This window comes from Zootoca vivipara, chromosome 10, assembly GCF_963506605.1.
Source record: "Zootoca vivipara chromosome 10, rZooViv1.1, whole genome shotgun sequence".
NCBI lineage: Eukaryota > Metazoa > Chordata > Lepidosauria > Squamata > Lacertidae > Zootoca > Zootoca vivipara.
Window position 1 is genome coordinate 38,218,337 of NC_083285.1, and position 60,948 is coordinate 38,279,284.

The following is a 60,948-nucleotide window of genomic DNA, read 5'->3' on the forward strand; positions in this document are numbered from 1 at the left end:
AGTCAACATCTGTGGGCTTCTGTGTACTTCGGGAAGGGCTTACATATGGCATTTATTTATACTTTGCCGTCAAGAGTCTGAAATGCTTCCCTTTAGTATTCTTTGCACATTTTGTATGGATTCCAGTAAATGATTTTTCTGTATCTATATATAGATAGAGCTGAAATTCTTCTAACCCACATAAGCTAGCAACTTACAGGGGCTCTTATCAATAGCCCTTTTACAAAGTCTGCAATTTCCTTGGTCAGCAATCCAGGGCTCATATATACAGCCTGAGATCAGGAAACCCAAATTCTGCAGCTTGCAGAAATGGTACCAACTGGGTCAGTTGATAATGTGTGCATTTGATTAATGCCTTCATTTATTCTGGTTGGAAAATTTGGAATATATGTATATTTGTCAAGTTTATATTCAGGAGTTGGGAACTGTAATTTGTTAATGTGTGTATTGTCAGAGAGAAAGAAACCCAACACTTAGCTTGAAAATGTCTTGGCCCTTTTGCTATTCGGCACAATTATAGAAACAAAGAACTTGAGGTATAATCCACTCTATCTCTCCTGTGCAGTTTCTTGTCATAGACTGACAGGTATGTGGTCTGTCCTCTTCCATCTCCTCTGCAGTCAGATAAATGGATACAGCGACCTGCTGCCGTCCAGCATTCCAGCACAGAGACTACTCTTACGAAGAGCGTAAGTTGCCTCAGATCCGGCCCTACCACTAGGCAGAGTGCAGCAGCCACCTCTGGCAGCAGATACTAGGGGATGCAAAGTGGGCAGAGCTGTGTGCATCACACAATCTGCTCTGCACTCTCTAAGCTAGCCTTAGAGAGGCTACGCCGTCCTGTTGCCAATGTAAATCTGGCAGTCTGGTTGAGTTTTGTACATAAGAGAGCTCCATTTGTCTTTTTGCCTCAGGCAGCAAAATACCTTTGGCCAGCCCTGAGGGCATCTAGAAAAGAATGTTCCACATGATGCACAGTAGTTCCTCCAGTTGGAGGTGATGGTCATTGTGAGCAGAGCAACATGTTGGGTGTAAGGCCAGGGTTGAGACAAACAGATAGCCAGAGGGAAATACACTTTGTGATTTCCCACAATGCTCCCTCACTGCCACCGCTGCCAAGCTCTGCCCCTTCTTTTAGCTCTTGCTCTCATCCCTCTCTCTTGCATGATGCAGCCATGAAACTAGCTGTACCCTGTAGGCTTAGAATTCAAAGCCGTCCTTGTAAATTTGAAGAAACAGTGAGTAAAGCAGTTTTCTTTTTTTTTCCCAGGGAACCTTGTTTACTCTTTATAAGCAATCCTAGTGATGGGAGAATGAGACAGAAAAGTGGGCTGGGTAGATCCAGCTTCCATGCTAATAACTCTGCTATCTATATTATAAGTTGTTTTATTTTTTAAAAAAACCAATACAACATTCCCCTAAGAGAGGAAAGAGGAGGTGGAGGAGAGGACAGACAACTTTATGGGGTTTCCTTTCCATTTGCACAACTGTGAATGTGGGAGAGGATGGATTGTGTCGCCACCTTCTTTCCTTAAAAAGAAATGAACAATGAAGTTCATATAATCTGAAAAGAGTCACTAGATTCCCCATTACAAACTCGTAGTTTTATTTCTTCTATGACTGCGGTTGTGCAGATTGTTAGCAAGCTATGAAAATTACACTAGGCTCTTTAGACTTTGGGCCATGCCTCCTCATCTGAATGGCAGGAGGACATGCCAAAATGGTGAATGTGTATCAGAATTTTAAACTGGTGAACGGTTATTAGAATTCAGTGTTTGTGTGACCTGTAGGGAATGCACATCCCTCATGTTAAGAACAGTTGAATTGCAACTTACATCCTATGAACCCAGGACTGATGTGGTCCAGACAAATGAGCTCTCTTCCATGATGCAGGAGAGTAACTTCACTACATATCTGCACATCGTCTGCCCATGTACAACCAACCTCCAGGTTTCTACCCACAGATATAACAAGTGCATGAAGTCTACGCCACCTTGATGCTAGACGCAGATATCCTGTTGGTTTTCATATTTCTAAATTGTGTTAAATAGTGTTTACATTAATACAACAGCCCAATGATACTGAAGTTAAACACATTCATCATCTCAGTTTCGCCTCCTTCATAATCAGGACTGTCATGGCACTAATCACTGCATGTGCCCACTTCACTGAAAATGAGGCTGCCTCTGCCTTTTCACTGTGAGCTCTAGAAAGAACACGATCTCACTTTTTAGCAGGGATTAAAGATCAGCATTACTGCCAGCCTTAACAAAACCTGCTCGATCAACTAGGCCAATTTGTGCCAGCAAGAGTGTCATCCTGTCCTCATTAGCAAAGTGGCACTTCCCTCTGCAGGACTCTTCATCTATTTCATCTGGTACCTTTGGTACCATATATATTTATCCCTTCGGTGCTTACAAGCACTTCATCAAAGCATGGAAGACATATTGTTCCTTTTTCACAAAGAGAACACTGGCAAGGCAGAAGAACCTATAAAGGAAGAAGATTTGGGTCAGCATAACTATTAGGTTCAGATTTTGAGGTGGCTGACCATAAGCCACTTGCCTGCTGGACATGCCACCACTGTTGTACCTTAGGGCCCCCCCAAGTTACCCATTTACAGCAAGGCAACCTCCACTAGAAAAAACCTTTCGTTAAGCGGAAATTTCATTAAGCAGGGCATTCGTTAAGCGAGGCACCACTGTATATAATAATGCATGAGCATGCCTCCTGATTTGCTTGCACCAAGCTTACATGGAGTCAGATTATATCCAGTCTTTATGGAGCATTCATTCTGATTTGCTTGCAGGACAGTTATACTACAAGGAGGATTTATTCTCTGGGCATCCCAATTTGCTTGCAGGGTGTTTTTATGTCCTCCCATTAGTCATCCATTCAACCCATGCTTTTCAATACATTTCCCCATTTCCAAGCTACAAAAAGTTCAATTCTTCTTTAAAGTGGATTCATTGAGCTCGGTCCACAGAGCCTTTTAATCCATGCTAACTACACAAGTTTCAGTGTGCGCATGAATCCCTCCCACAGAAAAACTGACAGCCTGGAGGCACTCTTATTGACCAGACTGAAGAAAAGGCATGAGCAAAAGAGCCAAGTCTGGGTTTTCCTAGTGCAGTGTTACTACTATAGCCATAAAATTCCCTTTAATCCAAATATAAATAGTGTGGCTAAATCCCCTATCCCAGGACTGAGCAACCTGTGACTGTATGCAGCTCATGGCTTAATTTCATTTGGCTTTCAGCCTACCTTCAAGCTGTCAGTAAAGATCAGCATCTTGGGGAAATGCAAAGTATGATGGCTTCAAATAGGAAACTACATATGAAGCTAGAATAAGTGGAGAATAATCGTTGTCACATGTCCATAAGGTTCTAAAATCATCAGATGGGAAGGACACTGTGGGCTTTCTCACTGAATGGTGGAAAGATCAATTCCCAAATTTAGAGCTTGAACACACTGATAAAGAGGGAGGACACTGACTATGGGCTCCTGATCATAGAATCATAGTTGGAAGAGACCATGAGGGTCATCTAGTTCAACACCCTGCAGCTCAGGAATCTTTGCCCAACTTGGGGCTTGAACCCATGACCCTGAAATTGAGAATCTCATGCTTTATTGACTGAGATAAAGAGCACCTAAGCCCCTTTCTAATGCAAAGCCTTGAGCAGGGATAGCTACAGCATGTCCTCCAGAAGTTGTCAGGCTTGCAACTCTCATCAGCTCCTGCCATTATGGCCAATAGTCAGGGATGATGAGAGCTGTAGTCCAGCAACATCTGGGCAGCCACAGGCTAGCTACCCCTGTTTTAGCAATCTGCTTTGAAAACTACAGTATTAAGGGAAGTCTGCTGAAAAGGAAAAAGGCAGAGACCACCAGAATCTTTCCTAGAGCAGGGTCCCCAATAGTGTTGTTGGAAAATTTTGTGTGCAGTGACTTTGCATGGAGAAAGATTACAGGACCCTGCTAAAATCCACTCCAAATGGGTGTTCTCATTTCATCTTAGTGTTTCAGCAGATGAGAGTCATGCAGATTGGAGCAAATCATAAAGAAGCTGCACCCATTCAGTCACATTTAGAACAGCCCTGCAAAGAAGTTGAGCTGGATGAAGATACAGGTGATTTGCCTTGGCGTTGCATAGAATGATGGAGACATCAAGATCAGGAGGTGTGTCCACAAAGAAAGGACTGTGTCTTGCTGGCTCAGCTCTGAGCTCTTCAAGGTGCCTTTGGTCTCCGTTGAAGCAAGGAGCATCAAAAGTTTAAATCTACAATTTGAGAGGACAATAGAGCTGTCAGATGTCAGACAATTAAATGTACTCATTCAATTGGATATTTTTGAAGAAAGAAGCAGGCATTTCAGAATATATTCCTAGAGGAGGAACTTCACTATCACTCCCCCACATATGAGCTGCCAAATGCCTGTAGGCGGATCACTAGATCCAAATGCAAATTCACATACTTCTCTGCTTCCTGACGTAATGAGACAGAATGGTCACCTTAGGGTCTTTCCACATTTACCATTTCTACTGGAATGGTTGCTGGGGGATTTCAGACTTTGGGGGAATGCTGCAACACAATGTCATCATTATTCAGCTAGTATTCCAAAATAATGTACCCATTAAATTGCTTTTTCTTTTACGGCAAAAAATAATAATCCAACTTCTGTGAAGGATCCAGAATGATTCCTCAGTATTTTCGTTTGTGTGGCATGTGTTCAAGCATAGTCCTGGTTTCTGAGTGGAGGGGTTGAAGGATGGCGGGCATGGTGTGAGCTGTATGTTTGCAAACTCAGTCAGGGGAGATATTGCAGGTAGAGACAATGGCACTGAGTCAAAGTTCAACAATCATTAGATGCAGACAAAATTACATCACAATAAGTAGGCTTTACCATAGCTCGGACAGACATGTAGTCCCTTCTAATCTCCTATATTTCCACAGGATTAGAATTCTGGATTATTGGGCATTAAATAAAAAAATTAAGCCACGAAAGGGTTTTCCCTCTGCACATGTTCATAATGCTGAAATTTACTGACTAGAGGAAGACAGTGGTACATAAGGGGTGTAGCTATAGCCACAGACCAGTTCTCAATTTCATCACAATCCACCATGTTGGGTTTACTCTCAAATAGCAGGAACATGCAACCAAAGGTCAAGACAATCAGCTATGAATTCACTCTTAAACAGTGGATCAAACAGCAACTATACCACTATAAATATTAAGTGCAGAAAGGCCATAGCTGCCAAGTTTTCCCTTTTCTCACGAGGAAGCCTATTCAGCATAAGGGAATTTCCCTTAAAAAAAGGGATAACTTGGCAGCTATGAGAAAGGCCCATAGCTGTATTAATGTTATAGTTGATGTTTACAAAGAGTGGTAGAACAATGTTGGTGTGCAATTGATGGCAGTGGAGACTACAGGATCGAATTGCTGCTTGTTCCGATTCAGCTTTAAAGAGTGGGTTTTTGTGGGGAAAATGCTAGGGCAGAAAAAGTGCTTGGACATGGCGAAAGGTAAGTGCAAATGAGCCCTACATAAAGTGCCAGACAAGGGTTACTTTACACAAAGGGACTCCAGCGAGATAAAGCAGGGGAACTGATCAGTAACATCCCAAGACTTGAAGGGCTTGTGTGACCACGTAAAATGTAGATAGATGGCAGGCAACATCCTAACATATGCTTGCAAGGAACACACTGCACGAAATGAGATAAAAGAAAAGGGCTTTGTTGGTCCCTGCTTGGCCCTGTTTTAAACTTTATGAGATGCAGTGTAAGCCAACCCCCAAAATAGGCTTTTCAGCAACTTTGCAAGGCTTCCTCAGAACTACTCCTCAAACAGCATGCCTTACCTACAGTATGAGTTAGCATTGGAAGGACAAAGGGAACTCTGGCAAGTTGCCATGAAAAGCAGAGAGGGTAGGGGGCGAGCAACTAGATCTACAGAAGAACAGCTGCTTTCCAGCTCGAGTGGCTTTTAGAGATCAAAGGGCTGTAGCAATGCTAAGGACCTTGGTCCTTTTGTTCATCTGGGCATCAGGGGAGGCTGGCTGGCTTTTGACAGCAGCGTTGCACTTTAAACCTCTGCTTCTGCACATAAGAGGTTTAGAAGAAGATATTACTGCCAATGATGATGGCATTCTGCTGCTAAGGAAACAGCTAATCTTTATTACACAGAAAGAAAGAGAGATTAAATAGCATTTTTTCAAAAGTTATAAATCTCTGCACTTTATTTGAAGCCGTGCTGATGGCCATAAAGGAGAAGTTTCTTCCTGCATAATTATATCCTGCCAAGATCATTGTCCAGTAATATCTCGTGAACTTTCCTTTGATGTATTGAGAAATGGGGATATTAAAAGCAGTTTGGCAGGTGTTCCTTTTACTGTAGCGCTCAGAGCAATGTTTAAGGTATTTGTGCACTATTGTGAACATTTATATTCCGCTTTTCCTCCCTAAGGAGATCAGAGCAGAGCATGCAAAAAGGAGTAAAACAGCAACAACAATAACAACAAGCAACAGAGACAATGGAGCTTATGGCAGTCCAAAAAACTAGGAAGGTTCAAAAGAAAAGCTTTAACTACCATCCTAAATGCAAGCAGGGGAGAAGCCACACAGACCCCCAGATGCTGGGAATCACAAGTGAGGAGAGTGCTAAGGCGCTTGTGTCCTGCTTGCAGGCTTCCCACGGGGATTTGTGGGACACTGTGAGAATAGGATGCTGGACAGGATAGGCTGATCTAGCAAGGATTTTTATTACATTCTTACGCTCTTTCATTCTGGGGGGGGGGGCCTTCAGAGGACCTCCTCTGCATTGTTGCCTAATGGGTACCTGATGGGACAGTTAGAAGCAGGGCTTTTTTCAGCTAGAACTCGCAGGAACTCAGGTCCAGTACCACTCAGTTTGGGCTCCATTGCCATTATTAGAGGAAAAATTGAGGCGTTCGTTGTGAGCTCAGGCACCTCTTTTTCTAGAAAAAATAGCACTGGTTAGAAGGACCTTTGTGGAAGATCTCAATTCTCAGGTAGGGCTATATGGAGGAAGGTAGGTCTTGTGGGTAACTTAGTCCTAAGCCATTTAGGGCTTTGTGGGGCAAGATCTGGTGGTAACCCATAAGAAGAGCCTGTAGAATCAGGCCAGCAATCCAACATACTGCTCATAGCATCATAGAATTGTAGAGTTGGAAGGTACCCTGAGGGTCACCTAGTCCAACCCCCTGCAATGCAGGAATCTCAACTAAATCATACGTGACCATTCACCCTCTCCTTAAAATCCTCTGAAGGAGAGTCCACCACCTTCAAAGGGAGTCCATTCCACCACCAAACAGCTCTTAGCATCAGAAAGTTCTTCCTGAAGTTTAGTCAGAATTTCTTTGCTTGTAACTTGAATTCATCGGCTCGGGTCTTAGCCTCTAGAGCAGGAAAAACCAAGCTTACTCCGTCCTCCATGTGACAGCCGTTTAGATATTTGAAGGTGGCTATCATATCTCCTCTCAATCTCCTCTTTTACAGGCTAAACATACCCATCTTCCTCAACTGTTTCTCATGGGGCTTGGTTTCCAGACCCTTGTTCATATGGGTCGCCCTCCTCTGCACATATTCCAGCTTATCAATATCCTTCTTAAACTCTCATGCCCAGAAGTGGACACAGTATTCCAGATGTGGTCGGACCAAGACAGAATATGACTTCCCTTGATTGGGACACTATAATTCTGTTGATGCAGCCTAAAGTAGCATTAGCTATTTTTGCTGCTGCATCACGTTATGGAAAAGGTACATTGAAAGCTGCATTTTTGAAGCATCCTTAACATAATATGTGACCTAGTGAGACATCATCTTCCAAGCACTTGCCATGTTTAATTTAATAAATAAGCCTTTTTCTTTTTAGACATGAGGTTATAATGGAATACAATCTGCAGTCTTAAATGTGCAGTGGCAATACCTTCTCCATATTATGACTGTCAATTCTACATCTGGGAGCAAAGTAACGCTGGGGTCCATAATGAAAAGAACAGCTTTAGTGAAGTGAGCCCACTTGCAGTCTTATGCTTACCAAATTACTGGAAATTCTGTGTGAAATTCTGCCACCTTGTGGAATCTCTTTTCACAGCAGTAAACACTGAAACAGGTCCTGGATCCTTTCCTAATCATTGTTTCAATGTTGATCAAATAGAAAGGTGTGGTTTTAAACACATGTGCATAACTCCAAGCATATATGAGGCTCACCTGTAGATTTTAGAAGAATTTTAAGCTGTGAAACCCATCTGTGAAACGATACAGCATGGATTTGTTACGGTCACTTCTGTTTCATTTTAAACTGCACAGGCCTATAGAGAGAGGATATAAAACATTCCCAGCTACCAGGTACCTAATATTCGCTCTGTTCATGTATTGGTACCGAAATAGAGAATGTCAACTGAGTAGCAGTTCTGAGACCAGTCCCTTCCTCCAGGGTTTCAGCACTATTACATGTCCATGAAATACAACAGGATTTGATCACCAAATACTCTCAAATCCCTAAAGCAAATTGAGAGGACTAATGGTAGTCCCAGGCCAAATCACAACTGAACATTTTATGCTTCTTGTAAAAGCATAGGTACTGAAGTCTACACATTTCTTTCCAATAAGATTTATGTTCCCGAAGTGCCTTAGAAAGCAGCTTTTCATATATCAAAAGTTTGCCAGTGTCTGAATACACCAGTTCAGAGAACCAATAACACTGGAGTTGCTTTAAAATAAAAAATAAAAAATTGGACAAGAGTTGAAAAATTTAAACTTCTGTGAAGTTCGAAGTCACTTCTGGGGAAAAACCAATTTCTGCATCGTTATCAAAGGCTACCTTAAAGCAGAGTTGGAGATTGGGAACTTGCTAAAATCCAAACTGTAGGACCTACTCTTGCGTGGAATGGTTTTAAGAACTGGAGGGGAGGGGAGTTGAGTTGAGAGAAAAACACTGGAGTGTGAATATAAAGCCCTTCCCAAGTGAAAGATGCCTAGTCACAAGAGGAAGCAAAATGATGTGGAATATGCCACAAACCATGGTATGTTTGATATTTCATATATATCTCTCCAGCAGGTCTCATGCATTGATTGGTGATAGATCACTGGGTGATTTGCAGTTGACGGGCAAGCAGTAGCAGCTAGAAGGGCAGGCCAGCCAGGCATTGCAGCATTGCTCACCTGGTTTCCCAACACTGCCAGTGATTGGGGGGGGGCAATGCATTGGGGAGCTCAGTGCAATGCAGGCAGCAGTGGAGCGTATGCCCGCGCTGCCTGGGGCGGGCACATGGGGCACACCCCCAAGAGGGGTGTGTGCATAGGGCACCCTCCGTAGGTCACAGTTCAGGGTTAGGAGAGGGGCGGGGAAGATGCTGCCCACTCTCCTCCTGCTGCAGCCAGGCAGGAGTGCCTCACAGCCAAGGAGGGTGGGCAGCAGCATTGCCGCCGACTCTCCTGCTCTCTGCCGCCAGATCAGAAGTGACTTGGTGGTAGAGCTCCTGCAGTGGCTCACCTGCTCTCCTTCCCTGGGCCAGGCCTGACCCAGGCCCCCGGAGCTGCGTCAGGCACAAGCGCCACATTTGAAGTGCAGCCCCTTCTGGCCCGGAGTCAGGCTCCAATCAAGGAGCCTGCTGTGGGGGAGCCTGTTTGCACCCCCTCTCAAAATTGGGCCTGGGACCACGGCACCCACAGCACTCCTCTGCTTGCTGCCCATTCCAAATTGCCCAGCTGAAGCCGCCTTAGAGGGGTAGCTGTTTGCAGACCTGTTTGCTATGCTTTGCTCCTGTCATTTGCAATCTGTAGCTGGTTTACACACACACACACAGAGCGGCGCAGCTCAGGCGCCCAGGGGCGGGGCAAACTGGGAAAGGGCGAGCTGCATCGAGCCTCGCCACTGCCCACCCCCAGCTGTAGGGTGGCTGAGGGAGAGGCGGTGGGCAGGTGCAAGCCCCATGCTGCTGTTTTGGGCAGCTTGCAGGTGCTCAAGCCACTGCGTCACAGAGCCCATAGCCGTTTTGTCACCCCCTTCAGGGATGACACACGGGCAGGCGGCACCCACCCACCGCGCCCCCTTCCTACGCCGCTGAATGCAGATGCAGCAGTGGGAGACCAGATTGCCTCCACCACTGTGCCTGCCCTGCACCAAGCCCTGCTGCCTTGCCCCTAGTCCCCTTCTGCAATCACAGCATTACGAAGCCAGAAGAGCAATGCCACACTGATTGTGCCACCCCACCAACCGCTCCTGCTGGCAAGGGTTTCTGCGTCCCAAATTGCTTAATAACAGAAAAAAGCAATAATGTCCACTGCCCCTCCCCCCCCCACACTTTGAAAAGATTATAATTCTAAATAACTGGTGTAAATTTTTGCTTGCATGTGTGGGTCATTGCAGTGTTATGGCTCATAGAGTAGAATAGATAACTAGGTCTTACCACCGTTTTTCCTGTAGCTTCGTCTTCCCTTTTGTTCTTGACTCTGGTTTGTGGACTTTGGAGTTCTAGTCCAGAAATTTTAAAAAGATAACTAAAAATAGATAACTAAGACTAGGGGCCAACTACAAGTTGCATTAAATGTGTGGTCACATTTTACATATCTGAGGGGGTTCTGAGACACAGCGGCACAAACAGTATTGAAGCCTTGGCACAGGAAAGAGGCGGGTAGCCCCTTTGCCCGATCCCCAAGAAAGCCCCTGCTCCATATTAGCCTGGGTTGCAAGCTGTTATTGACCCTGATCTTGAACCTATCTTTCATTTTAAGTTATTGTCTCTTTTGTCATTGATGTCCTTTGCAGGTGCAGAGGAAGACAAATGAAAGCAGAAGTTAGTGGTAATTGTACTGTATGCCTGAGAACGGTAAAGGAAAGCTGTAAGAAGATGGATTTTTAAAATGTGGCCACTAGAGATGGCAAGATGGTGGAGTGGAAGCATGAGTTATCAGACTAATTATCCTGTATTTTCTGTGAGGATTGGATCCAGTCACGGTGTTGAGTAAATTGTTAAAGTTAATAACTTTAAAATAGTGTTCAGATGGGAGCAATAAATAAGAGTTTTGCCTGTGGTAGGAATAGCTGAAGAAACTGGGCATATATTAAACTGCTTAAAGAAGACAAAGTCATGACACGATAGGAACATTCAGGTTCCTTGAAGACTGCCATGGGAAGTGCAAGAAACACCAGTTGTAGTTGCAAGCAGCAGGGAAACCCACCACCCACCCCCACCCACCCAGGGCTTGTGGAATGGCTTAGGGCAGGAGTGTTCTTGGACTCCAACTCCCATCATCCCTGACTATTAGCTAGCTGGGGCTGATGGGAGCTGGAGTCCAAGAACTTCAGGAACCCACTGATTCTCCATCTCTGGCATGTGGGAAGCAATATGGAGTGCACCTCTTGGCATCCTTCCTAGTAGACAACACAAGCCAAAAGACTATCATATGGAACTGTAATAATCACCCGCACAACTTCTCTAGAGCTGCATCCATGAACAGGTCCAGCAGGAATCTAGCAGGAAGTTCACACATATGTCCAGGTTTAAAACTGTTACAAGCAGCAGTTTGTGGTTTCATTCTCTGAATGGTGCACACTATAGTTTTAGTTTGCATATCAGGGGAAAGTAACACTGAGTAGAACATCTGGGCAATGGAAGAAGATGCCCAGGGGCACTGATTAGTTCCTTTCCTTGGTGGTTTCCAAAACTAAATAAGCATCCTTCTGCAAAGGTTTACATCTAGAAAATCCTGCAATTACATCCTCAGTTATTTTGCAAATTCCCGTGTGAGGGCTATGTAGCAAGTTTAGAATTCCCAGAACTACAAAGGTAGACAGAAGTTGGTAAGGCAAAAATTAGGCTCAAAAACGGGGTGAAGCAGAACATGATGGTGGAGCAGTGTGTAGGAAATCTTGACTCGGGGGAATGATGTTCCAAAGCAGGAATTCACTGAATTTAGAAATGAAAATGCGACTTGGTTGCTGAAAATAATGAATGTTGGTTTAAGTTTGAGGTTTGGAAAGGGGAGGGTTTATGCGCCCAGAAAGGCTGCTTAAATCAGCTTAATAGTCAGTGACTAAGTATGCCAGCCATATCTATTCTTAAGGAAATTACAGGTAAATGGCCCAGAAAGCTGCAGATTTTGAGTGTGATAGACAAAAGAAAGGAGAGCTAGCAATGAAACCTGGAAGGATTTGCAGGTGTGGGAACTGCTCTCTGGGAATCTGACCTACCGTGTTTCCCCCTTTTTAAGACGTAGTCATAATATAAGACGTAGCAGGATTTTCAAGCATTTGAGAAATATAAGCCACACCCCGAAAATAAGCCATACCTAAGACGGCCCTGGATAGCGCTCCTGAGGGTGGCCAGCCTCGCTATCGCCACTGCTGCCACCCCGCACGCTCTTCATCCCCCTGTTGTTGTTTTAGTTAGTTTAGTTTTTGCGCGCCTGCCGCATTCCCCTCCCCCGCTCCCTCTTCCGAAACCACCACCGAGGAAAGGAGGCGAAGCCGGAGCACCGAGCCCTCCACCGCCTCCTCCCCCTCCCCCTTTGCCACCGCTGCCTCTTCTCCCCGCTGCAGCGTCTCCCGGGTCCCGCATGCTGAAGCGCGGGCAGATGAAGGTTCGCTCTGCATAGGATCGACCTGCCGCGGCTGCAGAGCGGAGCACCGAGCCAGTGGCCTAGCCTCTTTCTCTTTTTTTGCCCAGCTGAGGAGGCCTGGGCCAAGGAGGCCGAGTGCTCGGAGCGCCCTGTAGCGGGCGGAGCGCCGAGCCAGCGGCCTGGCCTCTTCCTGGCCCGGCTGAGGAGACCTGCCGCCCCGCCGCTGGAATCGGCGGCTGCAGGGCGGAGCGCTCCGCAGCGCCGAGCGCTCGGAGCGCCCTGCAGCGGGCGGAGCATCAAGCCAACAGCCAGGCCTCTTCCTGCCCCAGCCGAGGAGGTCTGCCGCCCCGCCGCCGGAATCGGCGGCTGCAGAGCAGAGCGCTCCGCAGCGCCGAGCGCTCGGAGCGCCCTGCAGCGGGCGGAGCATCAAGCCAACAGCCAGGCCTCTTCCTGCCCCAGCTGAGGAGGTCTGCCGCCCCGCCGCCGGAATCGGCGGCGGCAGAGCAGAGCGCTCCGCAGCGCCGAGTGCTCGGAGCGCCCTGCAGCGGGCGGAGCCCCGAGCCAGCGGCCTGGCCTCTTCCTGGCCCGGCTGAGGAGACCTGCCGCCCCGCCGCTGGAATCGGCGGCTGCAGGGCAGAGCGCTCCGCAGCGCCGAGCGCTCGGAGCGCCCTGCAGCGGGCAGAGCGCCAAGCCAACAGCCTGGCCTCTTCCTGTCCCAGCCGAGGAGGTCTGCCGCCCCGCCGCCGGAATCGGCGGCTGCAAAGCGGAGCGCTCTGCAGCGGCGAGTGCTCGGAGCGCTCTGCAGCGCCGAGTGCTCGGAGCACCCTGCAGCGGGCGGAGCGCCGAGCCAGCGGCCTGGCCTCTTCCTGGCCCGGCCGAGGAGACCTGCCGCCCCGCCGCTGGAATCGGCGGCTGCAGGGCGGAGCGCTCCGCAGCGCCGAGCGCCCGGCAGCGCTGGGCAGAGCAAAGAGCCAGCGACCTGTCGCCTCGGTGCCTGGAACCTGCTGCTGCTGCAGCGCCGCGCAGAGCGCCCAGCAGCACCATGCAGAGCACCCAGCAGCACCCCGAGCCCTCGGCCCGGCCCGGCCAAGGAGGCCTTGAGGTACCATAAAAACATAATTAAAAAAATTAGACATCCCCTGAAAATAAGACACCGTGTGTTTTTTTGAGGAAAAAAAGTCATAAGACGGTGTCTTAAAAAGGGGGAAACACGGTAGGGAGGTAGATGTGGCTGATTCATTGAAGTGCTAAGCTGTGCCTCCAACCTATGCTCAACTTCTTTGTAAAGAAACTCAAATATTACAGATAACACCTTAAGACTCCAGTCATCTCTCTTTCCAGGCGGAACCAAACCCAGGTAAGCGCTGCACCTGGACTTCCACCTCATTCAGAAAATTGGGGCACACATCACAATGATGATGAGAACAGCACATTGTGGAAGGAGAGGTATTGCAGCAAGTGGGTCACTGTTCATCGAATGATTTTAAAGTTCTGCTAGACTTGACAAAAACGCCGCCTTACCTTTCTAATGTCCAGAATGTTCTTCATTTCAGTGGTCTGTTACGATCTCTGCAATAAAAAGAGTATACTTGGACAAAACCAGTTGCTGGTGTGGTTGAGCCTTTCAGCGGTGGGACCAGGTAATCTTAGAGCCTGGACTTAATGGCCTTTAGGGACTGCTCCTTTAGACAGATATGCCCATTGTTTGAGTTGTGAAGAACACAATTAACATGAATTTGCCCGCTTCCTTGTTTACAAATGCTTATAAATTCCTAATACGTTACAGCAGCAAATATCACATCCACACCATAAGCTTAAAGCACATTTATACCACTTTTAACAATGGCGGCTTCCCTCAAAGCATCCTGGGAACCAGCAGCAGCTTGGTGTGAGAGGCTTGGTGCAATGTGGCATGTGGAAGTGGAGCCAATCTGTCATTCCCACTGCCAAGCTCCCCACTTCGCACCCCTACCTGCTGCCTCTCAGTAAGAAACAGCAACTTGCTATGTTGGGAAGCCAGGAGAGCAATAGTTTACCAGCTGCACAGCCTGTAGATGCTACTGCTGAAAACTATAGCAAATACCCACAGAGCTACATTTCCCAGCACCCTTAACAAACTACAGTTCCCAGGATTTTTAGGGGAAGCCATGTGCTGTAAGTGCACGGTGTAGATGGGACCACACCTCATACAAGCACGGGGTGCATCATGGGTGTGGGGCAGGGGGGCAACTGCCCCCTAGATCAAGTTAAACAATAGAAATACTTAACTAACTGACAAATCACGTCAGTTCTGCCCCCCCAAAAGGCCTCCCCCCCAAAAAAAAATCCTGGCTATGCACATGTGGTGCTCGGAGTGGGGCTATATCTCTGGCCCCCCACCATGAACACTTAGAGCTCACAAGAAGGATCAGAACTCTGATGATGGGGAAGCATCAATCTGCTTGGAAATGCAGAATAACAATGGTATGAATTTTGCATTATGTGTCAGTCATTGTTAATAATAATAATAATAATTAGTTCTACATTAGCCCATGGCCACTTTCAAATATGTCATTAGCACAAATGAATTCATCGATGTAAATGTGCATATTCAAAGACCAGCCTGGAAGCTCAAGAATTAAAATTCTTACTTTTCGGATTTGAGAAAAGAGAAAAATATGAGAATTGCTCTGAGTTTTTAATGCAAAATAAAAGATAGCATACTTTTAAACACAGTAGGATTTTATGCCGAAGGGTGTTCGTAATAATTGTTTACTCTGAACTAATGCGGGATTAAAGAATCCAAATTGCATATCTAACTTTCTGAATTGTACCATGTCTCCAGCCTGCACTGTCAAACTGGATGGATTTCTCTCTTTCAAACAAAATAATGCATGGAGACAGAGATCCAACAAAATGGGTATTTCAACGACCACCTTTGTCCACATTTAAAATGGTAGGCTTATCTTTTCTTTCTTTCTTTCTTTCTTTCTTTCTTTCTTTCTTTCTTTCTTTCTTTCTTTCTTTCTTTCTTGATTACAGTACATTTGTACAGTTGTATAGCTTTAGCTCAAACATTAGGCATAGAGAAAAATAAAGTAGGCTGGGCAGAAAGTATTCATAATTCTCATTAGAAGTAAATGGATGCAGGCATTTATTTATTTATTTATTTACTCCCACATTTTATTTTTTTTGAAGATTTGTAAGTCACCTACCGAAAGGTGTTTAGTTACAATTGTAACTAAAACACAGCTGAAATACACAACACAATTTAAAAAGAAATTATACATAAAATCATCATTAAAACACAAAGCCAGTAAACGTTTAAGGCAAATATAGGTACGTAACTAAATTATAGGGACGCGGGTGGCACTGTGAGTTAAACCACAGAGCCTAGGGCTTGCTGATCAGAAGGTTGGCGGTTCGAATCCCCATGACGGGGTGAGCTCCCATTGCTTGGTCCCAGCTCCTGCCAACCTAGCAGTTCGAAATCTTATCAAAGTGCAAGTAGATAAATAGGAACCGCTCTGGCGGGAAGGTAAACGGCGTTTCCGTGCGCTGCTCTGGTTTGCCAGAAGCGGCTTAGTCATGCTGGCCACATGACCTGGAAGCTGTACGCCGGCTCCCTCAGCCAATAAACCAAGATGAGCGCTGCAACCCCAGAGTCTGTCATGACTGGACCTAATGGTCAGGGGTCCCTTTACCTTTTCCTTAATTATACGTCGGGGGTAGGGGGGCTTGCTAGCTCATAAGCAGACTTCTCTGGGCAACTTACAACAAAAATATCAAAATAACATTCATTTTCTTTCTAATGAGAAGATCCCGATGCCTTTCAGTCTAGAGCTCTTTGTGACAGCTGACATAAGGCCTATTTGGCAGTGTGTGCAAGCACTTTGTACATGTTCAGAGGCATTCAATTTGCTCATATTTCACAGATTCTCAGCATGGGCCCTAGTGATGAGGCAGATTTGGGGCCAAATCCCAGCGAGCAGTGGCTCAAATTAAACCCACCAGTTCTTCTGCAACAGCAAAATGGATGTGAATACCAGGGTGTGTGTGTGTGTGTGTGTGTCCATGATCCTTGGGCAGCTATGGGGCTCCAGCACGCAATGCAGCTCAGCACTAATGCCAGTCCTGGACTCCCATTTCTTGTTTTTTTAAATCTCACCCATCAGTTCAAGCAGCACCAGGTGACTGTATCCAACCACCATTTTAATTACCCATGATGCCCCATTGAAATGAAGCTAGACTCATCTGCCCAGTTCTGTCCTGAGGCCTGCCTCTACCACCACCAGGTACACCTGGCAGGCCTCTCCACAAAGGAAGTAGCATTCCAAGGGGCGCTTTCTGCAGGGCCCATTCAAACCTGGTGCTTGCCTGGGTGCCTGTAATACTGGAGCACTGAAAGGAGCAAAAAATGTATACAAATGCATTGTCAGCTGAACTGTGACAGTTCTGCTGTGCTTTGCCAATTTATCTTTGTAACAAGCTTTCTGAAAATTCTCACACAGTCATCTCCTCACTATGATATTCTTGCAGAGAAGCTGGTAAAATGTGGACTGGATAAGATAACTGTGGATTTGTAGCTGGTTGAGTGACCAAACAAACCCCCCAAAATGCTCACTAACAGTTCCTATTCATCCTGCAAAAAAGTGACAAGTGGGGTGCCATCTTTATTGAGGGGATGCTCATCCAATTTGCAGATGGCACCAAACTAGGAAGGGTAGCTGATGCCACAGAAGACAGAGGACCTTAACAGATTGGAGAACCGAGCCAAAACAAAATGAATTTCAATGGGGACAAATGTAAAGTTCTACACTTGTGCAGTGCATTTCGTTAGTCATGGCTTCCCCCAGAGAATCCTGGGAACTGTGGTTTGTGAAGGGTGCCGAGAGTTGTTAGGAGACCCCATATTTCCCTCACAGAGCTACAGTTTGCGGAGTGGTTTCCCTCTTCCCAGGGAACTCTGTGAATCATAACTCTGTGAAGAGAACAGGGGTCTCCCTACAACTGTATAGTGCAGATGGCTACCTTGAGGGAAGAACTGACTACATGGCAGCAAAATGGCTAATATAATGAGCAGAGAGAGAGAGGCTTTTTGGAATCTGGTTTCTCCAGACCACCGCAGTTGTGAGAATAGATTTTATGATCTGGCTGAGTTGATTATGTCCCTGCATTATGTCACTGCACCAGCTCCTCTGCCAAGAAAGCTCCTGCAGCTGGAGAGATAGGGGCAAGATTTGCCGTTGGCACATCCATTATTTATCTCGTTCCACAGGAGCTTTGTTCTCAAGTTCTCTGAAATGTCATTGGGACACTTTGTCATGGCTCTCTTCTCTGGCGTGTTTGCAAATCCCTCCTAGCTCGGTGCTGTCTGCAACTTCAAGTGATGTACAATTTAATTATTCCCTTGCAACATTTATGAAGCTATTAAAGCAGGCAGGAGCCAATTAAGGAAGGGAAATACGGTTTAGGAGAATATAGACTGATGCTGTTTCAATGTCATGCTTTGATATTCTCCCTTGGAGGACTGCTGGGAAAATGTGCTATTTGAAAATAACTACAAAAAGACTAGTCGTTTTCACTGCTTCCTGTGGTAATTCTCCAAGAAGGCCTGATTTATGCGGTCCCTGCCCCTAACAGTTAATGTATGTTTATGCTTAATTAGCCCCTGATCAAACTTTCCGACTTTCTTTTCCAAATCACATTAAAAGGTAATTGAAAATACTCCTCAGGTTTCACCTTCCTGCTGGTTCCCTCTCCATCTTCCAATATGGCTATTTGGTGGGGGGGGTTGTTGATGTTGTTTTAAACATCTCTTTCCTCCTCAAAACTTTTATTGCTGCTAATTAGGGCCACCTCCACATTGGGAGAAGGTTTTTCAGTTGCTTCAGGCACATGGCATTAGTATTGCCAACATGAGCTTTGCTCCTGTGCCTTTAACATTTCATTGCCATTTGGCTTTAATTCCCCCCCCCCCTTCTCTGTACCATTGCATTCATTCATATATATATAGGTAAAGGGACCCCTGTTAGGTCCAGTCGCGGACGACTCTGGGGTTGCGCCACTCATCTCACTTTATTGGCCAAGGAAGCTTACGGGTCATGTGGCCAAGCATGACTAAGCTGATTCTGGCGAACCAGAGCAGCGCACGGAAACGCCGTTTACCTTCCCGCTGGAGTGGTACCTATTTATCTACTTGCACTTTGACTTGCTTTCAAACTGCTAGCTTGGTAGGAGCAGGGACCAAGCAACGGGAGCTCACCCCGTCGCGGGGATTCGAACCACCAACCTTCTGATCGGCAAGCCCTAGGCTCTGTGGTTTAGACCACAGCACCACCCGTGTCCCTATCCACCCATGTCCAGGTATATATATATATACCTGCTGCCAACTGAGAATAACTTCATGTCCTCTGTCCTCTCCTAAATTTATGTCCTGTCATGGTGGCTGTTAAAGGCATAGAAGCAGGATAGTTTTAAAATATGTATATATTGAGTTAAGGGATATCACAAGTGAGAAGATCTGTTGAACTTAGGTCCTGCTTGTGGGCTCCCAGTAGGCATCTGGTTAGACACTGTGATGATATGATGAGCCTTTGACCTGACCCAAAAGGCTGCTTCTTATTTGGTTGGTTAAGCTGCTTTGGGTTGCCTTGGGCAACATAAAGCAACTACCCAATTTAATAAAAAATAAAAATAAAATACAGACCATTCCACACACAAACACCTATGTCCATGGCTTGTGCTGGGAATTGTAAGCAATGCATAACTAGCTAGCTACTCCATTGCTGGAATCTGGCCCTGGCTCATACAGAACATTCAGAGCACAGCTTTTTGTTAGGAACCCTCCTTAAAAACACAGGAAAACTCTACACCCAGATACAAACAGCAACAAATGAATCAACCCGACAACTAGCAGGAAAGCTGCGTACAGTATACTGTATTCTGTTTGTCAGGTGCAATTCCCCTTCTTGCTCTGTAGATGGAGCACCTCCGTCTTTAGCTGGTTGCTAGGCAGATTTCTGGGCAGAAGCATTGTGCTGGGTAGCTGTTGCCGGGGTACAATGCAAAGCTTAGCACCCTTTTTTGCTGTTGAAACTGGCATCAGTTCTTTCAAAAGCTTCAGGAAATATTGCAGCTTGGAGGGGATTCTGCTGGCTTCCTATAAAGCTCCTTGAAGCCTTCAGCGTAACGAAAGTGTACTAGCGCAAGTTGAGTGCACCAGAATGCAATAATCCTAAAACAGGAGAAAGACCTTTTGTGCAAGACTGCCAAATCAAGTCTAATTGTGCATCCTGAATTTGTCAGTTTGTGACTGAATCCCACTCGAAAATTGAGGGGGGGGGAGAAAACAAAGGAAATAGTGAACGTCTAGAAGCACTGTTTTTGCTTGAGTATTGGCTATACAAGCACTCTTTCTCAACAGACCAAATCAAAATCAGCATGAAAAGTTGAGTGTCAAAGGCCCCCTCCACTCTGCTGCTCTATGTCAGGTGCATTCTGCAACGTGCTCTTGACACAATCATAGTGAATTGAGGTTTTTTAAATTCTGCTTTAGTTTGTGTTTCAGTGCTTCCCCAATGTTACCACATCATTGCTATACTGTATTGAAGGGAGTGGTGATACAACGGAACATAGCTGTAAACCCTCCCTTTTTTTGCGGGAAACTCCCTTATTCCAGCGCCGTTTCCCGCTGCTATCCTGGATTGTTGTCCCCCGGGACAGGTGAGGCTGCTGCTGATCCCTTATTTTCAAATCCGAAAGTTGACAGCTATGCAACGGAAGCAAGAAAAAATAAACCAGAACATTTGTAGTATAAAAAGTTACGGGGTTTCAGCAGAAGTTGGAGAATATGCACTGAATGAAAAAGAAGCAGCGTGACCTCCTTAAAACTTTTGCAGGTAAAAGCAATATTGAAAGGGGGGGTGCCATATGACTGACCCAACAGCATCTTGTGCTCAAACCGTCATGAATCTGCCATAAAAAAGACACCAGAAAGTGCCCAAGATCTTTGGAACCTGACATATAATTCAGAAACACTTGCTATTGATAAAACCAGGCTATGTCATTTGATTATTACTTTTTTTTTCCCAGACATGTCCCAGACTTGATTTACTTCCAGTTATCCCTACTTTTCTTCCTGTTGACATCTTCGGTTGAATCATGTTGATTGATGGAGAATGACATATAGAAAGGCAAAGAGGACCAAAACATACCGGAACACAATATATTTCTTCTATTAAAAAGTGAAAGCAGCCAGAACAGCTTCCTGAGCTGCACTAAGTGTTTCTCTGAACAGGTGGACAGACTATAAAGCAAGCAATGCAGGTAATTAATTTGCATAGTTTTTTATTATTACAGTGCAGTATTATTATCAAAGAGTTAGAACTAATAATACAATTAAAACATCAAAAACTTCAGGGATTTGATTGCTTAACAGTACCTTTGCCATTCTTCCCTCAAAAGAGCTTTAGAGGTAAAGTGCATCTCCAGCCCAATCTTTTTGGCTTCTTCCTCATGCATTAATTCCCCAAATAATATTAGAAGCACAGCTGCTTCCTTTGCTCCCAAGAAAAGCTGCCAGGTGTTGAAAAGAGAGTTGGCAAGCAGGCAATGGTGTGACAATGCCAATTCCTAAAGAGGTTCCCTTATGGAAGGAAGAATGTGATGCTATTCACTTCATCTTGCTGAAAATACACTCTCCCTGGAAGAGAAAGAGAGATGCAGAACTGGGGGGGGGGGGGCTGGCCTTATAGCTTTGTTCTCACTTTGGATGTTGCACAAACCTGTTGCTCCCATTTAAAAACAGATCATCTGGACCATCAACCACAGTGTCTATTTCAAGAGATAATGACACAGCCAGCAAACAGCAATCCTAGATATAGCATGAGCCCAGCAATTGTGATGATGTTTACTTCACCTAACCTTTTTGAAGAACAGCAGGTAGACATTTTGTACGGAAGAGAATGCATAGCTGTGGTGCTGGCTCCCCCTTCTGGAGTTAAATATATTAGCACCTTTACTCCATCAGGTTGTTTAGTTTAGTTCAGCCATTTTCGAAGACTGAAGGAAGATTTGCCATTTTCAAAGTTGGCTAAGAAAGATTCATTAAAATGTTTTTCTATCTCAGAATCCCCCAGCAGTGTACTTGAGCATTTGGAACGTTTCCCTCCCCTATCACGTCTGTCAAAGAAACCTGCTGGAGGCAGAACAAAAACTTACCGGGCTGAGAGCCAAGTCCCTTCTCTGTGACTGACATGCTTAGGACGCCTTCAAGGTGCCGAGGGACAAGGCAATAGGAGTTTGATGAACCTGTAAAATTGCTATTGTGTGTGGTATTTCTTCTTTTCAAACACACACGTCTTAGATATTGTGAAAAGCACTTTAATTAATCCATACAGATACGAATTTAATAATAGCTAATTCTCAAATAATATTTATTTTCATGCTGAATTTAATCTTTAAACGTGCGTATGAAAGCATTTTCCGTTTCTGTTTGCATTTGCCAAGTAATGAAGAAAATCTTATTCTATCAGAGGCACCTAAGAGCTATTTTACACATTATGCAGAGGAACATTTGGGTTTCCTTTCAACTGTCTACTGAACAATACAGCTTATCAGTCATCCCTATTCATAGAATCATAGAACTGCAGAATTGGAAGGGCCCCCAAGGGCATAGCTGCCAAGTTATCCCTTTTTTACAGGGATTTTCCCTTATGCTGAATAGGCTTCCTCGCGAGAAAAGCGAAAACTTGGCAGCTATGCCCAAGGGTCACTGGTCCAACCCACAGCAATGCAGGAATATTAGCCATCCAACCTCTGCTTAAAGGCCTCCAATGAAGGAAAGTCCACCTTCAGTACTTCTCCATGAAATGTAAGCCTGATTTGGGTGTAAAACCTACATATGAACAGGGAGAGCAGGGATAAGCATGCTAAGCTCTTTCTCCCATCCTGCTCCAACTCATGGAAAGTGAAGGTCTGAAGTGGGGAGTCTCCTCTAACTGTGGAAGTTCCCATGAAATTTAGACTGCATAATCCTTGAGTAGTGGAGCCTCCCCAGCTCAGACCTTCACACTCCACAAGCAGGCGTGTTTGTGGAGTTTAACATGCTCATCTCCACTTTCCCTGCTCCCACATAGGTTTAACATGTTAGTGGAACACCCCAAACGGGCTTTATTCTACTACCAGAAGGGGTAGTCGTGCTGTTGCTGAAAAATTAAGAAAGGGTGTTGTGGCAGAACAAAATAAAGAATACATCCACACCATACATTTAAATAACATGACATCCCCCATAGAATCCTAGGAGCTGTAATTTACCCCTCACAGAGCTACAATTCCCAGCACCCTTAATGAGCCATGGTTCCCAGGCATAGCTGTCAACTTTTCCCTTTTCTCACGAGGAATCCTATTCAGAATAAGGGAATTTCCTTTTTTTTTAAAGGGGAAAGTTGACAGCTATGTTCCCATGATGCTTGGGAGGAAGCTAGGTGTGTTTTAAATGTGCTTTAAAAGCACAGTGTGGCTATGTTATGGCATAAGCTTTTGTGAATAGTCTTCTTTCCCTGATGAAAGAAGCTTGCATCTGATGAAATAGACTCTAGCCCACAAAAGCTTATACTGTACCGTTATAGTCTTTAACATGCCACAAGAATCTTCATGTTCTTGCTTATTTTACTAGCATAACTTTGAAGAATCTTGAGAGCTTTCCCCTGGGCTCACCACAAGCCATGAGATACCTCCTCCCCCCAAAATCCCCTCAGACGTCAGATGTTTTAAAACTACCCCTACACTATGGGGGAGAAATTAGCTTTGCCAACCACAATTTATTACACAGTTAGATGTTTGGAAATTTCTAAAGCCATCACAAGATTCAGTTTTATTTTCTTCAGAGAGTGTTTTATTATAGCAAATCTCTAAATCCTCTTTCTAGGCACCTATTGTGTTGTAAAAAAAACTATTGATGTTTTAAATCAACAACAAAACAATGAATGTGACAAGCTAGAGCTCGATGTCCTTTTGAAACACCCCTTGAAAAATAGAGATTACCCTGTATGGTCTTGCCTAAGGCCAGTCTGTTATTAATAAGTTTTCTCATAACCACAAGAAGTTAATATAGTAGCTTAGTTAGATGATGCTACAGACTGCAAAGCATAAAATAATAGCAAAGTTCCTTGGTGCTAGCAAATCTTTTTATATTTCAAATTGGGCTACAATATGTCCTAGGGGCCATGGGAGCTTCGGCCCCCCACAGTAAAATATTTGAGGGGGCCAGCCCCCCCCCACAAGTTGATGGGCGTTCCCATTCAAATGTTGTGTGTGCACTGCGTCATGTGATAGATTATGTGGAGTGGGGCTTAGCTAGGTCCCCACAATATTTTATTCAGGTTGGCACCCCTGCTTGCTATCAATGCTAATAGGAGGGGCTTCAACGAGCAAACACGGGTGGTGCAATAACAGACCCTGCAAGTGTCCTTATTTTCCAGGGACAGTCCAAGATTTACAGAAGCCATTTTGGTTTCTGATTTGATCCTGGAATGTCCCGCTTTTCCTTAGGATGTCCCTATTTCCATCAAATAAATGTTGGAGGGTATGGAGATATGCAACCCCCGAGGCAAAGAGATCAGTAACTATAAAAACTTTAGATGACATCTGCAGGCAGCCCTGTACAGTATAGGGATTTTTTAAAATGTTGAATGGCTGGCGTATGAATAATGACATTATTATTATAATTATTATAGAATAGGACGTCACTATTTTCATCGGATAAATGTTGTAAGGTATGCAATAAGTCAGTGCATCTGGCAGCTAATCACAATGTTGGTGGGTGAAGCCCACCCAGGGATGTCTGTGGGCAAGATTCCTGCATTGCAAGGGGGTTGGACTAGATGGCCCTTGGGATCCCATCCAAATCTACAAGTCTACACAACAGAAACCAGTTCCAGTTACACAAGGACTGTGTTACTTTAAGGTTTATTGTGGTTGCACCAGCAGTGCCAAAATTGTCCCTTTAGAATGGTCCATTTTCGCTGCTGTTGTTTAGCTCTGAAGGAATCTCCGAGTAGCACTAGAGGGAGCAAAGACTGCTGCAAATGCACAGTACTTGTGGGTTTTTACAATACTGTAAAAGCATACACTGCAAGAATGACTGAGCCTCTTCCTGCCTGCCCAGAACCCCTATCTGATGATTGTGCAGCCCTACCGTAGCCTATTTTGCAGGGCACAAACATAAGCAGAAGCAGCACTCAGTCACTATATAGCTGCTTTTCTGCAGGAGTGGGCCTCTACTCTCCTTTTCTACTCTCCTTTTTTGGCATGCCAGCAGCAGGTGTTTGACCGATGCTGACTCTGCTTGCTTCTCTAATTTCCACGATGAAAAATAATCTGAGCAGAGACGTGCCTAGCAGTTCTGCGCCATCTGAATCCTTTGCACTCCACCTGATGTATCTATCTTTCTCGCCTCAAAAGTCTGTGCTAGTTTGGCGTGTTGTTTTGAAACTTCTGGAAATATGAGGTCTTGATTAGGTTTTTTTATAATAATAATAACCAGTGCCATGTTTATGTATAAGCTAAACAAGCTATTGCTTAGGGCCCCACTCTCTTGGGGAGGCCCCCAAAAAAATTAAAGGGAAAAAACCTGGTTGTACATTTCCAAAATACAAGATAAAAAACATAATACAAAATAACAAAATAAAATAAAACCTACATACCGCAACAGTGGCAAATGGCTTTAGATACCTATTAGGTCCATAAATTACCATATAGCATATATTCAACACAAAAAAACAGCGACAATTTGTTGTTGACAAAGGACAGCTGGACATATAAAGGGCCTCATTACCTTCAGTAGCTTAGGGCTTCATCAAACGTAAATCTGGCCCTGATATTAATAAAGTATTTAGGTCTCAAGCCCTTTTGACCGCAACAACAATGTTGAAACACAAACTGTTCTCTCCCTGGAGCAGGTGCTATTACTGCAGAGTTAGCATTGGACCATTCTTTGCAATGTGTCATCACAATTATACAGTATATGTTTAAATTGCCTATGAGTGGCTTAAACTGGTTGTGCACAGAGCAGTGAGGTTAAAAAGCACAGACGTGTAGACAGAAATGTTGCATGTAGGGTTTCTGTACAACACCTTGGGATAGGTTCAAGCAGACACAGTGAATCCTATCTGTGTTGACTCAGAAATAAGCCCCACTGAACTAAATAAGGTTTACTCACTGGTAAATGGGATTAGGGTTGAAATTTTGCTTTCTTACCCCATGCCGGCTTCTATAAATAATATAAGCACTTTTTTTGGTCAGTTACTTTTAAATAGAAATAGCAAAACAGGCCTGTTGATTGATGTAGTGCTAGCAGATAGAATGAATAGAAATTGGCGAGAAGCAGGGTAAAATTTTAAGAGCCTTTGCTGCAATTGCTGGTTTGTCTCTCACAATAACCAGAAGTGTAGATGTTGTTCCTGAGGAATAAATCGTTGCTTTTTTGTTATGAAACATTGAGAAGGCAAGCTACACCCGGCAATCCAGGTCTTGTGTTACAGCCTCCAGTTATTTGGGGTTTCTAGGAAGTAAATCTTCAAAAGAGTCTTGGAAACTTACCGTATTCCTGGTGGGGAAGGAGAAGAAGCATTTAACTTTGATGCTTCGCATTGTTATTCTTACTAAGAGGCATCATAATGCCAGGACGCCCGACCTATATGCGTGATAAAACATCCTTGATTGTTGGGTTTTCTCATAAACGTTCATTAGGATAAATTCTACGCCACTTCCCCACAAAATTTACACCGTGGCTCAAAATATTCAAAAAATGAACAGTAAAACAGCATAATAGCGGTTTCTATTCTATCTCTGCCTGTCAAGTCAGAGACCACAATTCAGTTTCCTCTTTGGGATATGGCATAGACTTCTCCCGCCCTTTTAACTGGATTCTTCTTTTATTTTATTTTTTAAAGAAATGTAGTCCAGCTCTTTAGCATTTCTATTATTTGCTAAATTGTGTAAAAGCAAACTAACATCAAGGGGTTTAAAAGAAAAACATTGCTGCCTCTCCCCGTCGGGGAATCGAACCCCGGTCTCCCGCGTGACAGGCGGGGATACTTACCACTATACTAACGAGGAGCTGCTTGGAAAGCTGTCTTCTTTAGACAGCATGTAGCTGCAGTTAAATGATGACGTACACCGTATGGCGCCGCAGCGAGATAAGAGGTCCGGGCAAGAAAAGGGAGCAGCGTCGGCCCATAAGAGCCAAGTTAGAGAAAACTCGAAACCTTTCTTCCAGACATGATTTGTGACATTTTAGTTGGCCTTGATAAACGTGGATATTGGAGGGGAGATATTGGCTTGGAGTATCGGGGTGGGACATGACGGCGGAGGGGAGGAAGGAGGCGAAAGAACAAGGCGGGAAAGTACGTTGCAGTCAGTGAGGGGATTTTGAAATGGAATGGACTCCTGTCAGGGGCAGCCCCACAACCAGGGGCGTGGCCAGGATTTATTTCGGGGGGGGGCAGGCATTCTGTGGGGAGCGGTTATTTATTTACTTGATGGGGGACAGCATGGACGTAGGCAAGGGGGGGCAGGGAGGGGCAGCTGTCGTCCCCCCAAAAAATAATCAATGAAATTCAATACATAACAAACTGAGGTTCTCTTCCCCTCCCCCCCCCACACAAAAAGCCTGCCCCCCCTCCACAAAAATTCTGGCTTGGCCCCTGCCCTCAAACTCTCGCGCTCCCTCACACACACTGCAGCCTGGAGCTTTTCCCGTCTGGGGAACCCGCAGTCGCTTAGCAGAGACTCAAGTGCAATTATTAGCTTTAGATCGAAATACCTATTTTTAAACTACCAGACTCTTACGTTTCCCGCACTCCCCACCCCACCCCCGCTTTCTTTCCCAACCGCCGTATATTTTTGAATCGAATTCTCTTTCAGCTGTCGTGCTCAGCGAGTTCTGCAGCCCTGGCTGCCACAAAGCACCAGGACCTCGTGGCGCAACGGTAGCGCGTCTGACTCCAGATCAGAAGGCTGCGTGTTCGAATCACGTCGGGGTCAAAGGTTTTTCTTTTTTTTAAAAAAAAAAATATTTCCTTGTACAGTAACTGCCAAACACCTGCAATACAGAAAGTGCTTCTTCTGCTAGAAGATGCTGCTATTATTTAAGTGGTAACTGTAGCCATGTGCCTTTATGAGCATTCCATGCAGCTCTTGTAGCTGCTGCTCTTTGTATATGTGAATGGACAAGTGACACTTGCATTTATTCGTGCAGACCTCATCTTGCCTCATGGGTGGGCCAGCCCTGTAACTAATCCTATAAGGAACTCCGATTGTGATGTGAATGGTCTACTTTCACAAGCGGTTTAACTTCAGAAGTAAGGATGCTTGCAGTATCTCCTTCTGTAACTAGAAAAATCACACTGTGCATTTTTTCGTTAACTATTGAAGTAACTTCTGCAATCCTTTATGTGACTACTTCAGATATTAATTTATGCACAGAAAAACAACCATAGTGTTATGAGTTAGGGGCGAGAGTGGGCTGTATGCCTCAGTTCTAATTCCTGGTGAGGTGATGTCCCTCTAAGTGTGGGCCAGTAAGATAACAAAGGAAGTGGTTCTGTGGCAGAAAACAAATGGGTGGGCTGCCCTCGCCTAAACTTGCTGATTCTTCAAAGACAAAAGCCAGAGTTAATTGTGTATGTGATGTAGAAGCTGGACACAAGTGGCAGGCTGAAGCCTGTGAAGGAAAGTCATGTTTGATTTCTGCTTGAATCCAAGACTGCAGCTATGGGAGAAACAAGACCCTCTTGGGCTGTTGATGCTGTGAACTGTCCATCATAGGCTCAGGTTGTATATACATGTAAACAAGCCATATATCATAAAGACACCACAGTGTCCACTGTGCTGTGCTGTCTCTCATTCCAAGGAAACTGAACCCTGAATACATGCCTGGAACCTCTGGAATCTCGTACCACTCAGAGACTGGGGTGGCATGCAACACTGGTGTAAGAAGTGGGATTTGTGTTTCCTGTGAGTGATGTGTGCCTGGGTCAAGATGGAGGATGAACAGCAACACTCCTTCAGGTTGATGCTCCAGCAGAAACTCCAGCAACAGATTTAGTGGTGTGGGCAAATGATCCAGCAGCAGAGCCTGTGGTTTGACAAAATTAAACAGCTGCAAGAAGAGTGTGTGAGAACCCTCCTAGGGGAGAAAAGTGTGACTCCATGCAAAGTGAGAGCCCTGCCTGACAATATGCTACAGGGGGTTGAAAATAATAATAATAATAATAATAATAATAATAATAATAATAATAATAATAATTTATTTGTACCCTGCCCATCCAGCTGGGTTTCCCCAGCCACTCTGGGCAGCTTCCAACAAAGATTAAAATGCATTCAAATGACCCAGAAGCCTGGCTGCAAGGCACCCAGATGAAAGGGGTGGCTGAAGAGATCCAGAGTGCGGGTGGGCAGCTGATGGGCTGGGACTATGAAGAGATTCAGTCAGTAGCTGAAGGCAAGGGGGAAGACAACATCTCTGAGAAAGATGAGCTGGCTGGAGCTGAGGGGCTGCTCTGATTTATTTCTCCACTCCCTGGATAGGCACCTAGAACCTCTGGAATCTCACACCACTCAGAGATTGGTACGGCATGCAATAATAATATTTCGAAATGTAACATCAACAGGAACTTGAGTGCTTTATCAGAAAGTGCTGAGGTGTGTATGCAATTGAGAACAGAAAAATGATGGGCAAAGGAAAGGTTGAGTAGCCCCATCGCTTCCTATCATATTCCCTCCATCCAAAGCTGTCCTCCTTTAAATATCCTGGCTTCTATGGCAAATCTGTTACACACATTTGCATGTAAAGGCAGTCAGGCCTAAGAAGACTGATGAGATGTTATTTTTAACATCTACTGTTACCGGTATCCATTAGGCAAAATATGGTTCATAGGCTCTTGAGTTTGATGCAATCTTTGTGAGGCAAAATGACTATTTGCACAAAAACAATTTTTGTACACTTTCCACCAATTTATCTGATCCCTCCTTCTGTGCCTGTTAGATCAATCCACCAACCTCTGATGGATGATTTAGAAAGGATTGGGTCTGGCATCACTTTCGCTGCACATGTGTTCTAGTATCCATACTCAGCAGTTCCATCTCAACGCAGCTCCTTCCTTGTAAGTGTCTTCAGGATTGAAGGTACACACAGGCAGTATTGTGTATTGAAAGCAGTATTGAAGGCAATAAACACTCATAGACATCATAAAGATTCAGTCAAATGTAGACGTTTACTTGACAGGCATAAAAACATATTGGTAGCAAATATATACAGGCATTCACCACCGCCATGGTCAAGGCATGCTTCGAGTCCAACAAGAGTGCAAGACTCTCTCTCTCTGCTTTTCTCACCGCAAGATGCAAGCAAGAGACTCACAACAAGTTGCAACAATTTACACAGAATCATTGTTATCAGTGCTTCCTGTCATACTGCCAGTGCTGGATTTACATATAAGCCAAACAAGCTATAGCTTAGGGCCCCACTCTCTTGGCCCCCCCCAAAAAAATCACTATTAATATACTTCTTCTTAATTGTATTTCAGTTCAACAGTTGATAAAATACATATTTTGTTATGTGTGAATGGCTTTAGATACCTGTTAGGTCCATAAATTACCATATAGCATATATTCAACACAACAAACAGCGGCAATTTGTTGTTGACAAAGGACAGCTGGACATATAAAGGGCCTCATTACCTTCAGTAGCTTAGGGTCTCATCAAACCTAAATCTGGCCCTGCATGGTGCTCATAGTTACAGTTCCCACAAAAAATATCCTTGCATAGACAAAACAGTCTCAGCCTTCTGCTGCTGCTTCTCTGTTCTCTGTTATTGGAACAAATGATTCTCACACACTGAGAGAGAATATCCAACAGTGCCTATGAAATTGAAGGGTGTAAGCTATCCAATCACTGCATTGTCATGCTGGGGGAAAAACTGCACCTACTGGGTTTTTCCTAACAATCATTTTATAAAATACCAATAACTTCTGTCAATAAAAAGATATCAATTATAGATAATGTGTAATCCATGCTTTCACAACATATTCAGCTGAGTGAACCCATATAGGGGTTGAATCCACATGCTCTATGCTCAGTGCAATGTCTGCATAGAACCTAAACATATACAGATTGCTTGCTTTGAAAAGGGTCATACTCCTCTTGAAGGAGCAGGTTCATACCGGTAGTCTGACTGTGCTCCTGGATCTACCACTGTCACTACAACCCCAGGCAACCTTAGTGGCTAGGAGTGCCTTTTAACAGCTTTGTCTGAAAGGAAGCTATAGCCATTTCTGGACTGGAATAGCTTGACAACAGTTGTCCACGCATTGGTAACCTCTAGACTGGATACTGCAACACAATCAAAGTGGGGTTGCCCCTTGACGTTGACCTAGAAACTGCAGTTAGTGCTAAATGTGGTAGCTCAGAATATTGCCATCACATTACTCTGCTGTTGAAAAAATTGTCCTGGCTACCAATTAGCTACTGGGCTAAGTTCAAGGTGCTGGTACACTGGTTTACGAAGCCTTATACAACTTCAAACCAGGATACCTAAGAGATCATCTTATTCCTTATATTCTTAGCCCATCACTGCACTCCTGCATATACTATCTTATAAAGACATCTGTTTCACATGATTTTGGAATAGGGTCTTTAGGGTAGGGAGCACCTATTTGTAACTCCCTCCCATTACATATCAGACTGGTGCCTCTCTATTGTCTTTCTGTTTTAAGATTTTCCTCCTTCAACAAGCCATCTGAGTGGAGATCCTAGTTGGTATCTATTGCATTTGACATTGTTTTATATGTTTGCTTGTTTTATTTACAGTATAGGCAATTGTTCTCTATATAGTCTTATTTATTGTGCAGTGAATTGCTTTGAGATGCTTAATAGAAAGTGATCAATAAGGTACATACAATAATGTATGTAGGCCTCTATCTCCAGGATTTGAAAGTTATCCTCACTCCATAGGGTTTCTGCTCATGCAGAGAATGATTCCAGGTTTTAGGAGGCTCCTGCAACAGGAACTGCAGCGGTGGTTGCTGCTGCCACCCAGCAACAATAATGATGGCAGTGGGCCCTGATGGGGCCATTAGGCTTTGGCACATGCCCAAGTGTGCTGCATGCCAGGCCTGGTGTCAGCCCTAGAAAGCCCTATTACATTTTTTATCTGGACCGAAAATGAACCTAATCTAATGTTAATAAACATTTGGAAAGCTGAAGTGAAACACTAAGATCTGTTATGGAAATTGAAATACTCTTCTGATCTGGTTCATGATCCAGAAGAGACCAATCTCTTTAGGTAGAATGCTGTACAGGCAATCCATTTCAAAGCAGGAATGTACAAGGCAGTACAGTATTTAATAAAAAACAGCCATGCATTGGTGTTCCTTTTGCAAAGCTGGACTAGACCCATAACAAAAATCAAGGAGTGTTTATGGGAGGTTATTTGGACTTGTCTAAGTTCCACTTATATGCCATAAAATGTAAGAAAAGTCCTGCTAAATCAGACTAAATGCCTCTCTAGTCCAGCATACTGTTCTCAAAATGGCCAACCAGATCCCCATGGGAAGCTTACAAGTAGGACATGAGCTCAACAGCACTCTAATATGTTTCTTGTGTGAGGAGGGACTCTCTTCTGAAATAAAGCTATAATTGTGTCCCTTGTTTAACACTGAATACATTTTTAAACAGAATTTGTTTGAAGGCTCACTAATAAAGTGATTGTGCTTTTTCTTTTTTTGTACACAGACACAAGCTTTTATGCATCAAACCTGGGTAAGTACCAGATGATTTTTCACTGGCAGCAAAGACCCTAATTATCCTTTTCTAATTAAAAGGTTTGTGGGAGCATTAGCAAAGAAGAGAGATGACTAGCAATTAATGAATGGCTGACACAGCACATGCAAGCACTCTGAAAAAGACACGGAACCCACCATGAAGTTTCCCTACCACATTGTTCATTTTGCTAGTGCACAGGAGGGATGTCCTTCACTTATAACCAACATTTTAAAGAGAACACTTAGCAAATTACCAGCATAGCTTTTCACATTTTTAATTTTCTAAAATATGTAATAATTTCAGGTAAATTGGCAAAATGAATGAGCATTTCTCTCTCTCTTTTCGTCTGATGAAAAAAATAAAACATGGGAGATCTCTTCCTCCTCAGCTGGCTCCCACATTTTCAGGTGGTGCTTCAAAGGAATGTTACTTGAAAATCAGCCACGTCTTCACAACCAACACAAACATCTATCAGCCTCTTGTTAAGTTCAAGTTATGGGTGTCTGCAGGCAGGGTAAGGAGGAGCACTTCTCATCACCCAGATGGGAATCTCCAGATTCCGAGCGTTACCATTTTAAGATTAAGTTCCTAGGACCAGAGATATATATGAGGCAGAAAGTGCAGACCTCACTTGTTTTCTGAGAAACTAGCCTGATGGCGGCTTTCAGTGCTTTCAGTTATTGAATGAAATCATAGCAATAATGTGATACAATGGAAAACGAACATGGGCAATTAGACAAAGAGAAGGATAGAATGAAACACCTGCTGTTTAGACTAAAAGAGATGGAAGCTTTTGGCTTGTTTTCAAGCCTTTTCTGCTAGTCTTTCCTGGTGGACTGCTGACCCACATAAAACAATTCAGATAGCTCAGATATTGGTGTACCTGTGATTTGAGAGAGGCATGTCAACCCAAAAATAAATGGTAACAGCAAAGACAGGAGTTCATGATCTTTCTGAGATCTTATTTTATAGGGGGAAATGTGATTTCCTCCCCCCCCTGATGTTTGTAAACATTTTCTTCTGCCATTGCTAATGCATGTTAAATCCATTCAATATGCCGATCCTGCAAGGGATTGGGCTGTGGCTGAGACCATGGATTATGCTCCTTCAAAGTAAACCAGCATTGTTAAACCCATTTTGCTGGGGAGTGAGGATTAGAGTAGTGTATGTGAAGGTAAAGGGACCATTGACCATTAGGTCCAGTTGTGACCGACTCTGGGGTTGCGGCGCTCATCTTGTGTTATTGGCCGAGGGAGCTGGCGTACAGCTTCCAGGTCATGTGGCCAGCATGACAAAGCCGCTTCTGGCAAACCAGAGCAGCACATGGAAACGCCGTTTACCTTCCCGCCAGAGCGATACCTATCTATCTACTTGCACTTTGACGTGCTTTCGAACTGTTAGGTTGGCAGGAGCTGGGACCGAGCAACTGGGACCTTCTGATCAGCAAGCCCAAGGCTCTGTGGTTTAACCCACAGCGGCACCTGCGTATGTATGTAGTGTATGTAGTCCAGTGATTATCCTTGCACATTGATGGTTTTTGTTTTTTAGAGAAATGCAGTGTGTGGCAAGGTTGTAAAGTTATATAGCAGTAGTCCAATTAAGGGCTGGAGGAGGATGAAGACTTAATCGGTGAGTAAAAAGGTATTTGTTTGCTTATTTTATTAGATTTCTTACCCATTCCTGGGTGAGTTACAATAATAAAATAAACAATTATAAAACAAATAAAACAGCTACAACCATAATACAAGGAAAGTGCCAAACAGTTCCATGTATAAAACAATTAAAAACAAGTCCATATATAAAACAATATCAACGTTTAAAACAAGTCCATATATAAAAACATGTTATCTGGACCAGACTGAAAATAAGTTTCTCAGAAACCAGGTCTACCCAGACCTCACCACCGTTCAGTCATCACATACACCAGAAATGGAAACCTGTCCTATGATCCTTGTCCTATGCACCTATGCATGCATGCATGTGTGAATGTTTACATATGAGAAGTGGTACTCAGTCTCAGAAGTCAATGTAACTTTTCTTAGTCTTCCTCCAGAGTAGCAGTGTTAGGTTTTATGATGCTGAAAGGCAGGGTATCTCCTACTCTCCTATATAAGATTATTTTCCATTGTGTATCACAGTAGTTTGCAGTTGATACCTTATTCACTTTTGTGAGAGAGGAAAAAGTGTATGTGAAACGACTGCCGTAAAGATAATATTCTGCAATTACTGTATTGTGGTTTGTGATGTTCTACATAGCAATTACAGTAGTGTACTCCATGTTGCACAATGGTCTGCTTGTGCAAGATGTCCCATAACTAAGCTTGTTTGTCTACTAAGTCAATCATAAATGAACAAACCATGTTTATTCTTTTCTAAAATATTTAAAACAGGAAGTCTTCTAGTTACAGGAACTAGTAACACAGGATGACTTACAGAAGGCCCTGTAACACAGGAAGTCCTAGTGTAATTCAAGAAATATTACAAGAGGCCCTGTTGTATCACCTCCAAGAGAGGTCTGGTTGTTGGAAATGTGAAATGGGATCTTTTCTGGGCAGTACCTGGTTGTGGAATTTCTTCCCAAAGGAGGTGAAAGTATCAGGGATGCAGGTGGCGTTGTGGTCAAAACCACTGAGCCTCTTGGGCTTGCCGATCAGAAGGTTGGAGGTTTGAATTCCCCACAACTGAGCACAGGGTCCCAGCTCCTGCCAACCTAGCAGTTCGAAAGCACACCAGTGCAAGTAGATAAATAGGTACTGCTGCGACAGGAAGGTAAACTGTGTTTCATGCTGGCCACATGACCCGGAAAGTTGTCTTGTTTGTGGACAAATGCCGGCTCCCTCGGCCTGAAAGCAAGATGAGCGTCGCAACTCCAGTCGCCTTTGACTGGACTGAACCTTTCAGGGGTCCTTTACCTTTACCTTTTTGCCTGGTTGTGGAATTTCTTCCCAAAGGAGGTGAACGTATCAGCGGGCAATGGAAACATTCTTATTTCACAAGGCTTTTAGTGGTTTTTAATACAGTATTCAATTGAAGGTTTTATTACTGTTGCTTTGGAGGCTTTTTTTGTGTTACATTGTTATTTTTGTTATTTTATGTGAATGGTTTTGTGGGTCCTTCTTTCAGTTTAAATAATTTACAGTATAATCCTGTGCATTTTTTGTCAAAAGTACATCTCACTATGTTCAGTGGGGCTTCTGCTCAGGAAAGTGGACACTGCAAAGCCCATCATCTCTGACCATTGGTCATGCTGACTGAGGCTATTGGGAGTTCTAGTTCAATATCTGGAGGGGCAAAGTTTAGTGACTCCTGGTGTATAATATTGCATTTAGATATAAAATTATATTGAGGTTGCACCAAGTAGATAGAAGAGGGTATAGAAGAAAAGATTAATAATGTTATTTGAATGTTTTATTGAATAGTTATTACTTAAATGTTTAAAATTGTTGTTTTTGACTTTTTAACTGATTTTTGATTTTTTTTTTTACTCTTTGTAAGCTGCTTTGAGGTTGTTGGGTTTTTTCTTTTCTCTTTTTACAATCAAGTGGTATATAATAATGGGGAAAAATGTTTTGAGCCAATCCTGAAAATACTAATTAATGAATGATCTAGATCAAAACACTTTCCTTAATGTGAAATTGCAAAGGACTTTTTGGTAAGCTGACATTCAGAAGTTATCAATATTTATTTTAATGAAATTGTAAACAAAATGTTAATTTCATATCGCCTAAGTTTTATGCTTAAAAATGATAATTTGTATCTTGTTTAATGTTTATGTAGGTCAGCCTCTCCCAGCTTAATGCCCTCCAGATGGTTTGGGCTACAATTCTCACATCAGCCTTGACCATTGGCCATGGCTGCCTGAAGGGAGCCTGATGGGAGTTACAACGTAACAACATAAACATTGATAGAAATTTTCATTCTTAAACATAAAACTTAGGGAATAAGAAATTAAAATTCTGTTTAAATTGCAATAAAAGAAACATTGATAACTTCCAAACCTCAGATTACCAAAAAGTCAATTGTGCCTTCATATTAAGGAACTGTTTTGATCTCCCCTTCTCACATTCCTACAAGTTTAGAAATTCGAATGCACAGCATTGCACAAATACTTTTGGCTTCTTCTTTCAACATACTTCACATTTTTAGGCACACATTCAGCAGTCCCGTCCCCCCAACAGTTGAAATACTTAATACAAAGTTCTATAAACCCAGTTTTAGGAATGTTTGCTCAGATGTTAAGTCTCAATTTTAGTGTGGCTTACTCGCTTATGTGTGCATAGAATTGTACCCTTAATGTAACCATTTGTTTGATATTCTTGGAATCAAGCTAGATTTTAGCTTGGTGTTTCTGGTATCTTCTCTCTCATACATCCTGGATGTTGGTTTACATTATGGATGTATGCTCAGTATTATTTTATTAATACTATTGCTATGTTTGTCATGGCCTTTGGCTAGAACATGGGTCGGCAAACTAAGGCCTGCGGGCCAGATGAGGCCCAATTGCCTCTGGATCCGGCCCGCGGACAGTCCAGGAATCGCCACGTGGCTCACCAGTGCATGGGTTCTTTCCCTCTTCCTCCCTCTCCCTCACACGGCAGCGCCTCCTCCCTCCCTTCTCCTGGCTTCTCCCCATCCTGCCTAGAGGAGGAAGGGGGCTAAGCTTTGTTGGTGCCACCAGCAGCAGCGCTTGAGTTGCCGCCATTTTAAGTAGCCCCTCTCTGGAGCCCTTTCACGTGCTGCTCATTGTCCCTGTCGCTGCCAGCCCCTGCCACTCACAAGACACAGGTGAACAGCCACCAGGGCTCATGGTGCTCTTGCATCATTTCCCCCCCCCAAAATATAGTCCCCCCCCCAGGTCTGGGGGACAGTGGACCGACCCCTTGCTGAAAAAGTTTGCTGACCCCTGGACCAGAACAATAAATTTATGAGCAGAAGATAGTATGAAGAAACTGAATATATTCTTATTAGAAAGTCATGGCAATGTGAATGTGCTGACACTGCAGCTTTCCTCATGCTGATATTATTTTAAAATGTGAAGCAACTGGAGATTTTGCAATATCACCCTATAAAACACGCACCAACAGAAAATATACACCCAGTGGTATTCATACCACCTCAGCTATCATAGCAGATTGTTTGATGAGGAACTGATCTATGTTAAGAAAAAGGATGTAGTGGACCTTTCCAATATTAAACAATTTCAGATTGCAGTTGCTTGTTTGAATTTTCTCCCATATCTAAAACTCCCCACTTAGCATGTGTTCTACTGTAACTTCTCTATGTGATTGTTTCTGAAGTGCAGTGAAAGTGCAAATGTTGGAATGGCATCCAGAATTCTGAAGCAATAGTCCAAGGAACCTGGAACTACTTGCTCCCCTTACTTCCCTGCTTCTACAGTGTTTTGTTTTAAGCATCTCCTTACAGCAGCTACTCTTCAGTGACAATTTCCTAAAAATTACACAGGAGACCCTACAACTGTTTTCCCCCCTTTGCTGGAATCCCTGCCCAGGAAACTTAAAAACATCTGTTTTCAGCACCTCTGCTCCCCTTCATTTCTCCTGTATGCCTGTAGTCACAGCGATTGCAAAAAACCCCCCAGCTTTTACTTACTGTAGACTCGAAGCCCCAACTATATCTGACCTACAGACATTGCATTGATTGGGACATTGTGGAGTGGCTTATGCAGCAACCACAGAGCTTGCCAGGTCACTGCGGTTTGTGAACTCTGGGCCTTCATGAACTGAGTCAGGAATGGAGGGGAAACTAGCCCTTCAGTGTCTACACAGCACTATAGAATCTATTATCAATAGTTGGGGAAATTCACATATTTCTTCTTAAACTGGAGTGGGGACATACTCAGGATGAAGAGGGCTATTGACATACTGGCCTAATTTTAATATGGTAAATTAATGGACTACAGTGGTACCTTGGTTTAAGAACAGTTTAGTTTATTAACTTGGATTAAGAGTGCTGCAAACCCAGAAGTATGTTTTGGTTTGTGAACTTTGCCTTGGAATAAGAACATGTTTCGGTTCCTGTTGAGTGTGTTCCATTTGTAAATTGAGTCCCCCGCTGCTATGGGAAAGCACGTCTTGGTTTAAGAATGCTTTGGTTTAAGAATGGACTTCTGGAACGGATTAGCCTAAGTTTGTAAACCAAGGTACCACTGTATACTGAAATGGCAAAACTAACTGCCAGACTAAGAGACACTAATGATAAGGTGTTTGTAGAAAAGTGGAAACCCTTTTTGGATTCCTAAGTAAATATTTTAATTCTTTGGTAATACAAGATGGATTTATATCCTGAGCAACAGAAAAACAAGAATTTGATATTCGTAGGTTTAATTTTATGCATTGTTAAAAACAAACGGGCAGTAACGAGATCTGAGCCACATCTTATCAAGTGATATGGGAAGTTTAAAACCAAACAAAAATGATAACTTGTAATGTACTTAAAATGGATTACAAGAAAAATCAATAAATATAAAAATATAAAAAGACATACTGGTCTAAGAAACTAGGTTGATGAAAATATGGCTCATAATTCCAACCATGGATGTAGTGCAGAGGGGACAGCTGCCCCCCCAATCAATAGAAATAAATACAAATACTGTATGAGGTTCTGCCCCCCCCTAATAAAAGCCTGTCCCCCCTCTAACAAAAATCATGGCTACACCCATATGGATGGCTAAAGAAAAAGTTCCTTGCAAGAAAATCTTACAAGTTCTACTACCATACACCAGAGCAGTACCTCCTTGCAGTTTTCTACACTGGTCAGGCTGATTTTTAACACTTATTTAATTACACATATGCAGGTGATTTCAAAACCAAGTTTTTAATATTGTTGACTGTGTGTTCAGTTTTTACAGGAATTATCTATAAAATTACTAGCAATTATCACAACCTATGTTCTTTAAAGAAAACCTTTGATCATGCAACCAGTGCCAAACCCAATTGTTCCTTTTACGTAATAAAACAACTTGTCACCCAGCGAGTATTTTTTAAATCTGCCTTGCGCAAGTGGAATTAACACACTGGGCGAGTTGCGAGAAGGTGGCTTCGTGCGTTGCGCAACAAATCCGGCCGAAAGCTTGTCCGCGTGACACCCGGGACGCTTCTCCGGGGCAAGACGATCAAAGGGGAACACAGCACCGCACGGGAGAATAATACTTCATGTTTAAATGGTTGTTGTTGTTGTTGTTGTTGTTATTATTATTATTATTAACAGAATCACAAGGCCCTCGAAGAGCTGGTGTAGTAAACAAAGGCTCTTTCTTTCCTCACAATGGGCGCCTCCCCGTTTCTCTGCCTACAGACCCCGCTTCCCCAATTCCGGTCCCGTCCAGGGTCGACCCCGGTAGAAACTTGGTTACTTTTCCTTCTCTCCCTATGTTAGTGACCGGGTAAGTAACGAAATGTCTCTGCCCGCGTCTGCCTCATTTACTGAACAAGCTCCGCCCCTCGAGAATCGAAGCTCCCTGTCGCGGGAGAAGCGTTTGGGCCGCGCTCTCCGCCGCTCCCGCCTGACTCGAATTTAAACTGCGCGACAGAGAGCTCGCGCAAAGTACCGACTCCTAAAGGGAACCCGCGCGCGGCTCCTCTCCGCCGCGCAGCCAATCACAGGGCAGCTCTGCGATTGCGCCGACCAATGCCGGCGCGCTTTATTGGCGGGCGAGCGAGGGGGGACGTTCGCGCTGTGCGGGAGTTGGGTGCGTTAAAACGCTGGGCAAGGCTGTTCGCCCCTCTCTTTCCATCCCGCCCCTCCTCTTCCTCCTCTCCTTCCTCCCTCCCACCACCCTCCTCCTCCTCCTTCCCCTCTTTGTTGGCGGTTCCTTCTCTCTCGCTGTCTCCTGGGAGGGCGGCGACAAGAGCCCGAGCCTGGCGATGCCCGAGTTCCTGGCGGACCCGTCGGTGCTCACCAAGGAGAAGCTGAAGAGCGAGCTGATCGCCAACAATGTGAGCCTGCCGGGCGGCGAGCAGCGCAAGGACGTGTATGTGCAGCTCTACCTCCAGCACCTCACTTCGAGGAACGCGCAGGGAGCCCAGGCGCAGCCCGATTTCTCCAGCGAAGAGGAGCAGGAGCCCAGCCCGGTCGTCGCCAGGAACAGAATCGGCGGAGATGGTGGCGCCGCCGCGACCGTCGCCGTGGGCCGGGTAAGCCGCGCCGCCCTCCTCCCCCCCCCGGTGGCCGTTATCAGGCGCCAGAGCAGATTACGAGCCCGGAAAGCGGCCTCCGAGCGCTGAGGGGGCGGCGGAGTTTTCCCGCTTTCTTTGGCAGGGGGCGGCGCCATGTTTCCTCACCGGCGGGCGGGGCGCGCGCGCGAGAGAGAGATGGTGCCTGCGCGTGGATAGAAACTGCTTTGGTGGAAGCAGGCAGGCAGGAAGTCTGCTGGGGGAAGGGGGCGCCTGGTAAGCTGAAAAGTGCCGCTCCAACCTCTAGTGGCAAAACGCGACCGGAATGGCCAAAAATGGGCCCTCTGCCCTGGGCCGTCCTCTGATTCCCCCCTCGCCCCAAAAGCTGTCACCTGCTGCCCTCCTGTGGCGCCGCAGACGGCTCTTTCTATAAGGAGGGTTGCGAAGAGCTCTCCTAAAAGGAATTTGAACTTAGCAGGCGCCCTGCCAGGCGCAAGAAGGGTTTCACTTCTGCATAACTTGTCGCTGGCAAGGCACGTGGTGGGCCTTGGCTCCGCGCCCTGTGCTGCACACTACACCAGGCCCCTTCTTCTCCCCGTGAAAAATCCGAGCTAGGCCCCTCGCGACCCACGTTATCATCCTGAGCACTTTCGCGTCAAGAGTACGTTTCCTTGAGCGCACGAACCTACTTCCATGTTGCACTGGGCATGAATGTGAGGTTCGGGACAGTAAAAGTGGTTGCCTTTGTAAAATCCCTTTTAAGCTTGTTTATTTAAAGCTGTTCTGCACTTTTATGGCTGAACTTCTTTGACTGTTTTTTGCTCCTTCTGCGTAATCGATCAAAGGTATTCGCGCTTCCAAGTAATCGTCCCCTGCCTCTTTAAAAACAGTCTTCTAAAAGGCAAATTAATGAACGTGGCCATAAAATAGCGTGTTGCAAGATTCTGCATCTTGTCATGACTTGAAAGTTTTCAAGCAGGGATTCAGTTTCAAATAACAGGTGTTTGGTGTCAAAGAGTAGTGACTTTTGGAGCACTGAACAGCTAAGTTTTAAGAGCTGTGCAGATAAGGAAATATTAGGTGACCAAACTTCTTTTGAAGCACCTCAGAGACTTGACCTGATGATATTTAAAGGGCACATAAATGTTGATCCTACTCCCTTCATGTAGTGAAGGTTGAGCTGTCCTCTGAAACCTACAAGAAAGAGCAAAGGAAAGGGTAGCTAGAAATTGTAGAAAATAAAATTATGGATTTTAGCAACTTCCATCTGTATTTTTGTTTAAAATCCCCCACTCTTAATTATCCTTTGGAATGATGCCTCATGGATTTTGCTTTTAGGGCAATCCTGTGTAGCAATTTCAGCAACGAAAATATTGGCAAACCCAATTTAAAGTTGCAAGTGCACCTCCAGAAAAGGAATATTAATCAGAAAGTTTGGGACAACCACTCCAAATTGCTTGATGTGGTGTTTGTGCCCGTGGAGCATTTGTTTCTGAGACACTGAACCATTTACTGTACAGTCATACCTCGGTTTAAGTACGCCTCGGTTTGAGTATTTTCAGTTTAAGTACTCCGCAGACCTGTCTGGAACGGATTAATCCACTTTCCATTACTTTCAATGGGAAAGTTCGCTTCAAGGTTAAGTACGCTTCAGGTTAAGTACAGACTTCCAGAACCAATTACACTCATACTTCGGATTAAATACGCTTCAGGTTGAGTACTTTGCGGACCCGTCTGGAACGGATTGATCCACTTTCCATTACTTTCAATAGGAAAGTTTGCTTCAGTTTAAGTACGCTTCAGGTTAAGTACAGACTTCCAGAACCAATTGTGTTTGTAAACCGAGGTACCACTGTATCTGGAAATGTCCTTTGTTTCTGTGGATGGCTACAGTATATACTGTAACAAACATTCAAATTTTTTTTTGCAATACTGTACTAGAAACAAAGTAACTCTTGTACAGTTTTCAGAGGAAAAAGTTCCAAATCTAAACATACAGTGGAACCTTGGTTTACGAACACCTCGGTTTACGAATTTTCAGTTTACGAACGCCGCGGACCCATCTGGAACGGATTAATCCACTTTCCATTACTTTCAATGGGAAAGTTCGCTTCAGTTTATGAACGCTTCAGTTTAAGTACTCTGTGGACCGTCTGGAACAGATTAATCCACTTTCCATTACATTCAATGGGAAAGTTCGCTTCAGTTTATGAACAGACTTCCAGAACCAATTGTGTTCATAAACCGAGGTACCACTGTATTTTATTTACGTAGGTAACCTGCTTTTCATTCAAATCAATCCAAGAGCAGGCACATAAAAATATGTGCTTCATAATACAGGTAAAACAATCTGAAAAATTAAATCACAACGACAGTAAATCATATTTACATACTCACCTAGGTAAATGTTCCACTGAAATCAGTGGGGTTTATTAATATACAGCCGTACCTCGGAAGGCAAATGCCTTGCTAGTTGAACGTTTTGGCTTCTGAACCCAGAAGTGAGTGTTGTGGCTTGCAAACATATTTTGGAACCCAAACGTCCGACGCGGGCTCCGATTGGCTGCAGGAGCTGCAGCCAGTTGGAAGCCACGTCTTGGTTTCTGAACGTTTTGGAAGTCGAACGGACTTCCGGAACAGGTTCCTTTCGACTTCTGAGGTACGACTATATAAATGTATGGGATTGCACTACACAGAAAATTTGCTTTGCAGTTGCTAATCTGAAGGAGTGACTTTCACAATAGGCCTATCAGTGACTTACAGTATTTAAAATCATGAATATTCTATCCAGATAATGCTTAGAGGAAATATGCAGTTCATTTCTGTTAAAGGGATCTGGGTTCTCCACAGTATAAAATAAACAACAAATAATACTTTTTATTTGAAAGTCTGCTTTGCACGAGACCTTAGGTCAGTCAGTTAATTAAGAAGAGAGTATTGGATGTGAATCAGCAAGACCTTGTATTTAAAAGGGTAGCTGACCTTGCCTTGGCTAAGTTTCAATGGTAAACCAGTTGAGTTTTTCCACCATTCACTTATCCAAGGCTATTAAATGTACAATTCATTAAATATATTTTCAAAAGAGTAATTAGGGCTTTCTCAAATTTTTAATTGGAAAATGTTCTGCTGCACTGAAATGATGGACTTGGTGATTTATTTTATTTATTTACTAAATGTAAATAAAAATGTGTTTCAATATTGGATAAATTTTCCAATAGCCCAAAGTAATGAAACTCAATAATTGATTGAGGGTGGGGAAGAAACATCACAACTTGGTAGCATACATTTCCCTCATATTGTTTGGATTTAAAGAAAAATGTAGATGTACTCAAAATTAATGTATAATTATGAAAGTTTAGTTAATAAAATAAGTTAGTCTTTAATGTGCCATGAGGCTTTGTTTTGTTACAATGTGATGCAGCTTCCTTGGGTTAATAAATGTTAAATTGACTTGAGCTGAGGTGTAGAAGATAGGTTCAATTAATTATGTGTACCATGAAATGTGAACAGTACAAAATCAGTATTAAACTAGGGTTTTGTTTTTCCAGTCATGAGGGGCAAATTTGTGATGCGGTGATGAATTGAGGAAGATAAATAATTGAGAACTCTTCTTCCCATTCCACCAGCACAACGGAGACTTGTTCATGGAACTAGCTGCATAGATTCCTTATCCTCTGCAGACTAACCCAATACAGTGGTAACTCGGGTTAAAAACGCTTCAGGTTACATACGCTTCAGGTTACAGACTCCACTAACCCAGAAATAGTACATCGGGTTAAGAACTTTGCTTCAGGATGAGAACAGATAATGTGCTGCGGCGGCACAGCAGCAGCGGGAGGACTCATTAGCTAAAGTGGTGTCTCAGGTTAAGAACAGTTTCAGGTTAAGAAACCTCCGGAACGAATTAAGTTCTTAACCCGAGGTACCCCTGTAGTGCAATTGCCCTGTCGTAGGAGTTGCCAGTGTGGTGCTCTTCAGATGCTGTTGGATTACAATTTTCTTTATCCCTGATCATTTACCAGTGCTGGCTAGGGCTGATGGGAAGTGTAGTCCGGTAACACCCAGATAATACTATTTTAGCAACCTTTCCCTATTACAGTCATACCTCGGTTTACAGCAGCCTCGGTTTACAACTACCTCGGTTTACAAACACCGCGGACCCATCTGGAACGGATTAATTCACTTTCCATTACTTTCAATGGGAAAGTTCGCTTCAGGTTAAGTACACTTCAGTTTAAGTACAGACTTCCAGAACCAATTACACTCATACTTTGGATTAAGTACGCTTCAGGTTGAGTACTCCACGGACCCGCCTGGAACGGATTAATTCACTTTCCATTACTTTCAATGGGAAAGTTCGCTTCAGGTTAAGTACGCTTCAGTTTAAGTACTCCAACTCCACGGACCGTGAGAAGCAGCTATTATCTGTTCTCTTTGCTGTATGGGAGAGTTAAAGGAGAGTTGGAGTGAAAGAATACACATATTTACACTTTTCTAGGATGACATAAGTTGTTGAAGCCTGTGTCATTCATAGTTGTTAGAGGTCTGGAGAGTGAGTTAATTAGGATAAGTGAACACTTTTCCTCCATGCCACTCTTGTTAAATAGTCTGTAGCAGTTCATATCATTCTAGACTATGTGGAAGGAATTAGGGGATGCATACCCCTTAATGTAGTCATTCTCTGACTCTTAATTCTTCCTCCCCCAGGATATGAAATAATATTCTAGAAGAGAACTTAGGGTATAAGCTATTTTGGGGTTGATCTTGTTCATTCCACTGCTTTTTCCTGACTCAACTGCCTTCAACAGTGGACAGAAGTGACTACACTCAGTCCTCATTGGGCTTTTTTAGATGACTTTTAAAAATATTTAACAATTTTTTTGTCTGCATACTTGAATTTCTCTTGAATATATAGAATATATACTTCTTTGCCTAAAGCAATTTTGATGTTAATATGTTCCAGCTAACATATAGTTAACATTATTATACTATATGTAATAGAGCCAAGGAGAAATATGGAGTATACAAATGGAGTATATATGTAACAGTATTCTACTTAATTTCAACCCCTTTAGCAGGATAGTGAAACAAAAATGACTAATTGATAAGAACCTTTGCTGGTATTTGTGGGTAGCCAACCTGGTAGAAGTTCACTTTTATGTTAGCCAGTTGGTTGTTGTCTAAGTCATGCTGAAGCAGCTTAAAGGCCAACCTACCTTTCAAACAGATATTTATGTAGTCCACATGCATATTGGTTTCCACATGATAAATTGTCATCTGGCTGGCAACTCATCTTCTGTTATTTCTCTGGAAGTCTTGTAATCACCCCGCCTTTAAACTGTTTTGTATTTTTCTCCACTGGGTTACCTGTTCAGTCCTTCTCTATATGCAGCTTTTCCCATTTGGTACTGCAAGAGATGTTCTACTGGGGAAAGTAAAAGTATGTTCTGCTGACTTTGATGCCTTTTACTGGCTATGTATGCAACTGCTAGAAGTTCTATCCTCTGCTTGAAATTATTTCAAAGAATCATGGAATTGTAAAGTTGCAAGGGATGATGAGGGTCATCTAGTCCAGGCTCCTGCAATAAAGCTAAATATTTAGTTGTGGCTCCAGATATTGTTTGACTCTGAATTCCCACCCTATCCAGATGAGCAGTGATCAGGGCGGGTAGATGTTGTAGTAGTTGAACAACATCTGGAGGACCACCGGTTCCCCATCCCTGTGATAAAGCAATGGTTATTTTCTTTTCAGAAATTGTCATAAAAAGCAGAAGGGTCTTGCATACCAAATACTGAGTTAGGAGTTTAAAGTACTTCGGTATCATCTTACTTATCTTGATTGGTTCTTAAGCTTTTTTGCTTAACTTAATGTGTGCCAAGGCTGTAGCTTAATTTCATTTTACAAAAGAGGCCCAATTTTGTCCTCCTATCCTTCAGGTCTTCTAAATCCCTAGCACAAATTTGTTTGAGATGCAGTCATAGATTACAGGGATAAATGTTAAAGTTTAAATGGTTAAACAATTTTGTGTGTATAAAATACTTGTGCCAAAATGTGTGCCATCAGTAGCACTTGGGACATAGCTGATTCTGTTGCAGTAGAAAGACTTGACTTTTGGCTGGGTCTTTCTGGCTGTGATTTTTATTATTGGAGAACACTTCTGTTTCTAATTTCTTACACGTGGTGTGTAAAGTCTGTTACAGGAATGATTGGAAGAATTTCCTGGAAAGCATACTTTTATACTTGTCCCATGTTGCTACTTTATATATATTTTCCCTTTATAAGATTGTGAAATCTGTTCATCTCAATGGGCCAAATATATTGATTATCAGATTTCTGTAACATTTACTAACAATACTTGTTCTCTGTTTGTGGGTTGCCATGGATCCACAAGGAGGCTATGCTAATTACTTGAGGCTGTTCCAGAATATAGGAATGCATTTGCAGAAATGTGCTTCAATTTTCTTCCCTAGGCTATTTTGTAAGGAAGATTTTATGGCATTCCATATGTGAATCGTTAAATAGACTATGTGATAGTGAAAAGTTAGAAACAGGTGGGTTTTTTTAATCCAATACTGTGCAACAGGACTCCTGTTTTTTCTCCTGCTCTGCACACTCTAAAATCTGCTGCAGGGGGTCCCCCAGCCTTCTAGAGAGAGCTATGTACTGTATTGGTATTGTGTTATTTTTATAGAGACAAAAAACCCAAACATATCCAAAGTTATGCTGTTCCCCAGAAGGTCTTTAGAGTACCATAATTGGGAAAGACAATAAATAGGGTTTTGATTTGTTGCACACAGTTCATGCTTTGGTGACAGTGCAGAAATGTTGGAGTAACATAGGTCAAAAGGAAGCGACATAGCCTGATTTTAAAAAAGCAAAACTCCATCAATGCCTGGGAATTGTTAGCTGGTGGGGCAAACTGTTCTCAGTAATGGAAAGGGCATGAAGAAGGTGGTAGCATATTTTTTCACAACTTTAATAGGATTAACTATATAAGGAAGTTGCCTTATTTTCCATTCAGCTCCAAAATATCAGTACACAGGAACACTTAAGATGGAATCTGGATTGCTCTGGTGGTAGTGCTCCTCAAGCTTATGTTACTCTGTATTTACACACTTAATAACCTAGTTCTACAATGCAGTTAACACTTTGACTATCTCTTCCCAGAAGGCAACAAAGAAAACTGACAAACCAAGGCCAGAAGAGCAGGATGATATAGATGTAACAGATCTCAGTAATGAAGAGCTCAAAGATCAGCTTCTGAGATATGGTGTGAATCCAGGTCCTATTGTGGGTAAGCTAATACTCTGTAGTATCTTATTAAAAGTGTTTTTTTAAATCAAAATAATCGCTTGGTGGTGTTCATTTCATCAACATTAGTAATTGCCCAGCCCCTCCAGGCTGGCAGAAATAGCATTTCCTTTGGTCAGTGCTACAATGTCTGCCATTAACTTGGATGCTTGCAGCGTGCACAAGTCCATAATACTTGTCCATACACTCAGTAAACAAGAATTTAGCACCTCAAATCATTTTGCATAATTCTGATTAGCAGGATACAAGCAGAAACTGTTATTGAGTCATATAAACCTGTGGCCCTGCAAACATTGATAGTTTCCAACTCCCATCAGCCCCAGCCAATATGGCAAGTGATCATGGGTGATGGGAATTCTGGTTCAGCAATATCTGGGCCACCCTTCCCTGGTATAAATAAAGACTCTCCACATGGAAAATGAGAAGGTTTGCATAAAGGTGGTGCAACCATGAAATTACTGTTGCAGATAGCAATTTAGAATTTGAAAAACTGCTACTAGTACTTCGTTGGATGTTCCTAAGCTGTTATCTCACTGACTGTTTGGATAGAACATGACAGGCTTAAGATGCATTTATGGGCTTTGTGCGGCCTTACCCCTCCTCCAGATTTGAACCTTTGTTGATGTTACACTTTGTATATATGAACAAATAATACTTCTATAATCTGGCTTAATTTTGAGGGTTTTCCATTTTGTCTTGTGATTGTTTTGGCTATCCTCAAAGGTTCCTACATTTTGCCACCTTGATTCATATAAAGGTTCCCCAGGTTTATTAGTTCATTTTACATTGGCACCCTTTTTTCTTATTTTACACACACACACACATATATAAAACTTACTACAGTATCTTCTCCTGTTAGTTTAAGCCTGATCTTTCCTTTACTGCTGTGGGATTTCTTAACTGAAAACTGTTGAAATACATAAGCTTCAAAATGCTGCTTAGAAGCTTGCAGTGCACAGTCTGTTACTCTTGGTGATTCACTGAACAAAGTGGGGAAAATGGAGTTTCTTGTCAACTCATATATAGGAACTAGAATGTTTTGTCTATTCTGAGATATCTAATTTCCTGTTCTTCTGTAGCTACTACAAGGAAGCTTTATGAGAAGAAATTACTGAAGCTGAAAGAGCAGGGCCAAGAGCCAAGTTCTTTCATACCTGCACCAATTGTTTCTTCATCTGCAGAGAACAACAAACAAAATGGAAATAATGACTCGGATCAATACAGTGACAATGAAGAAGGTAGAAATAAATTTTAAAAAATATGAATAGCTGACAAGGAGGATGTTAAGATAATAGTTTACAGTAGGGGGCCGGTCCACTGTCCCTCAGACCTTCTGGGGGGCAGGACTATATTTTGAAAAAAATGAATTCCTATGCCCCACAAACAACCCAGAGATGCATTTTAAATAAAAGGACACATTCTACTCATGTAAAAACATGCTGATTCCCGGACCGTCCGTGGGCCGGATTTAGAAGGTGATTGGGCTGGATCTGGCCCCCAGGCCTTAAATTGCCTACCCATGATATATACTGAAGATGAAATAAAATTTATACTTTATTTGAGCTAATAACTCATCAGCTGCTTAGTGTCAGGTCTTACCCATTCAGAAGAAATCAGAGCATGTTGTTTGGAGAAGTCTTTTATTTCCGGCAGCTGCATTGGCATTGATATTCCTGTTTTACTTTTATTTCAATACCGCCTCCTGCACAACTTCTTTACACCATGTTTGAAGCATACTATAAAAACCATAAAAATATTAAGCAAATAGTATAATATATTTGATAACAGAAGATAAAACTATAGAAGCTGTACTGGTCCCTAAAACCAGTTTTAAAATGTAAAATATTATATCTTAGTACGGTAGTGGTTTTTTTCTTTTCCTTTTAAGAAGTTAAATGTATTGCTTGGAATTTCAAGTCTTACTTGAAATACTTTTGAGAATGTTTGCAAATACCGTATATTCCGGCGTATAAGACGCCTGGGCGTATAAGACGACCCCCAACCTTTCCAGTTAAAATATAGAGTCTGAGATATACTCACCTTATAAGAAATACGACCCAGCATATAAGACGACCCCCGACTTTTGAGAAGATTTTCCTGGGTTAAAAAGTAGTCTTATACGCAGGAATATACTGTATTTAAAATTCCAAGGAGGAAGCCAAATGGGGAACAAGGGGGTTGTGTTAGAGGAGCTCAGATTGCTGGTGTTGGCAACTCTGGATATTCTTAAGTTCAGGGGCTTGTTGTTTGAAAAATATAATTTGAAACAGCTGGTGAAATTGTCAGCAGCTGTGATCACATGTTAACCTTTAGCATAATTTGTAGTGTTTGGAAAATATTTCTGTAAATTGCCATTTTTACCTGCAAAATAATAATAATAGATGGCATTTATTCACAGATCCAAAAACAGAATTCAGACTTGAGAAGCGAGAACCACTGAAGGGCAAGACAAAGACTTCAGTTACAGTTAGACAAAGAAAAATTGCTGAACATAATCAGGTACCATTAGAGCAGTTTCTTACCTGTTTTATACCATTCTCATATAAAAATGAGGGTGTCCTTAGAAATTTGACTTACATCTTGTATACACTGATTAACTGTTGCTTATTTTTAAGGGGCTATAGGCAATTCATTAGTCATTCTGGCCACACGACCCGGAAAAACTGTCTGCAGACAAATGTTGGCTCCCTCGGCCAGTAAAGCGAGATGAGTGCCGCAACCCCAGAGTCGTTCGTGACTTGACTTAACTGTCAGGGGTCCTTTACCTTTACTTTTATAGGCAATTCAATACTGTATAGCAGTGGAAATTCATTTTTCCTGACTGCAGCAAAATGATAAAAGCCTTATATTATGCTAAATAGAATTAAGTTTCTTGTTTCTTGGCACATTTTTGAAAGGTGGGAATTGGAAAATAATTGGAAGTGTGGCAGTCTGTAATCTTTCAGGAAAACACCTTTGTTAGGAGGGGGGGTGTTTTGGGAGCCCCCCAAATATTATCTAAATGTGCTCTCCCAGCCTTTTCTTTTCATCCTGATTTGCTGCTTTTGGCAACCAGCTTCATGACTATTTTTGTTTTGAAAATTGTTCCTTTTCCTAATAGTAACATCATACAGCCATAGAGGGTAAACAAATGGCCTTCAGAGGAGGGGCAAACTAGCTTTGCTATGGAGCAAGAAATGGTTGCATGACAGCATCACTGTTACTAGGAAGAGGGGCTGTTTTATATGAAAAGGGAGGGCGAAAGTAGCAGCCAACCAAGCCACAAATCAGCCCCTAAAAGATAAAGTGATGAGATGGATCAGAGCTTTCTGAACATAATGGAATGGTTACACATTCTCTGTCAGTCCTGGCAGCAGGGAGGGATCACTGAAACAGCTTATCCTTCACCATCAAAAAGGAGTGGTGCATTCTGGTTCAGCATTGCCAATTTGTATTGAGTGTCTTGTGAGATGCATATACAGGGTGGGTCCTTTAAAAGAGGCCCCATGGATACAGAGTACACATATTCCACGGGGCCTCTTTTAAAATACTCTGTATAGTCAGCTAACTACCAACATTGGTCTGTGGTGTTTCTTTCATAAGTTGGCAATGTATATTTCTAGCAGGAGCCAGTTCTTTCACCAGATTTCTTAACAGAAAGACCTGCAGATGACTGGTTTTGAATATTTCTGATCTAGCATGTAGGAATACTTTGGGCAAGTTCGCAGGATTCTATGGTATGTGGCAGAAAAAAGCCCCCCCCCCAAAAAAAGTGGTGCTGAAGGCGCCTAATGGCTACTTTTTGGATTTTGACAAATCATTTCAGAAACTATTTTTTCATTACACTAGTAATCTAGGTATTTGAAAAATTGTGGCAAGCTTATCTGAGTAAGCCCCATTAAACTTGATGGGGACTTATTTCTGAGCTGATACCTAGAGTTGCACTCTCTATTGTGAATTGTATGAGGCCTGGAATGTTCATACATCTTAAGAACACTTAAGGAATAGATCAATGTGAAACTAGAACTAGCCTTTTTCTTTTAATTAAAAAATACTGCTACCAATCAAATATTATAAAAATGAGCCTGCTAAGTAGAATAACCTAAAACTAAACTGGATGGCATATTTCTGATTTTTTTTTATTTTCATGAAAAACATACAAATGCATTTACAAATATACAGAAAAACCCAAGGATCATGGGAATAAATATTTTTCAGTGATCAAAGAAAAAAGAACTTGGTATGTTTTGAAGCTTGTCATTCAAGGAATTATGAACAATGCTTATTTCTGTATAAATCAGTTTTATAATAAGCCCAACCTGACCTCTGATGGCATTAAAGCCATATTGCCAGGTTTATGAGACAATTCACAAGAATGGAATAGAATCGATTGCTTCCAGTTGCAAGCTATAGCTGTTTTGGCTTCCATTAATTAAATTCAACCACATTTCTCAAGTATTTATATATTTACCGTATATTCCGGCGTATAAGACGCCTGGGCGTATAAGACGACCCCCAACCTTTCCAGTTAAAATATAGAGTCTGAGATATACTCACCTTATAAGAAATACGACCCAGCATATAAGACGACCCCCGACTTTTGAGAAGATTTTCCTGGGTTAAAAAGTAGTCTTATACGCAGGAATATACTGTAAGTAGGAGAAAAAAGACTTCCTTCTAGTTTCTTGCATTTCTTCCTTCATTGTCAATGTTGGGATCAAAATGTATTATTTCTGTGGGTGGTCACCTAGCCCTGTGCTTTTTTCAAGAGAAAATACTCCATTTCTGTAATTACGTTTCCATCGTTGGTTGTGAGCCTTATTTCCAGGTAAGTGTGGATAGGTACCCAGCCTTAGTCAAAAGATACTATGGCCATATGATCACACACTGAACCTGCGGTCACAGATAAAGGAGCTGGAGTCCCATAACACATAGAGTTCACCCCATGTTGGCTATCCCTAATAATTATTTCCATTTTCTGTGATATTTTAAAGAGTAAAGTAGGATAGAACCCATGTGTGGTGCCTAAATGTTTCTCTATAACTTGTTACAAGTACTAGGGCACTCAGTAGTGGTCATCTGGTGAAAATATAAAGCACCCATATGCTTGCTAACATGTCTGATGCTTAAATAGAACTATTCTCAGGATGGAGTTACTGAGACATTCTGGAGAAGTGGATCTTCAAAAAGTGGACTTCTGCAGGCAGTTTCTAGGGAGTCTGCAAGAGTATCAAGAAGAACACCAAGAAAAAGGGTGATGCAAGGCTAATTTGAAATCTAGACTTTTATTTTCCTCCTCAGGGCCCTAGTGACAATTGTACACTTATTTTATGTTTTTGTTTTTTAAACAAACAGGTTGAAACTACAGTACCGCTACCTGTACATGATGCAGTAATATCAAAGAGTACTCCTATAGCTGATACTGTAGTGGCTTCAAGCAACGAGACCCTAGTAAATATATTGAATTTGCAAGAGGTGGTATTCTATAATCTTCCTCCTCCTGGAAAAACACTTTCTGCTTGGAAAAAGGGGGAATGGGGGCTCCTTTTAAAAAGGCATTCTTTCAAAAAGAAATGTGCTGTTGCTCCTAAGTCTGATGCAAAGTAAACGAGTAAAATCAGAAGGAGCAATATTGAATTACATTTTTCTGGCTGGTATCCAACTACATCTGTCTTTCAGCAGAATGAACACTGTTTACGGAATGGATTCCCTCTCCCCTGCATGTCTTCATGTGGCCCCAGATCTGCTCCAGAGGGTTGGGGGACCCTCCAGAGCAGATTGGGGGAGGCACATGGGGCAGAAGGGTGGAGCGCAGGAAAGGGGTACCCATTGTGCAAATCTGTTCACATGATGTTGGATATAATCTTCTGAAAGCTGCTCTTCCTTTTGCTTAAGTACATGGGGGTGATGCCTGTAGATAATAGATTAACTGTTTTCCTTACAATTTATCTATCTGTAATGCACTAATTTTCTTTTAAAAAACTGCAATCAATTTCTGAGGGCTGGCTTCTCATATGTAAGGCTACCTGGTTGGTTAAGATTTTTATTGCTGTTTCTTTTGTTAATTAAGAGTCTGAACAAATTGAATTTCAGCAGGTTGTCAATAGGGTGCCTGGAAATTTCAAGCATGCAGATCCTATACTGTCAATCAGTGACTTCTCAGAGTTGCCCAGAAGAACACCAAAGAAACCATTGATGTCAGCTGAAGTAAATGAATTAAACATAGATTGTTGAATAGAAAGGGGGGGAGGGTGCACTTGCATACTGTATATGCATTTGGCTTTTTACTTAGAAATGTCATGCTAACTTTATTCTGAACTATTTTCTCACTTCAGCTTACAGTGTATTCCTGAGTGATGTTTTGTATATTTGGAGCAAACAGGAATTTAGGGATACCTAAGAACTTAAGATTTCATCACATAACTCTTACTATATCAAATGTGAAATTTTAAACAAAATTCATACCTATAACCAAGAATAGATATAAAATAATTATTTTTCTCCTCATCCCCATTGTGTAGCTTTTTATTTCTTTTAAAAGCTTCTTATGTGCCAATTATTACCTTACTAATAAATAGGAGAATTTGAAATCTCACTACAAATATATGCTCGCTGTTTTTAGAATAGTATTATTCTGTACTGACAGCGTTTTTCACCAAGAGGAAATGGGAAATAAACATAAAATTACTTATATTCAATAGCCATACAATTCACTTAGATGAAAAATGACAAGAACTCGGGCCAAAACGGATAGTTTCAAAAAGGATAATTTCAAAAAGTCTTCACAAAGTTTTATTAAGGATAAATTCCAGTAAACATCAACATCAGGACAAGGCCCTGTTTCGATTATTCTTCATCAGCTGGAATGTAGAAGTTAACATAAATCTTAGAATAGTTCTCCTTGTAATGAAAAATCATTCAACTCTCTCGACATAAAGTTTTAACAAATAAAAAGGACAGAGACTATATACAAATAAACATTACCGATATATCTGTGAGTGACCAACCTAACATCAAACTTAGAATCTGCTTTCTAAATAAGGATTTAAATTGCTTATAACGTACAACAAGCTTGTCATACTTAAATAATAGATCCTCTTACAAAATATAACAATCCTTATTACAGGAATGCTTGTAGTTTTCTACAAACAGAGTTATAATACTTATAATAAACGAAGGTAGCTTACCTAGGTTTCTCAGGTCTAAGTATACCATGTATGTTTGCCTTGCTAACTCAAATTGTTTGCAGCACTTAAATGATAGAGGAAACGAGGTTACAACAGAATTAAAGAGACAGTATTACATTTGGGCGTACTAAAAGTGTTAAGACAATTTAAAGGCATATGGACATAACTAGGTTCAATGTTGTTATATTGATGATCTTTTCATGATTCTGGAAGACCGCCACTTGGCCGGGGACTTTGTACAATGGATTAACACCCGAGACCCTCATATTCATTTGTCAAGCAACATTCACGATGTACAAGTCAACTTCTTAGACACCACAGTATTTCGAGACAACCATCAACTCCTCAAAGTACGTGTCTTTCACAAACCTACAGACCGCAACTCCATGCTTCATGCATCCTCTTTCCATCCACCTCATTTACTTAAGAACCTTCCGTACGGCCAATATTTACGACTAAAAAGAAACTTCATTACACCAAGACTTTGACTTCTCTGCAAGGAAGATGACTGCTTCCCTCGTCCAACGTGGATACTCACAGAAAAGACTAAGTGAAGCATTAAGAAGAACGGAAAAGATAAATAGGCAAGATTTATTCAAATCACGTCCAGACAAGATGAACAATAGTCGCATCACTTCCACTTTACAGTACACATCTCGCACACCGGAGATTAAAGCCATTATCTACAAACACTGGCATTTACTGTCCAACATTCCTGGGTGCCAAAAACCTCCTCTTTTCGGACTTAAAAAACCACAATCGTTCAAAGATCTTTTGGTGAAATCAGATATACTCCCAAAAACCACATTGAGAGAAGATTTTCCCTTAGGTCACTTCAAATGTGGAAGATGCAATGTATGTAAATATTCCTTACAGGTAAAGGAGTTCTCTGACCAACACTCCAAGTTTAAGTTCACCATCAAACATTTTAGCAACTGTAACACAAAAAACTGCATATATGCATGGATCTGCCCTTGCCAAAAAATGTACATTGGAAAATGCTCTAGGCCCATCAAACTTAGAATAAGCGAGCACCGCTCCAGAATCCGAAATCACATTTTGGAGGCGCCACTAGTTGAACATTATACTCAATACAAACATACCGAGGATGACTTTTCATTCTTTGTAATCTGGACATTGCCACAAACCCGCTTCCAACGAATGAACATTGACAGACTCCTTCTCCAACAGGAGTCCAAATTTATTCATCTTTTTAACACTTTACATCCAGGGGGCTTGAATAATAGTCTAGACTTTACTTCATTCCTATAATCGACTCTGTACTTTGTAACAACATTGAACCTAGTTATGTCCATATGCCTTTAAATTGTCTTAACACTTTTAGTACGCCCAAATGTAATACTGTCTCTTTAATTCTGTTGTAACCTCGTTTCCTCTATCATTTAAGTGCTGCAAACAATTTGAGTTAGCAAGGCAAACATACATGGTACACTTAGACCTGAGAAACCTAGGTAAGCTACCTTCGTTTATTATAAGTATTATAACTCTGTTTGTAGAAAACTACAAGCATTCCTGTAATAAGGATTGTTATATTTTGTAAGAGGATCTATTATTTAAGTATGACAAGCTTGTTGTACGTTATAAGCAATTTAAATCCTTATTTAGAAAGCAGATTCTAAGTTTGATGTTAGGTTGGTCACTCACAGATATATCAGTAATGTTTATTTGTATATAGTCTCTGTCCTTTTTATTTGTTAAAACTTTATGTCGAGAGAGTTGAATGATTTTTCATTACAAGGAGAACTATTCTAAGATTTATGTTAACTTCTACATTCCAGCTGATGAAGAATAATCGAAACAGGGCCTTGTCCTGATGTTGATGTTTACTGGAATTTATCCTTAATAAAACTTTGTGAAGACTTTTTGATATTATCCGTTTTGGCCCGAGTTCTTGTCATTTTTCGTTTAATACAATTCAGTTAGGACAGAAGTGCTGACAGTGCCTTTTAAGTCTTCCTTTATCAAGGTAGCCTTTATTACATAACACTATACTTCATGTTGAAAGAACAAAAGGATGGTACTGAAGATCCCTGGATACAAAAATAGCCAAACAGACCAAAATAACCAAACTGTCATCAACAGCTAAACTCCATGCAAGAATCTTCTTAAAGTTTACTCTGCTTACCAAATTCTTTTACAAATCACACAGTGATTTTTTCTTTTTTCTTTCTCTGGTGCAGCTTTCTTGTGCATTTTTTTTAAATTCTCCCTTTGTCTAACCTTTTACAGGTCATGGAGAAAACATCTACAGAGGAAAGAAGAGCAGACAGGGATATTCTTAAAGAAATGTTCCATTATGAGGCATCAACACCTACAGGAATTAGGTATTTATAGGTGTAATTATTGTTTCAAGCATGCAGCGACTGCCTTTTAAGGCTTTGTTAGCACAACTCAGCGCATTTGCCTCTGTTATAATTAACATTTCTAAGAATCCAGTCTTAAAAGGAGTGTTTTTTCTAATATTAAAAATATGTTTTCCAGTTCTTCCATGCTTATCAGTAGCAACTAGAAAGCTCCAGATCTTTCAAAGCTGTATATCATTTAAATTGATGTTTTTAGAAGCAAATCATATGTTAAGGTACAGTACTTGTCACTTCCAGAACCACAGACTATTTGTTCTAGGATTTGGCTTATTGTTTGAGATATCCAGATCAAAAGCCATCCTAGGAATAGTCTTTAATTCAGTTGGTAGTATAACCTGCTAAAGTACAGTAAATATACTGAACTTACTGCATCTAAAGCAACATATGATTTGCACCATACTGCTAAATCACAGAAAATATTTGCAACAGGACTAGGAGGGCAGCTTTAGTAATAGGTGCACAGTACAGTTAGTTGTGTTTCACAGAGCTTTCCACCTTGTCTCCCAAGCAGCTATTATACCCTTAACTTTGTGGAAGATTAAGATCCTCTGTCTCATTATATTCCTTAGGTATAAAAATGGTAGAACTCCTATGAAGTCACTATATTACTCAACATAGTTCCTGACAAATGTATGTCATAAATTTTAATTCCCAAGGATGGAACTATCTGATTTACACAGCCAAGTTGGGGACAACACATTGCTCACGTTTACCCAGCTTCCCTTGGTCTTCTGCTTAGTGTTATGAATCTGGGCAAGTTACTGTTGTGTAGGTTTTCTTGCACAGTAACTTGACCTAAAGTTGTCTGCTTTAGAAATTGCAGGTCTATAAAAATCATGTACTTGAAACAAGGAATATTAAATGCTGAGAACACTTCTTGTCTGTCTCAAAAGAATGCCTTTTTATTGGGTGCCATGCATGCTCTGAAGATGGACAGGGGGTGAAAGGGGACAGATATTCTATTTTTTCTCCAATGCCAGCTTGTCAAAAATATGGTATTCAAAGAACAGGTATCTTAACAAACAATATAAATTTGATGGATATAACATTTAGTATCCGTTATGAAGCTTATTCATTTCCCTTATCATAATCCATAGTTTTGGTGAGGCAAAACACATGTTTGTCTTCCCTAGAGAGCTGTAAAACTTCAGAGCATTAAATGCCTACCTCATCCCCTCCCAAATGCCTTTTAAAAATGAGGTCTGTGTTAGCCTTAAATAAACATATAATTACTTCTCATTAATTAACAGTGCTACCTGCCGCAGACCAATCAAGGGAGCTGCTGGTCGACCTATAGAGTTCAGTGACTTCCGGCTGGAGGAAACCTATTCATCAAAATATATCCCCAAATATGTTGCCACAGCAGATCTCAACCCAGAGAAACCAACAATTAAAAAACGTTCCATTCCTATGTGGATAAAAATCCTGCTCTTTGTTCTTATCTCAGTCTTCTTACTTTTGGTCTATCAGTCTATGGAAACCAACCAAGGAAATCCATTCTCCAAATTTCTTAGTAGTAATGGTAACCTGGAGGAAAAGACAAATTGAGTGTTTGTATGGCACACACAACTTGGTCTCCTATTTAACTGTAGAGATGTCTTCATCCTTCATCTATTTCAGCGACTGCATACAAATAATAGCGGCATCAGAAAAGTGAAATAAACAAGACAGTATAAGTGGACATCACTAACTTTTTTCAGTATTAGGAGATCACTTTGTGCCATTATTAATATTTTTAGATCTCTCTGGAATTTCTTGTAGGATTTATTTTTTTAATGTGGATATCATTACATTCATTTGAGATTGTATATTTGTTTTTGCAAGCTCAAGGGCAAAAGTGATAGTAAAATGTGAAGATGTGTTTTAATGTTTTTATTTCATATTAAAAAGATAATGTACTGAAAATTTCTCTACATTGCCTATTGTTTTTAGGGGTGGGAAGTGCTAAGATAATAAAGGGAAATGCATTTTGGATGCATTTTGTTGAAACTGTGCAGCTAAGTTTAGTCTATTGTAGTTTCCAGCATTTTTTCTGTAGAATACTGTAACATTTTAATAAATAAATGTAAACCTGTTGTATACATTTCTGTATCTGTCCTAGTTTTAATTGTAGTAACTCCAATTAACCCTATTCTCTATTTTTAATAATAGTTCTCTACTTTAGTGCTTAATGTCATATCACTGATCAAATTGGCAATAGGTGTCCTTAGAGCAAAACATATTTATTAGTAAAATTGTGTGAAAGAAAATTTACATTAAATAAACTGAACTACTTTTTTACTGAATAAATACAATGTTAAATCATTAACTGCAGATTTAAAATTCCAGTCTTATTACAAAAGGGTTATGCTCTCAAGCAAAAACCTCTATTTTTATGTAGCTAAAATGACTTCTATGTGTAGATTTCTCTTTTTTTTCCAACTTAGAATTTTGATTGAACCATCATGGATGTTCATATTCCAAAACATTTCATACTTACATTAAAAAGGCATTGTTATGTTACGTATTATGCATCAACCAAGGTTAAAAGTTCTGCTGATGAATGCTACAATTTTAGTCTGCCATAATTTGTTCTCAGATGCATTTACCAATCAAGTAACTTCAATTAATTTCAAGTGTGGGTTATTACAAATATAATGTGAATGTATCAATTTGCAGCACTTATGGGATCTTGATATTACTGCATATTCTATACAAAATGCAATAAACTTATTTTTAACATTCTAGTCTCATCAAAAATTGGTATTAATGCAATCAAACATTAACCTTAACTTTTGATGTAAAATTATCTTACTACCTCACCTTACTTGATGCTATAGAGAGGCACATCTATGGAGCAATCCATTGATTCCAATAGAAGGGGAAATTAGTATACTGACTCTATGGTTGTGTTCCCTCCTTCCACCTTTCCAAGGGCATGCTCATTAGACCAAATACAGCTCATTTTTGCTCTCTTCACCTTTTCTCTGACATCTCTGGAGAGGCATATGAGGGCTGCCTGCCTATGGAAAGGTAACTCTAGCATCCCCTTGCTTCTGGACCATAGAAGTACACTCTTAGGCATACTTATTAGTTCTAATGTTTTGAAGGGCTTTAGCGTACCTAACTCTGATCAGGCTGCAAGGCTACAGTTAAGAGCACAGGTAGGCTGCTTGCATCTCAGTGACCCGTAAGTTATAAGTAGCCTAACTGCGCAATACTGTATTCTAAATTAGTTATGAACTAGTGTGCTTATTACGGACATTTTTTCCTTAATTAAATTGTAATGGTTCATAGGGAAATGTGGAACATGTCAATGACAACAAGTGTTATTTCTATATTTTACATGAAAAAGATTCCAGATACTTGGCATTTCTAGTTAGAGATAGAAGAAATTGAGCCTCAAGTGACAGTGATAGATCCAGAAGTGTCCCTAAGTTACGTACCCACTCCTTCAGGGGTAGTATAGCCCCGTCAAAAGCAGGCACCATTGATACAGGCAACCAAAGCCGTTTCCAGGCCTAAACATAAATTGAAATGGGTCTAGAAAATTGGTTTCATCCAAGAAAACCTGGATCTAGCCCTT

General features: G+C 42.1%; 1 protein-coding gene and 2 non-coding genes across 13 annotated transcripts; 2 read left to right on the forward strand and 1 right to left on the reverse strand.

The window, feature by feature from the left end:
- Positions 1-26,610: 26,610 nt before the first annotated feature.
- On the reverse strand, positions 26,611-26,682 carry TRNAD-GUC (transfer RNA aspartic acid (anticodon GUC)). The gene has a single exon. It is a non-coding gene; the product is annotated as a tRNA-Asp (tRNA).
- Positions 26,683-27,537: 855 nt separating this feature from the next.
- On the forward strand, positions 27,538-27,609 carry TRNAW-CCA (transfer RNA tryptophan (anticodon CCA)). The gene has a single exon. It is a non-coding gene; the product is annotated as a tRNA-Trp (tRNA).
- A 12,437-nt stretch (positions 27,610-40,046) lies between these two features.
- Positions 40,047-60,109, forward strand: TMPO (thymopoietin). 11 transcript variants are annotated; one of them, XM_060279715.1, is made up of 9 exons: positions 40,048-40,542; positions 47,690-47,816; positions 48,913-49,071; positions 50,232-50,332; positions 52,947-53,066; positions 53,168-53,287; positions 53,906-54,019; positions 57,250-57,344; positions 58,634-60,109. In XM_060279715.1, the coding sequence occupies exons 1-9, from the start codon at positions 40,273-40,275 to the stop codon at positions 58,929-58,931; spliced, it is 1,404 nt and encodes a 467-aa protein (XP_060135698.1). In that variant the 5' UTR covers positions 40,048-40,272; the 3' UTR covers positions 58,932-60,109. The 11 variants fall into 11 exon arrangements, with proteins under 11 accessions (XP_060135700.1, XP_060135698.1, XP_034982781.1 ...); XM_035126890.2 differs by having other exon boundaries at positions 53,909-54,019; XM_035126891.2 differs by having other exon boundaries at positions 53,168-53,263.
- Positions 60,110-60,948: the final 839 nt, after the last annotated feature.

Coding starts and splice junctions, on each gene's coding strand:
- TMPO (XM_060279715.1), top strand. CDS start 40,273: ATGCCCGAGTTCCTGGCGGACCCGTCGGTGCTCACCAAGGAGAAGCTG. Junction 49,072..50,231: donor ATACAGTGACAATGAAGAAG/GTAGAAATAAAT, acceptor ATTTATTCACAG/ATCCAAAAACAGAATTCAGA. Junction 53,067..53,167: donor GAAGAACACCAAGAAAAAGG/GTGATGCAAGGC, acceptor TTAAACAAACAG/GTTGAAACTACAGTACCGCT.